Source organism: Tenrec ecaudatus, unplaced genomic scaffold (genome assembly GCF_050624435.1).
Source record: "Tenrec ecaudatus isolate mTenEca1 unplaced genomic scaffold, mTenEca1.hap1 Scaffold_259, whole genome shotgun sequence".
NCBI lineage: Eukaryota > Metazoa > Chordata > Mammalia > Afrosoricida > Tenrecidae > Tenrec > Tenrec ecaudatus.
The window spans coordinates 31,539-103,627 of NW_027458768.1; positions in this window are offsets into that span (position 1 = coordinate 31,539).

The window sequence follows — 72,089 nt, forward strand, 5'->3', positions numbered from 1 at the left end:
CATGCACAAAAAAGCAAGAAGAGGATGCAGCACAGCAGGACAGCAAGCAGAACAAAGATTGAATAAGCACAATTCACTTCAATCATGAATCGGGTGCCCTTGAGATGTGAGGAAGACCCCAGTCTAGTGACATTAGATCAGGTTTAGGGATTGAGTGAAGCGACCCCTCTTGGCTCCCCTCAGCCCCTATTTTGCTTTCCCATTGACCCTGACCCTTGCATCGTGATTGGTCCTTATTCCAGCACGATGGTTGGTTTCATAACCACGGCATATGGGAATGTGTTAGTCGATAGGTTATACAGGCACTGCCTCTGGAATGGGTAAGTGAGGAGGCGATTTGGGCTCGCTCATGCAGACCTCTAGTTGTCCTTGACATGCCTGGTAGAATGGATCATGTGAAGTGATTTGAGATTGGCGTTGAGATCTGATAGGTCATGCAGACTTCTAGCTGTTCCTGGCAGTACCCTATTTTAAGGAAACAGAATGTTTGGCGTTTAAGTCGTATTTGAGCTTAAATTTTGAGCAATAGGCTGTGGCTCACAGTGAGAGTCTATGTGGAGACCCTACATCCATTTTGAGGGGCCACAGATTCAGCCACCATTGAGTTCTTTCTTACTGCTGACTGGCAGTGGAAAGCTTGTCCCTCAGGCAGTGTGCTTGCGTCCACTCCCCGGGCCAGACTCAAGGATATACGGTAGTGTGCACATCCCAATGAAGGTCCCGCTCATGCTCTCACAGGCCCTCCTGAAACTCCATGAATTGATCTGTCTTCAGTCACAATTTTGTGACAAAGTTGTTTGTTTTCTATGTCTTATTTAAGTTTTCAGGAGCCCAGGTGGTAATGCTGGATAGTGTTGGACTATTAAGAGCAAGGTCGCTGGTTCAAAGCCACTAGTCATTCCACAGGAGAAAGATGAGGTTATTGCTTCCTGTAAAGGAAGCAACTTCAGGATCCCTACACAGAGTCACTATGAGTCAGAGTCAGCAGGACAGAATGGGTGTCATTTTATTTAAGTCACTGTGGCTGTGGGTCCTTCCGACACCATTGTGGCCTCATGCGGATGCTCTCCTTCATCCACAACAGCAGTTCGTGCCTTTTTCTTGTGTAAAACTTAGCAAAGGAGTTCCTAATAAAATATAGTTGGATTGGGAGTCTTTTCCCCCTCAAAACAAAGTAAATACAAAAATAGAAACGAGACTATGGTGCTAATAACCAGTTGGAGAGTTGAGAGAGCTGAACTCTCAATCCTGATAGAAACCCATTGTGACTGAGCACCTGCTCAAGGTCATCCACAGCCTATGAGGTTGAGCCTATGTGTTGGGGAGTAATTGTGTACATAAAGTTAACCATTTCTCTTTCTAAAGATTCTGTCTAAAGCTTACTTTAAATAATAAGTTTTCCCCTGGGCTAGGTAAAGTTCAGGGAGTTTAACCCCCTAGTATCCACCCCCTCTCAGCATTCATCATGTTAGGCCAGAGGAGGCAAATCACACCCACTACCCAGGGAGCACTGCTTCCAAAAGCACATTGCCTGTGCCGGGGCAGAAGGGAGGTACCCGGACCAGAAATGCTGACAGAGTGGAACCAGAGAGCTCAGCCCCCAGCTTCCCGAGGGAGCAGCTGTGATGGTTCACTTCTGGATGAATATGTTTAAGCAAAGGCCAAGGGCATGACTTGGGCAGCACGAAAAGCAGATGTGCAGAGGTTGTTCACTGCATTCCAGAAGTTCACACACTCTCCGGAGGCTCCTTGGCTCAATGGCAGGAAGTCATTGGTGGCTTCCACCTTCAATCCCAAAAGGTCACTGCCGTCCAGTGGATTCCAACCACAGTGACACTGTATGGAGTTTTCAAGACTGTACATGTTCATGGGAGCCAGCAGTCTCATTGTCCCCCTTGGGACAGGGAGCTAGCAGCCCGTTTTGCCACCAGGGCTCCTTCCTCTCTAATTCTGGATCCAGTCCCTCCGAATATCTTGCCCTGCCCTTGTCTAGGCTTCTTAAATGCGTTCCACGCTGCTTATGTTAGTCTGGGTGCATTCGAGAAACAAATCCACAGAAACACGTATGTATAAGAGAGTTGTATGTAACGGGTGAGTGCACATCAAGAAAACATGCTCACATGTGCTTATGCACCCACTTTGTCTTCAGCGATCATGTTGGTGTATGCTGGTGTGCTTTTTCCATGTGGACTTTGTTGTTTCTTATCTACATGGCCCCCTGTTTATCTTCCAGCCTTTAAGAACCCAGACACTATATGCTTTGATAGCCGGGCACCATGGTGCTTAACTACTACACCACCAGGGTTCATTAGCATGTGACTTATCTCCTGTCATTCACACTAGATGCTCAAAATAGCAGGAGACCAGGTTTCTCCTTTGTGGCCACACCAGGTACTGACAGAACCAAGAACAGAGACACAGTTATATATCTTGACTATCATTTGCATATTATATGCCAGGAATCCCTAGGAAGTGTCTTGGAATTGTTCTACTCTGGTTCAAATTTCACACACCCTCCCAGTTTCCATACTGACTCTGCCAAACCCCTAGTAACTGATTTGCACCTCCTATCAACTTGGAGAAAACACCCTAGGCATGATATAGAAGTGGACATGCTTGGTACCCAGAAAACCTGTTCAGTATTTTGAGGGCGGCTCAGCAAACAAAATGGGCACAGTGATTAAGCATTCAGCTGCTAACACAACACTCAACTCTGTAGTGGTTCTGCAAGAGAAGGATATGGTAATTGACCCCCCAAAAGAGTTACAAACTTGGAAACCCTACAGGTATTTGTATAGGGTCGCTATGTGTTCCAATTGAGATGATTGTCATAGGTTGGGTTTGGTTCAACCCGTCTTACTGAGGAGACTCCTTCTTTACACGCAATCAGTTACTTTAGAGGAAAAAGACATGCCTGTGCCAGAACAATCCAAGGACTGGTAAAGGCAACACCCACAAAGACACTCCCTCTGCCTGCCTAACTCTAAAATGCTGCCCATAAAACACTCTGCCTGGTAATATCTGGGCAGCACACTAGGGAGGTGCAGCAAATGTGTGTTGAATGTATGAGGCCATTTCATAGTTTGGTTGCACGATCAGGGTTTCTGTCATAAAGCCGATCTCTTTTACTCCACCTCTCAGCAGAGATGAACACAAGCTTCCCGTTTTTTGCTCGGCAATGTCCTTGTCAAATAAAAGTTCCTTGTAGATCCGTAACTTGCCACAGAGCAAAAGATATGGGAAGAGACTCATCTTTCTCCTGGCTATGAAATAGAATGGCAAGCCCCTCCCTTCAACACACACACACACGCACGCACACACACACGCGCGCACACACACACCCCTGCCTTACAACTACATTCGGTTGATTAGCAAACAAAGCTCTACAACCCAACTATGTGTTTTTCTTCTCCAGAGGAATGACGGATTTATATACCCTGCATTGTCTTTTTTTTAATGGAATTGCCCCAGTTCTCCTCACCTTTCCTTAGATAGTGCAGTGAACTATTAGATGACTGCAGGTATTGAAAACTAGTATTGATTTCCAGTTTGTGTCACCTTTGGCTTTTAGCACCCTCCACTTCTCTAGTAAGCTTTCCATTGCTTTGGGGAATTTTTCTCTCTCTGAATTTATTATGTGAGGGTGGTAGTGTAATAATCAATGTGCCTATGGAGGACTATCCTTCATGACCTAAACTCATTAAGGGGCAGTGCCTGATGGAGCATCAGGTTGGAGGAAGGCCTATTAACAACCTGCATTATACAGATGACACAATTTTGCTGAAAATGAGAAGGACTTGATTCACTTGCTGATGAAGATGGATTAAAGCCTTCAGTTTGGATTATGACTCAATGTAAAGAAAGCCCAGACCCTCACACTGGACCTATTGATAACATCATGATAAATGGAGGAAAGATCGAAATTGTCAAGGATTTTGTCTTGCTTGAATCCACAATCAATTCTCATGGAAGCAGCAGAGAAGAGAACAAATGACACATTTCACTAGTCAAATCTGCTACACGAGACCTCTTTAAAGTGTTGAAAAGCAAGAGATTACTTTGAGGACTGGGGCGGGTTGACCCAGGCCATGGTATTTTCAACTGTCTCATTTTCATGTGAAAGTTGAACACTGAATAAGGAAGACCAAAGAAGAATAGATCTATTTGATTAATAGTGATGTAAAAGAGTAATGAATGTACCATGGACTGCCAAAAGAACAAACCCATCTAACTTGGATGAAGTACAGCCAGAATGTTCCTCAGGGCAAGGATAATGAGACTTCGCCTTAACTTTGACATGTTGTCCGGAGAGATCAGTCCCTGGAGCAGGACATCGTGTTCTGGAAAGTAGAGGGGCAATGAAAAAGAGGAAGGCCCTCAACAAATGGGATTGACACAGTGGCTGCAACAATGGGCTCAAACTTAAGAACAACGGTGAGAATGGTACAGGACCGGGCAGTGTATGATTATGTTGTATGTATGGTCACAATGAATCCAAACCCTCCCTGTGACACTGAACAACAACAACAACCACCTGACTGAATCCTCTAGGAGGACTCTTGAATGTGAGAAAAATGGAACGAAGCCAGAGGAAGGATTGGAGGATGTCTTAAGTTCCTGTCTTAATCTCCTTAACCAAAAATTATCCAACAAGTCAGTAGCCTTAAAACACTTTCCCCCTGCTTTGGAGCTTACAGGTTCAAATTTGGGGTGCGACTCTAGGTCAGGGTCCTTCTTTGTGGATACCAGAAAGTTCCTTGGCATTCCTCGCTATCTTTCTCCCCGTACTGTGTGTTACTGGGTCTATCCTGGCCTTTAACTCAGAAGTGTTTAGGTTTAGGCTCAAGCCTATTCTCATATGGCCTCTTTTTTTTAAATATTTTATTAGGACTCATACAACTCTTATCACAATCCATACATATACATATATCAATTGTATAAAGCACATCTGTACATTCTTTGCCCTAATCATTTTCTTTTTTTTTACATTTTATAAGGGGCTCATACAACTCTTATCACCATCCATACATATACATACATCAATTATATAAAGCACATTCGCACATTCCCTGCCCCAATCATTCTCAAAGCATTTGCTCTCCACTTATGCACTTTGCATCTGGTCCTCTTTTTTTTTTCCTCTCTCTCCCCGCTCCCCCCTCCCTCATGTACCCTTGGTAATTTATACATTGTTATTTTGTCATATCTTGCTCTATCCCGAGTCTCCCTTCCCCCCCTTCTCTGCTGTCCATCTCCCAGGGAGGAGGTCACATGTGGATCCTCGTAATCAGTTTCCCCTTTCCAACCCACTCACCCTCCACTCTCCCAGCATCGCCCCTCACACCTTTGGTCCTGAAGGTATCATCCACCCTGGATTCCCTGTGCCTCCAGCCCCCATATGCACCAGTGTACAACCTCTGCCCTATCCAGCCCTGCAAGGTAGAATTTGGATCATGGTAGTTGGGGGGAGGAAGCATACAGGATCTGGGGGAAAGCTGTGTTCTTCATCGGTACTACCTCGCACCCTGACTGACCCATCTCCTCTTCTAAACCCCTCTATGAAGGGATCTCCAGTGGCCATACGGCCTCATTTATATTACAAAAGAACTCCCTTCTTTTCAAACAGGATCATGTCCACCAAGGTTCAAATTTCTCACATATTTTGAGGGGGCTACAGATCAATCCATAATGGTTCTTTTGGGTAGCTGTAACAAATGGCTACCAATCGAGTGACTTAAACAGCAGGCATTTGTTCTCTCACTTTTCTGAATACAAAGGGTTAAAATTAAGGTGTGGGCAAGATTCATTCCTTCTGAGAACTCTGAAGGAGAATCAAAGTAGCCTCTCTCTGCTTCCGGTCACTGCTGCTAATCCTTGATATTTCTTGGCTTATAGATGCACTGATCCAATCTCTGCCAGTGTCTTCACACGGGGTCTCTGTGTGCCCACTCCTCTTCTTATAAGAACACACCAATCAGTGCATGTAGTATCCATCTGAAATCTAAACCCAGAAAGATGGAGCTCTTGAAATACTTATCTAAGCACATCTGCCAAGACCTCCTCTCCAAGTAAGGCCATAGCCTCAGGTCCCATGTGAACATGAATGGGTGTGTGTTAATGTGATTTAATGTACTACAGAGGGCACGCTTTGGCCTCAGGAGGAGTGTTTCCCCATTACCTGCTTCACAGCCCTGAGATTGCCCAGGCATTTGCCACATTTTCTTGTCTTCCCACCATTTATCCACCATTAGGCCTTTTTCCCTAAGTTGGTCAAGCGTCAGTTTCTGTCACTTGTGATCATGACCCTCCCTCCCGCCCAGGTCACAAATTTAAAGTGACACAGGCAGTTTCTTTAATGGGCACTATGTTATCATGACTAGCAAGCATTGCTAAGGAGGGAGGATGAATCAGGGAGAACCCGCTTGCTTCATCTAGCTTCGGGGCAGTCCACAGAGGATTGATCCCTGAGCCACTAACGAATTTTGCAACTGTCACAGAACAATGCAAATAAGTAAGATCCACATCTGCTGAACACCATCATGAGGTCAAACTGTGTGTAAATAAATGCCTGTTTCAAAGAGTGAGTAAATCCTAAGGTAAGGAGTGACAGGGCTTTGTTGGCATAAACCCAGCAAGGCATTATGGGTCGGATATTAATGAACTCATGCTCCTGAGCCTCACAGAGCCCCAGCTCAACTGCTTCAGCTTGTTGACAAACTGAACTCAGGGTACCCGGAGAGAGCACTGCCATTTTGATGAACAAGGTTGGGTGGGGATGATGCTTCCTAACTTGCATTTTAATATAAATTTGATGCTTCATCTGAGCAATGTGGAAAGAGCATTCAGATAAAAGAGAGGGACAACCATCAAGTGACCAGAGGATGAAACTTCTATCTAATCTGTGCCCACTGGAATTGCTTCTTGGGAAGGTATTTTTTGGGGGTGTGGGGTTGTTCCCCTACCCTGCTCCAAGCCTTCCTCCTCATGCCCACCCCCACCCCAGCATACATCCTACTGGGAGAATGTCTCTGAATAATGAAGTTTTAATAAATGAAGCTTTAATGAGCCTGATAGTCTGCCTAAGACCCCTTCAAACTGTAGTCTTTCATTTGTATTCTTCCATTCTTTATGAAGAAATGAACCTGATGGCAGGTAGTATGTTTCCTTTCCAGGATGAGCTGATAGAGCCTCTCGCTGCTGCAGTGGGAGGTGAAACATTAAAAGGCCCTCTGTGGCCATGAGACATGCCCACTCTACAAGAGACACTGGGCAGGTTTTCTGAAGCTCCTCAGAATTGACTAGTGGCCCTGGTCCACCCATCTCAACCAAGCCAGTCTTCATTTGCACTGCATGCCCTCTCTGAGCTCCAACTGCATGCTTCATTTGAGGATGACAAAACCACTATTGTCTGAGAAGATGCGCAGACGTATGAACTAATCAATGCTCCCCCTGTCCCCGGGGAGTGTGAAATTCTCCCATCATGACCCACCAGCTTCCCTGGAAATTCCTGTCTTAACTCAGGCACTTAATATCAATGGTGTCTCTGCTTCCTTCCTTCTTGCACACCCCCCAGGCATTAACTGTCATCCTTCCTCTCCCTAAAATATACTTTGAATCTATTCACTTCATGCCATCCCTACTGCCCCAAGGTGTGTCTTGCATTGACTATGAAACTGGATTCTGTATCCATTTTCCAGGGCTGTCAAAACAAAGCATCGTAAATCAGGTGGCTTTTAAGAACAGTCCACCACCTGTCTATCAGTTCGTGGTGCAGTGGTAGCTAGAGTGCTGCTGTGAAATTGGAAGCCGTGCCACCGATATGACAAACCCCAGAAGGGTCAGCAATGATGGTCAGGCTTCAGTGGAACCTCGAGCCCTGTGGTGCTCAACCTTCCTTTAATACAATTCCTCATGTTGTGGTGACCCCCAACCATAAAATCATTTTCCTTGCTACTTCATAACTGTAATGTTGCTACTGCCATGAATCGGGTGACTCATGTTAAAAGGTCGCTGGACCCCAAAAGGGGTCACAACCCACAGATTGAGAACCACTGCTCTAGCCTAAGGCAGACTAGGAAGAAAGACCTGGTGATCTACTTCCAAATATTAACAAATGAAAGCCTTATGGGTCACAACAAAATATGGTCCTATAGAGTGCTGGAAGATGAGCCACTGACCTGCACACAACAGCTACAAAAATAGACTCAAACACACCAACAAAGGCCTGCTGAACTCCAAAGCCCTAACAAACTCCACTGCCCTCAAGCCCATGCCAACTCATAGCGGCCCTATAGGACAGGGGCGAACTGTGTATTAGTCTGGGTATGCTAGAGGAAAATCGAGGGAGACGCATGTGTATGAGAGAGAGTTGGTGGTTTTTAAAAATCATTTCCCTATTATTTAATCATTATATTAGGGATTCATACAACTCTTATCACAATCCATCCATCCATCCATTTTAAGGCACATTTATACATTCATTGCCCTCATCATTGTCAAAACATTTGCTCTCCACATAAGCCCCTGGCACCTGCTCCTCATTTTTCTCCTCCCTCCCCAATCCCCCCTCCTTATGAACCCTTGATAATTTTATTGGGGGCTCATACAACGCTTATCACAGTCATTCCATCCATCCATCCATCCATCCATCCATCCATCCATCCACCCATTGTGTGTCAAGTACATTTGTACATGTGTTGCCCTCATCCTTCTCAAAATATTTGCTTTGTACTTGAGCCCTTCGTATCAGCTCCTCATTTCCCCACTTCCATCCTCCTCCCCCTCCCTCATAAATCCTTGGTAGTATATAAATTATTTTGTCATATCTTACAGGTCAAACATCTCACTCCCCCCACTTTTCTGTTGTCTGTCCCCCAGGGCAGAGATTTTATGTAGATCCTTGTAATCGATTCACCCTTTCTACCCCACCTTCCCTCCACCCTCCTGGTATTGCCACTCTCACCACTGGTCCTGAAGGGATCATCTGTCGTGGATTCCCTGTGTTTCCAGCTCCTCTCTGTACCAGAGTACATGTTCTGGTCTAATTCTACCTTATAAATCCAGAGAGAGAGTTTTATATCAAACAGTAATTGTACATTAAACAAACGTCCCAGCCCATTGCACATCAAATCCCTAAGTCTGATATTAGCCCATATGTCTGATACCAATCTATAAATTCCTTTTCAGACCCATAAAACATGTGCAGTGATGCTGAATGCAGGATAATCACAGGCCAATGGGTGGAAAGTCTTGTGGATCCAGTGGCATTGTAAGCATCTCAGTGCTGGCAGCGATCTCTCTGAGGATTCTTTGGCTTCAGAGGTCTGGTCGCATCCATTTGGCTTGCCTTCTGCAATGTCTCCCAAGGAGTAGCAGAGAGAGAGAGAGAGAGAGGGGTGTCTTCCACCTCCAAGGAGGAAGTACCAGATTTCTCAGAGTTCTCAGAAGGAGGCTATGCCCACATAAAAATCTCACTGACTTTCTCCAGATTGGCAGCCTAAACTCCACGCCTACACTCCTAATCCTTAACTTGACACAAGATTAGGTGACTACCACAGGCTCCTAATCCATAACAAGCCCATTTATTTTTTCCCTGCATACCGACACCAATCCAATACCCAAAGCTTTACCCAATGGGTGGAGATCTACTTCTAAAACATGAATATAGAAAAATCGCTTTTGCTTGAAGGCTCTCAAGGAAATGCTCACTGAAAACTCCATTCCTATTATCTCACCTCCCCCAAATTAGTCTTCTTCTGGGCTTTCAGTCACACCAAGATCTCTCCTGCCCCAAGGCCTTTACATGCACTGTCACCTCTTCCAAGCCCTGAAGTGCCAAGTTCAAAGTTCCAGTTAATCTCCCTGATCCTGAATTTTAAGAACTGTGTGTGTGGGAGGGAAGGGGTTGGGCTGTTTGTTGAACTGCTGGGTTTTGGAGCCATTTGTCATGCAACCTCATTTTGTCAATGACTGGTTAATTAATGCAGCATTCATTTGCCCTTCTTCCAGTCACAGCACATGGCTTGTATCTTTGGGATCACTCTTCCACCATGCTCCATCTCCATGCTACTGCTGGCATTGACCCAATCTGCCAGCTCCAGGCCTGGCTAGTCAGGGCATGACTTTCCTCTGTCCAAAGGGACTGGGTCAGACTCAGTATGAGACTCATGCTAGGTTAATGATATCTAACCCTAAAAAATGCCCCAGAAACAATTGCCCCATTGCCAATGAGTCCATTTTGAATCATAGAAGGTCCCTGTGGGGTTTCTCAGACTGTAAATATTTATGTGAGCAGAAAGTTCCATCTTTTTCCCTATGAGGTAGCTGGTAGGGTAGCACTGCCAACCTTGCAGTTAGCAATCCAATGCTTACCTGATAGTACCACCAATGATTAGAAAGGAAAAGAACCTCTCTCTAATAGAATTCCTGAGCTTCTAGATAAAACTACAGCTGTCATCAGGAAGCCTGCGTGAAACTCAAAAGGAAAGAGCTCTGAAAGGAAAAGGTTCAAACTCTGATGGTCTCAACTGAGTGCCAGAACCCAGCTATTCCTGATGCTCTGTCTCCAGACTTACAAATTCCATAAACCTACCCATTAATTCCTTCTCCTGCTCCTTCCCTTCTCACGCCCCAAGGTACTTTGACTTAGCTTTGAAGGCACTCACAACTTCACGGGTTCTGCCTTGCACAGGTGTCTGCTTGCTTCCAGTTCAGTCCTGACATTGTCCCTATCTTTAGCCATGTTAGGCTTGCATCCTAGAGCTTTCCTTTGCTTGTCTCCCTATTGCTCTTGTCCTATGAAGTCTGTGGCTTTATCTTTAAGTCTAAGTCCTGCCCTTTCGTTTTCGTAGAAATCTGTCTCTGTATCTTGGCTCATGGCAGGTTGTGTCCTTCAAAGATGACTGTCCTAATGTTGCACATCGCACATTCTCTTGTTACAAGATGAGTTTGTGTTCATTTTTCCAGAAACAGGGCCTGCTTTCCCTCTTCCTTGCATCTTGGCAGGCCTTTGACTATGGCAGAAGTGTTGCTCTGTGACTTCCACCTGGTCGTATTGGGTTGTTCACCATTGGGACCCTGTCAGGATGTTGCAAGGAAGACCAAGCCAAATGAAAATGTCACATATAGGGTTCTTCTTGAGCTCCAACCAATAGAAGTATCAGTCGTGTGAGGGAGTGAGTCTTAAGAGAGCTGCAGCCTCTGTCCTTTGAGCTACCCCAGCTAATGCTTGATGGAGCCAAAACTAGTGTCCTCACTGAGCTCTGCCCAGATTGCAGATTTGTGAGCAAAATTGATATTATCATTACTTTAAGATGTTATTTGTGGGGATACTTTCTGTTAGCAGCAGATTATCAGAATACTGCCTAATCAGACTGCATTGCCAGTTTTACTCTCTCTCTCTCTCTCCATATATAGATATAGATATCCTCCACTCATCTGTCAGTTGGTTGTACTATAATGGTTTGTGTATTGTTATGGTGCTGGAAGCTCTGTTCCCAGAATTTCAAATACCAGCAGGATTGCCCATGGTGGACAGGTTTCAGTGAAGCTTCTAGACTAAGACAGACAAGGAAGAGGGGCCTGCTAGTCCACTTCCAAAAATTACTGAAAGAAAACCTTATGGATCACAAGAGAACACTGACTGACTAATGTGTTTTGGACACACTATCAGGGGACAACTGCTAGAGGAAGACATCATATTTGATGAAATAGAGGGACATGGAAGATCCTTATTGTGGAACATTGACCTAATCGCTGCAACAATGGACTTCAACATTCAGGAATGTGACGATGGTGCAAGGTCAGACAGCACTCCATTCCATTTCATATAAGGTCTCCATGGATCACAGTAGACTTGATGGCACTCTCTATATGTTTGTCTTCAGTGACTTCCCAGAGGGCTGCTCTGCCTGGCAGCCTCTATTCTTCATGCTTCCAAATGGGGAGCACAACAGGTCCATAGTCACTGATATTCCCCTCAATCCCCAGGTCAAGTAAGGAGGCATGAAGCTAGCTAGGTTGTTCTCTTTGCCTTGTCTCTCTTCCTTTTCCCCTCCTCCATCAGGGCTAGAGGGGGTAAATACTTACCTTGCAGTCTAGAAGAGAATTTCTTCCACACCAAAATCTTCTCCTTCCTCAAAAGGCACATACATGCTTTTCTTCTTGTTTTGAATTAAAATGGCAGATGGGATGGTAGGAAAGAAAATGAACTAGTCTAACAAAATGGCCAAACAGATTTACCTTCCACATAAGAATGCAAATAACTCCTCAATCTTGTTATAGAGTCATGATATGATGAGCTCCATCAAAGCAGAGTAGAACACCACGGAGGGCAGACCAGAATGACCATATTGAGTTGATTTTGTGTGAGAGATTCTAGTTGCTAATTATACTATTCATAACAGACAGATGGCAGGTATAGAAGCCCAGACTTAAAATGTCTTTATCTAATTGCCTGCCTAAATATATATTTGCAATATGGTCCTCAAAGGGAATACTTTCTTTTTTTTTTTACATTTTATTAGGGTCTTATACAACTCTTATCACAATCCATACATATATATACATCAATTGTATAAAGCACATCCGTACATTCTAAACCATGTTTTTTTTTTTGCATGTATCATCCATTTTTTTAAAAAAAAATTTATTGGGGCTGATACAATTCTTTTCACAGTTCATACATATACATACATCAACTGTATAAAGCACATCTGTACAGTCTTTGCCCTAATCATTTTTTTCTCTTTTCTTCTTTTACATTTTATTAGGGACTCCAACAACTCTTACCACAATCCATACATATACATACATCAATTGTATAAAGCACATCCATACATTCCCTGCCCCAATCATTCTCAAGGCATTTGCTCTCCACTTAAGCCCCTTGCATCAGGTCCTCTTTTTCCCCCCCCCCCTCCCTCCCCTTTACCCCCTCCCTCATATGCCCTTGGTAATTTATACCTCGTTATTTTGTCATATCTTGCCCTATTCGGGGTCTCCCTTCCCCCCTTCTCTGCTGTCCCTCTCCCAGGGAAGAGGTCACATGTGGCTCCTTGTAATCAGTTCCCCCTTTCCAACCCACTCACCCTCCACTCTCCCAGCATCGTCCCTCACGCCCTTGGTCCTGAAGGTATCATCCACCCTGGATTCCCTGTACCTCCAACCCTCATATGTACCAGTGTACAGCCTCTGTCCTATCCAGCCCTGCAAGGTAGAATTCGGATCATGGTAGTTGGGGGGAGGAAGCATCCAGGATCTGGGGGAAAGCTGTGTTCTTCATCGATACTACCTCACACCCTAATTAACCCATCTCCTCTCCTAGGCCCCTCTATGAGGGGATCTCCATTGGCCGACAGTTGGGCCTTGGGTCTCCACTCTGCAGGGAATACTTTCTTTACCTTAAATTCCATTTCTTTTTCCCCTTTTTTCTGTAATTTTATTGAAGTATCATTGATGTACAATAACCATAGTGTGTTTTGCTCTTTGAGGTTTTTAAAAAGAATCATTTTATTGGGGGCTCCTACAACTCTTATCACAATCTATACATACATCCACTGCGTACATTTGTTGCCATCATCATTCTCAAAACATTTGCTTTCTACTTGAGCCCTTGGTAGTAGCTCCTCATTTCCCCTCCTTCCCCCTTCCCCTCCCTCATGGACCCTTGATAATTTATAAATTATTATTCTGTCCTATCTTACACTGTCCGACATCTACCTTCACCCACTTTTTTGTTGTCCCTCCCTCATGGAGGAGGTTATATGTAGATCCTTGTAATCAGATCCCTCTTTCTACCCCACCTTTCCTCCATCCTCCTGTTATTGCTACTCTCAGCACTGGTCCTGAAGGGTTCATCTGTCCTGGTTTCCCTGTGTTTCCAGTTCCTATATGGACCAGTGTATATTCTCTGGTCTAGCCAGGTTTGTAAGGTAGAATTGGGATCATGATAGTGGGAGCGGTAGCATTTAGGAATGAGAGGAAAGTTATATGTTTCATCGTTGCTACACTGCATCCTGACTGGCTCATCTCCTCCCAGCGACCCTTCTGTAAGGGGTTGTCCAGTTGCCTACAGATAGATCTTGGATCCCCTAACTGTACCCCCCCCCTCATTCACAATGATATGATTTTTTTTGTTCTTTGATGCCTGATACCTGATCCCTTCTACATCTTGTGATCACACAGGCTGGTGTGCTTCTTTCATGTGCGCTTTATTGCTTCTAAGTTAGATGGCCACTTGTGAACCTTCTAGTTTTTAAAACCCTAGACTCTTTATCTTTTGATAGCTAGGCTCCATAAGCTTTCTTCACCTCATTTGTTTATACACCCACTTTTTGTCTTGAGTGATTGTGTCGGGAAGGTGACCATCATGGAATACCAGTTCCTTAAATTCCATATCTATAGGCTTAAGTCTTACCCACAGGAAACCTATTTTTATTTTATCCCTGGAACAAAATCTTGCAATAATTTTCTCTTTTTGGGTAAGTCCATCCTCAATCACTTATCCTTTAACATTTACAAGAATTTATCTGTAAACAACCCTATTTACATAGTTTCATTCATGCTATTTCAACAATAATTGCTAATAACCCTATTTTTAGAATCGGCAGAAAGCATCAGTATCAATATCCCATTGCCACTAAGTTGATTTCAACTCATGGGTACCCTATAGGACAGAATAGTATTGCCTCATAGGTTTCCAAGGCTGACAAAAAATCTCTTTATTGTGAGTTGGTTGAAGGTTTACAGAATAAATCCGTTTTCCATTTGACAGTTCACACATATTTTGCTTCATGATATTGACTGCAATCTGCTAAACGTAATATCACTTATCACACTTCCTCCTTGTATTTCCTGTTTCCATTCCCCCTTCTTTCCTGACCCTTCTGAACTTTATCTTTGAATAAATTATATCCTTTTGATTCAAATAGTTGATTAGTGTTACTTTTTATCTTATAGATCTACCTATTGTTTGGCTGAAGATTGAGCCAAGGGAGTGAGTTCAGTTCCAGATCTGAAGGTCCCTAAGGACAACAGTCTTGTGGGTTCCAAGAATCTCTCTCTGAGCAATACCACTGAACATTTAAAATAAGTTTAAACTTTGTTGCACATATTTCTCCTATTCTATCCCAAAATTCCAAAGCAAACTCATTATCATTGTGTTGAAGCTGACTCATAGAGACCCTACAAGATAGAATAGAACTTCACCCTTTGATTTTCCAAGGCTTAAATCTTTACCAGAGCAGACAAACTCATATTTCTCACATGGACCAACTGATAGGTTAGAACCACTTTCTTTGTGGTTAGGAGATCAATGAGGAGTCCACTCTGCCATTAGAGCTCGTTAAGAATGCGATCCAGGATCCCCTAATGCTATCCCTCTCAGATCAGTTGGTAGTGGTAATAAATGTAAATCTTAAGGGGGTCAGACTGCCACATCGTAACTCTTCCTTGGGGAAGATGGTGGGTTTGAACTGCTGATTGATTAGCCCTTAAGTGCTTAATTACTGGCTCACCAGGGTTCTCCTTAACATCAGAACAGTGGACACTTATTGGTTTATCTTACTGGTCTCTGTCCCCTAAAAATTGCACTTCATCCACAGGGTTTTCTTCCACAACACACAGCTGCTAGTGTTTTTAGTTTGTTTTCCCACATGACTTCACCTTCCTGGTCAAAGCTGATTTGTCCAGGGCTAAACACACAATGAAAACATAGCCATATTTGCACACTACAAAATTTGAAGTGAGACAGCAAGCTATTTGTTGAGTTTTTTGAATGACTGAAGTCTAAAAGGAAGTGTTATGATACAGGAAACAGTGAGTTTTGATGTCCAGGATCTATGCTGGGGACCCAGTTGGCACTCCGAGTGACTATTCAAAGGGATGGTATGAATTCTCCTCTTCCATGACCTACACATATAATAGATATAACCACTAAGTCCATGATTTGACAAATGTCTTGTGTGATTGAGTTTGGGTTCCCCATAGGATTAGATCCTGAGACAAAGGTTTTAATTAAGCCATTTTCTGGGGAGATATCAATAAGGAAATGGGAAATAGAAAAGGGAAAGAAGGCAGCCAATGAAAAGTACATTATCAAACAATTTAAAATTGTGAGCAACTGAAGGTTAATCTTACTGGAGACACTAGAAAATCCACTAGTTATTCTGCCCAGAATGTGAGGGAGTGTGGCTATTTGTCCAACAACTCCTATGGGTCATTGGTTAAGGGTTACTCCAGGAAGCAAGAATTAACTCCACAACCTCCTAAGCCATGCATGCTCAGGTACAGTGGTCTACAGAAACTAGAGAAAGCAAGAAGAGAGATGTGCTGGCCATTCGGAATTAGGCTAGCATGCCAAGTTGTCAGACATGTCAGGTTTTGAACTATCATAACTTGAAAGTCATCATGATCCTGTGAGATATACCACTGGTATTTCAAACACAAGCATAGTTACCCGTGGTGGAAAATTTTCAGAAAAGCTTACAAGCTAAATAGACTAGAAAGAATAACCTGCCAATCTACATCTGAAAAAAATAGTGGTGTTTGTGGAGCACATTGATAGCAGTGGAATATTGTTTCATATAGTGCAGGATGATGAACCCCTCAAGTTGGAAGACACTCAAAATATAATTGGGGAAGAGCTGTCTCCTCAAAGTAGAGTTGACCTTAGTGATATAAAGTTTTCAGGACCTATATTTGTTGATGTGGCAATGACTCAAAATGAGAAGAAACAGCAGTACTGCAATAACCACTAACAAGAAGATGGGATGCATGAAATATGGATCTAGAAAAATTGGAAGCCATGAAAAAATGGAACACATAAAGATAAACACTCTAGGTGTTATTGAACTGAAATAGACTGATATTGGCCATTTTGAATGTCACAATAATATGGTTTACATACCAGAGTAACAAATTTGAAAGGAATGGGTGACTTTCATGTTAAAAAAGAGAATGTTTCAACATCGATTCCAATGTTCACCATTGTTAGGTGTAGGATATATTACACCTACAAGGATGAATAATTAATAAAGTTATTATTCAAATTTACACACCAACCACTAAACCAACCTTTTCAGTCTGAAATTGATGAAACATGCAATCAAGATTACTGATGACTTGAATGCAAAAATTGGAAACTAAGGATGAGGATCACTAGTTAGAAAATATGGCCATGGGGATGGAAGCCACATGGGAGATCTCATGATAGAATTTTCCAATAAGGATGGCTTATTGATTGAACATTTATTTTTCAGGGATGTAAACAGTAACCATAGACATGGATTATGTATATTGGATAGAAATACACAGGAATTAAATCAACTATATCTGTTGAAATTATCTACTATACATACTCGAGTATAACCCAAGGCAACTAATTTTACCCCCCAAAGCTGGGGTGCTTTTTCAGCATAAAAAATGTGCTGAAAAATCTCGGCTTATACTCAAGTATTTACGGTATAAAGAAGTTCAATATCATCAGTCACGAGACTGGAGACGAACTGTGGAACAAACCATCAATGGCAAATTCAACTCGAATTCCAACAAAATTAAAACTAGTCCCCAAGAGTCAAAGTATGAATTTGAGTATATCTCATCTAAATTAGAGGATACTTCAAGAAGAAAGTTGACACATTGAACACAAATCACCTGAGATGATACGAGTTCTGCAATAATATCAAGAACATCATAAATAAAGAAATTCAAAGATAATTAAAAAGATAGAAACTAAAGAAAAGACAAAACGGATATCACCTTGAATGTGGAGTAGCTGAAGCCAATGAAAGAAATGATGAAGTACGAAAAAGATAGAGAGAGAAATATAGAAATAATTGATGAAGTAAAGACGCTGAATAAAGAAGCTGAACATAAAATTTCAAAGGGGAATTCAAAAAGATGGAATAAAGAATTATATTAAAAGGTGCAAAGACCTGGAATTAGGACAGCAAAAATGAAAAGCATGTGCATTTCACTAGCTGAAAAAATTGAAGAGAAATTCAAAATACAGAATTACACAGATAGCATCAAAAGAAGATGAAAGGGATTCACTGACCACATGAAGCCCAGGCTCCACAGCGCTGAGTCCAGAAGACCAAGGTAGCATAGGGTTCTCACTGCAGATTGCTCTGAAAGTGCTCACAGTAGTAGGCCCTGGATCAACTGGGGAAAATGTAGAACTCAAAATAAGAAGACTAACCTTAGGATATGATAGGCACTAGTGGAATTCCCATTTGACACCTGACCTCACCTCCATGGCTCAACTTTCAGCCCCCAAATAGGAGACCTATACTGTCAACGATGTACAATTCAGAGCCCAGCATTTGTCAGGGAGTTACTCAGAAGGCAGGAAGGCATGGGAACGAAAGACCAATGGAAACGGCAAACAAAGGGAGGGAATAGGAAAAGTAGTATTGCATTGTAGGTATTGCAATCAATATCATAAAACATTGCATGTATTGTAAAGAAAATCAATTTACTCTGTAGATTTTCCCTCACATCACAATCAAAACAGTGTAAAAAGAAAATAAGTCATATGAAGGAGTACACTGGTAGATCTTGCTGAAGACCAATTTCCAGTGTTAAAAGATGTCACTTTGAGGAATAAGGCACAGCTGAGCCCTAGTGGTATAGTGGTTACAAACATAATGCGTCAGAACCAACCCGGTTGGGTTGCTCAACACAAGATCAACAGTTCTGCTCCCATACAAAGTTCCGGTATTGGAAACCCACAGGGATATCTCTCCCCTGTCCTATAGAGTTACTAAGGGTTGGAATCAACTTGATGGCAGTGAACTGGATGTAATCCAGGCTGACTAGAGACACAAATCAAGTGACACTCATATATGTGCAATAAATAGTTTTTAATCAAGAAGTCATTATAGTATTTCTATTTCAAGGAAATATCCCAGGCCAGTCCAACTCAAGTCCATAAGTCCAACACTAGCCCATAAGTTCCTTTCCAACTTACGCAGTTACATGCAATGATGCAGAATGCAGGGATGTCAAAGGCCAGTGATTGCAATGAAGTGTGGACCCAAGGTCGATGGAAGCATGGCAAGACTCTGGCAGCTCTCAACGTGGGCAGGAAGCAGTCAGGTGAATGCAAAAAGAAGGGGAGGTTCCCAGGGCCCTCCTTATGAGAAGGCCATGGCCACAAAGAGGCACCATCAGACTATGGTGTGATTGACAGATTGGATACCAACCTTACACTTTTACATATCTTCAAACTGACATAAAATTATATAACTATCATACTATGGCATTTTCAATCACCTCATATGTACTTGAAAATGGACAATAATTATGAAAGATAAAATAAAAGTTGATGTCTTTGAATTATGATGCTGGTGAAGAAAATTGAATATTCCATGGACTTTCAGAAGAAGGAACAAATCTTTCTTGGCGGAAGTAGAGCCAGAATGCTTCCTAGACGTGAGAATGGCAAGACTTCATATCACATACTTTGGACATGTTAACAGCTGAGCATAGTCCCTAGAGAAGGATATCATACTTGGTAAAGTGGAGTGTTGAAAAAAAGAAGAAGGTCCTCAATGGGATGAATTGGCATACTGGCTGCAAAAACGGTCTCCAACATTAACTGTGAGGAAACAGGCTGTGGGTGCTATGAGTTAGAGCCAAATTAACAGTGTCTAACAATGACAACTCCCCTCCCGTGCCCCATCTGTCAATTTGCTGCACTGTGGTAGCTTGTGCTTTGCTGTGATGCTGGGAGTTAGTCCACTAGTACTTCAAATACCAGGCAGGATCACCCACGGTGAACAGATTTCAACACAGCTTCCAGACTACGAACTGACAAGACGACAAAACAATCAGTCCACTTTTGAGGGATTCACCATTGAAAACTTTCTGCATAGCAGTAAAATATTGTCTAATATAATGCCAGAAAATGAGCCCCTCAGATTGCAAAACAATCAAAATATCACCGAGAAAGAGAGCTTCCTCAAAGTAGAGTCCACCTTAATGATAACTCAAAACCTCACAACAGGAGCTGTAGATAACATCATAATAAATGGAGAAAATATTGAAGTTATCAAGGATTTCGTCTTGCTTAGATTCACAACTAATGCTCATGGAAACAACAATCAAAAAACCAAATAACATATTGCATTAGGCAAATCTACTGCACATAACCACTTTAAAGTACTGAAGATCAAGAATTTCACTTAGGATTAAGTTGCGCCTGGCCCAAGGCATGGCATTTTCCACCACACCTTATGCATGTGAAATTTGAACATTGAATGAGAACGACTGAAGGAGAACTGGTGCATTTGAATTAAGGTACTGACAAAAAACTACTGAAAGTACCATGGGTGGAGAGAAGAACAAACAAATCTGTCTGAGAAGAAGTGCAGCTAAATGTTCCTTGGCAGATAGGATGGCGAGATTTCATCTCATGTACTTTGCAGATGTTATCAGGACAGACCAGTCCCTGGAGGACATCATACACATGACAGTGGAGGGGTTGCAAAAAGAGGAAGACACCCGATCAAATGGATCGAGACAATTCCTACAACAATGGACTCAAACAAAACAAAATTTTTGAGTATGGGGCAGGACCAGGCAATGTTTCATTCTGTTGTGTAGGCATTATTATGAGACAGAACTGACTTGAAGGCATCTAGCAACAAAGTGTACTAAAGCTTCTGGCACCTTCATTTGCTAATGGATTATAATTCAAAATGAGAAAAATCATTGCAACCATTCATTAATAATCAGAACATCAAACGTGCAAAATAAGAATCTAGGAAAATTGGAAATCATAAAAAAACGGAATCTGACCTATAAAGATCAATATCCTAGGCATTGGTGAGTTGAAATAGTCCCTTTGAATCTTAAAATGATAAGAATGACTATGCTGACAATGACAAATTCAAAAGAATGTCTCTTTCATCCTCAAAAAGAGCATTTTTAGATCTATCTTGAAGTGCAATGCTGCCTGTGACAGAATAATATCTATCTTCATACACAAGGAAGGCCGGTTAATAGAACCATTATTCAAATTTTCTCACAAACCACTAAAGCCAATGAAGAATTGTACCAACTTCTTTAGTCTGAAATTGACCACACATGTACTGAAAATGCATTAATAATTGCTGACAATTGGAATGCACACATGGAAACAAAAAGGAAGGAAGAGTAATTAGAAACTATGGCTTTGGGGATCGAAAAGAAGCTGAAGACTGCATGAAAGAATTCTGCAAGAGCAATAACTTCCTCATTGCAAACACCTTTATTCAACAACAGGAGCAGCATATATACATGTGGAAAACACAGGAATGGAACTGATTAAATCTGTGGGAAGACATGATAGAGAAGCTCAATATCATTGAGACAAAACAAGACCAGGGGCCAACTATGTAAAAGACTATCAATTACTAATATGTAAGTTCAAGTCAAACCTGAAGAAAATTAAAATAAGAACGCAAAAGAGCCCAAAAACAGCCTATATTATATCTGTGGTCGGCTGGGGTTTCTAGAGAAACAAACCAGTGATACTGATACATGTAGAAGAAGGAAATTTATATCAATAAAGAATTTTACATTAAGAAGTCCACACAACAAGAAACCCCAGTCCAACTCCAGCCCATAAATCAGATGCAAACTAGAGGCCCTTCCAGACTCCTGAAGCTGTTGGAGGAATAGCCCAAGAAACAGGAAAACCACAGGTTGGTGGAGGCAGAGTTGGGAGAATCCAAAGTCAACAGGCAGTTGGCAGGCCACAGACAGCTCTTAGGGTCAGCAGGTCTCATGGTGATTGCCATCCCAAGAAGCCAGACGTAGGGTCCAGGGTCATTTCATCAGGAAGAAAAAGAGTGAGCCCATTCTCCACAGTCTACTTATAGCTATGAAATAGGTCATACATCCAAGGAGAGTGTGACCTGCACCTTCTGAAGATCCTGGTCAAGCTAAATTGACACCAAACCTTACTATCACAATATCTCACCTGAATTTAGAGCCTATCTCAAGAATGGTTCGGACATATTGAACATTAATGATCAGCTACCAGAAGACTTGTGAAATAGCATCAAGGTCATCAATCTTTTTTTTTTTGTCATGTCACTTGTGGCTATTTATTTATTTATTTATCATAAATCATTTTATTGGGGGCTCCTCAAAAAGATCATTAATAATACAGGAAAGAAAGAAAATACTACAGTGGATATGAGAGGAGACTGTGAAACTTGCGCTTGAACCTAAAGCAGTTAAAGCAAATGGAAGAAATGATGAAATAAAAGAGTTGAACAGAAAAATTTGAAAGGCCAGCTTGAGAAGATAAAGTAAAGAATTATATTGTAACGTGTAAGGACCTGGAATTAGGAAAGCAAAAGGAATGAGTACGGTCAGTATATCATAAATTGAAAGAACAGAAGAAAAAATCCAAGCCTCGGATTACAATGTTCAAGGATTATTTATCAAACTATTGAATGATGTAGGGAGAATCCAAAGAATATGGACGGAGTGTACAGAGTCTCTGTTCCCAAGAATTAGTTGAGGTTCTACTAGTTCAAAAGGCCAAGAGGAAGTTGAAGCTGCAATGTAAGCATTAGTGAAAATCAAGGAAGGGATAGGAATGAAAATATTTCAACACGCTCATGCAGTGATAGTCCATGTCAAGAAATTTGGAAGATAGCTATCTGGCCAACCAACTGTAAGTGATTAATATTTGTGTCCATTCTAAAGAAATATGACGCAACAAAATCTGCAAATTAATTTAAAATAACATTAATATGACATGCAAGTACAATTTTATTGACGATACCTTTAAAAGTAGTTATAGCAATATGTCAACAGGAAGCTGCCAGAAATCCAGGCTGTATTAAAAGAGGGCATGAGGCAAGGTATATCAATGCTGGTTTCAGATGGACCTTGGCTGAAAACAGAGGATACAAGGAAAATGCTTACTAATGTACTATTGACTATGCAGAAGATTTTACTGTGTATCATAACAAACTTTGGGTAGCATATGAATACATATGAGAACAATGGGAATTCCCGTACATTTAATTGTGCTCCTGTGGTACCTGTACACAAACCAACAGGAAGTGGTTCGAATAGAACAAGTGGATAGTGCGTGGTTTAAAATCAGGAGAGTGTGTGTTGTGGTTATATCCTTTCACCATATGTGTTAGACAGGGTTCTCTAGAGAAACAAAACCAGGACATTTATGATTTGATAGATAGAACACGAAGGAATATAACAGCTAATTAGTCCACATAGCAGTACAGAGGACTCAGTTTAACTCACTTCCATGCAACAGTAAATATGGCAGTACAGCCAGGCAGCAAACTGCAGAACTAGGTAAGGCAGCCACACACTGGTCTGATCACCAGAGAGCAACTGAGAGATAGGTGTGGCTTGCTGAGCCATTTATCTCTTTGCCCACGAATCAAACTGCGAACTTATTAATCCCACATGTTCTTATTGGCCAGGTTGGCACTATAAACCTACCTATCTATCACACTATACTTATTCAAATAATCTGAGAAGCTGCTCTGTATGAAGAAGTTGAGGCATCTGGATTGGAGGAAGAATCATTAACAACCTGTATTATGCAGATGACCCAATCTTGCTGGCTGAAAGTCAATAGGCCTTGAAGTACTTACTGATAAAGCTCATATAGTACACCTTCAGTATGAATTAGTCTTCAACACTAAGAATACAAGTGTCTTCTCAACTTGACAAATATAAACACACAACATCATTACAAATAGAGAAATGTAGCTAAACCCTATTTTACTTGGACCCACAATCAATACTCACAGAAGCAGCAGTCAATAAATCAACGTATTTCATTGGAAAAATCTGTTGTAAAAGACCTCTTTAAAATGTGAAAGAACAAATGTTTTACTCTGGGGATTAGCAAATTATGCCTGCTTTTAGCCTTGATATTTTTAATCACCTTAGATGCATGTGAAAGGACTCTTAATTTCAGTGTCTGGTATGGGTTGAATGACTTACATCAAGGTTGGTGGTTCAACCCACTTGCTGCTCCACAGAAGAAAGAGGAAGCTATTTGACCCTGTAAAGATTTACAGCCTTGGAAACCCTATATGGTCACTATGAATAAGAATAGACTTGATGGTAATGTTTGACATATGCATGTGAAAGATGGAACATAAATAAGGAAGAGTGAAGAAAATATGATGCCTTTAAAATATGATGTTGCAAATAATATTGAATATACCATGAATGCCCAGCAGAACAAAGAGGTCTATCCCGGAAGAAGTACAGCCAGAATGTATTTTAGAAGTGAGGATGGTAAAACTCCATTTCATATACTTTGAACATGGTATCAGGAGAAATTAGTCCCTAGAAAAGGACAAAATACTTGGTAGAGCATCGTCAAAAAACAGGTAAGCCCTGAATGAGATGGATCAACACAGTGGCTGTAACAATAGGCTAAAATATGACCATTGTGAGGATGTCACAGGACTAGAAAGGCTTTTATTCTATTGTGCATAGGGTCACTATAAGTGGCAGTGCGTGAGTTTTTGTTGATTAACAACACTGGGATATGAGCAATGTCCCCATGGCATATGCTAAACTGTCACCATGCTGGACACAGTTGATCTTTGTGGCTTTAGAGGGTAATTATTTAGAGGGTTATGATTCCACTGAATTTTTTTCTGTGTATTCAAACTATTCCATCCTAAGATTCCACAGATCTATCCAAACCAAGCTCACTGCCATTGAATCAATGCTAACTCATATCGACCCTACAGGACATGGGTAAAATTGTACCTGTGAAGTTCTGAGACTGTACCTCTTTACAGAATAGAGTCCCATCTTTCTCCCGAAGAGCAGCCGGTGATTTCAAATTACCGACCGTGCAATTAGCAGCCCAATGTGTAACCAAGAACTATTCAGGGAAGCTAGAGGGAGAGCATGAAAAGAAATGAGTAGTTGAGGTGGTTGGATGCACATCCATCCCTTTGTTCTACTCTCTATGACTTTTTCTGAGTTCATTCAAAATGTAAATTAAGACACAAAATAGAATTCTATCCAACCCTGCTATATGCCTCAACAGTATCCATTTTTCTCATTCTTACTACTAATAGAAGCTCAATTTTGTTAGGGTGATAATGTACCTACTTAAATCACTCACTCCTAGGCTCCCTTACAGCTATGCATAAGCATTTGACCCAGTTTGTGCCAAATATGTGTAGGTGAAAGACACTTAGTAGGACTCCCAAGAAAGTTTTTGTTGTTGTTTAAGGCAAAACACTTGTCTGGCATAACCCATTTCATTTTTGTCCTTGGCTCTTCTGCTGTCATGCTCCCTAGTCAGAATATTGAAAGATGAGAGAGTCACATAGGTTACATGGGTTTGGCAGACCAAAAAGCATGCATTCTCCTATATCCAAGATGAGTCCCTGAGCAAATATGCCAGACCTAGGCTACCTATTTCAAGACTTACTATTGTATAAGACAAACCCCTGTGTGGTGCAAAGGGTTAACACAATTCACTGCTAAGACAAAGATGCCTTAGAAGAAAAAGGTGGCAATCTACATTTAAAAATTCAGCCCTTGAAAACCTCATGGGGCACAGTTCTACCCTGAATCATATGGGGTAACTGTAAATCAGAATCAATTCAGTGGCAACTGGTTTGGTATTTTTGGTGTGAATATAAGAAAAATGAAGCTTTTGTGATTAGACCACTAGAGTCGGTTTGTTTTTTCCCATGTAGCCAGATGCAATTTGGACTGATAGAGAAATAATTAAAAGAATGTAGAGTTAAGTAAGCGTAATGATTATGGAATTAATCATTTAGCAATGGGCTGCTAACCACAAGGTCAGTAGTTCAAATGCACCAGTCACTCAGGGGGAGAAAAGTGAAGCTCTCTGCTTCTGTAAAGATTTATAGTCTTGGAAGCCCTATATGGGGTTGCTATAAGTTGTAATCACCTTGATAGCATTGTATTTGTTTGAGTTTGGTGACTAGTATGTAAGCTTTGAGGGGGTAGTAATAGATACTTTGAATACTATTCTTAGCACTATAGGTATTATGTCTTTTGCAAATGGATAAACGAACAAAAGCGATATTCATTTTGTGTTTTCTGTAGTTTGCTTTATTCTTCCAAGAAGATTGCTCAAGTGTTAAGACGCAGTCTTCTCTGGCATACTTGAATAAAAGAATAACTGATAGACACAGACTTGAACCCTGGCCTGTGTGATCTTGGGTGTGTCACTGTTTTTCAATCCATTTCTCATCTGTGAACTGGGGATTACACACGTAGCCCACAGGGTTGTTTTGGAGATTCAGAGTAATGTGTGTGTCTTGGATTGAGTGCCCTTGCATGCCGAGCTTATTCCTCAGGCCTGGGTGCAGGGAGTCTATTTGAGATCTGATGGCAGGGAGTGGGAATAGGAAAGCAGACGCAAGACTGAGTTAGGGGGAGAAGCAATCACAATGGGAACGAGGTATTGAGGCTTTTAATGTAGGATACAGGGGCTTGATTCCCCCAGGACTTCTGAGCAACATGGGTTCTGTCCTAGAATTGCCTACCAGAAACAGGAGGCTGGGCTCTTCTTCGCCTGTAGTGGTGTTGAGCATTCCTCCTAGTATGGTGACCTCTCCTACCTTCCTGGGTTTGGCTTTCCATGCCTTTGAAAAGGCTTCGAGACAGAAGGACATGGAGAGCTGCGTGCTGCACAGTTGTGATAAGACACCATTTCAGCAGGAGCCTGCACTTACATAGAGCCGTTCGCCACTGCTATGATGGATATCAGGAGGAGCCCTGGAAGTGCAGTGGTTACAAGTTGGTTTGCTAACTTCAAGGTCAGCAGTTCAAAACTACTAGCTCCAAGGAAGAAAGATGGGGTTTTCTACTCCAATAAAGAGTTGTAGTGTTTGAAACTCGCAGGGGGCAATTGTACACTGCCCCACAGGATCGCTATGAGTCGGTATTGACTGGAAGGCAGTGAGATGGTGTCAGAGATGGGTCAAAGGAATGTGGCATGGCAACCCTAAGAATCTGCTACAGAACCATAAAGTGCCTGGGATAGATGAGTTTATTGTGCTTGACCTTTTAAAATCATCAAACGGGCAACAATTAGAAAGACAAACATACCAAGTGTCATTGGAGATCCGGGGAAAGCAGAGAAACACTGCTAATGATGCAGGTTTGCTGCACAGCAATCTGGCAGAGCTTAGTGAAAGCCCATTGAATGGACCCTGGGACCTAGTGAGCCCCTCCTGGGCGTACAACCAAAGAAGCGCAATCACTGAGTTGACTTTCATTCCTCATGACCCTATCAAACAAAGCTGAATGGTCCCATGATGCTTTCAAGGCTTCTATTGGGAAGTAGACAGCCATGCCTTTATCCCACAGTGTGTGGAAGAGGGCTTCAAACTACTGACCTTTGGGTTAGCAGCCAAGCACTTAATATCTCCCCCATCAGAGCTCTCTCCTAGATGTATAAAAACAAACAGAACCCCAGTTGATTCTTCCTCATTAGCAACCCTACAAGGCACAGTAGAATTGCTGCTATAGGTTTACAAAACTAAATTCTTACGACAGCAGACAGCCTCTCTTTGCTCCATGGAATAGCTGGTGGGTTGGAACTGCTCACCTTGGGGTTAGAAGCCCAACGCATAATTCCTGGGTATATAGGCCAAGCTATTTATCCAATTCACAGGGCCCTTGGGGCATTTTTACAAGAATGGTCACCACGCTGATACCTGCAGTAGAGAAGAGTTGGAGCCGAATTGGATGCCAATCAACAGGCAACTGAAGAAGGAAACAAAAGAAAGATGATGATTGCTCATGACCAAGTGGCACGCAGCAGCACATGCAATTGATATGCAGCATGGCAATAACTCTTTTTTTTTTAAACAATTTATTGGGGCTGATACAATTCTTTTCACAGTTCATACATATACATACATCAATTGTATAAAGCACATCTGTACAGTCTTTGCCCTAATCATTTTTTTCTCTTTTCTTCTTTTACATTTTATTAGGGACTCCAACAACTCTTACCACAATCCATACATATACATACATCAATTGTATAAAGCACATCCATACATTCCCTGCCCCAATCATTCTCAAGGCATTTGCTCTCCACTTAAGCCCCTTGCATCAGGTCCTCTTTTTTTCCCCCCCTCCCTCCCTTTTCCCCCCTCCCTCATATGCCCTTGGTAATTTATACCTCGTTATTTTGTCATATCTTGCCCTACTCGGGATCTCCCTTCCCCCCTTCTCTGCTGTCCGTCTCCCAGGGAAGAGGTCACATGTGGCTCCTTGTAATCAGTTCCCCCTTTCCAACCCACTCACCCTCCACTCTCCCAGCATCGTCCCTCACGCCCTTGGTCCTGAAGGTATCATCCACCCTGGATTCCCTGTACCTCCAACCCTCATATGTACCAGTGTACAGCCTCTGTCCTATCCAGCCCTGCAAGGTAGAATTCGGATCATGGTAGTTGGGGGGAGGAAGCATCCAGGATCTGGGGGAAAGCTGTGTTCTTCATCGATACTACCTCACACCCTAATTAACCCATCTCCTCCTAGGCCCCTCTATGAGGGGATCTCCATTGGCCGACACTTGGGCCTTGGGTCTCCACTCTGCACTTCCCCCTTCATTTAATATAATATATATATACACATACATATATACATATACACATATATACACATACATACACACACTTATATCTTTTTTTTTTTTGGCATGATGCCTTATATCTGGTCCCTTGGGCACCTCGTGATCGCACTGGCCGGTGTGCTTCTTCCATGTGGGCTTATTTGTTTCTGAGCGAGATGGCCGCTTGTTCACCTTCAAGCCTTTAAGACCCCAGACACTATCTCTTTTGATAGCCGGGCACCATCAGCTTTCTTCACCACATTTGCTTGTGCACCCATTTGTCTTCAGCGATCCTATCATGGAGGTGTGCAGTCAATGATATGATTTTTTGTTCTTTGATGCCTGGTAACTGATCCCTTTGGGACCACTCGATCGCACAGGCTGGTGTGTTCTTCCATGTGGACTTTGTTGCTTCTGAGCTAGATGGCCGCTTGTTTGTCTTCAAGCCTTTAAGACCCCAGTCACTATCTCTTTTGATAGCCGGGCACCATCAGCTTTCTTCACCACATTTACTTGTTCACCCACTTTGGCTCCAGCCGTTGTGTCGGGAGAGTGAGCATCATAGAGTTCCAATTTAATAAAAGAAGGTATTCATGCATAGAGGGAGTGTTTGAGTAGAGGCCCAAGGTCCTTCCGCCACCTTAATACTTGACCTATAAATATCGACACAAAGATCTATTTCCCCAACCTCCTATATATATTTGCATGTACATGTCTTTGTCTAGACCTCCATGAATGCCCTTTGACTCCTAGCTCTTTCCTCCATCTCCCTTGACCTTCCTCCTCCCCTACTACCATGAGACATGATGCCCCTCAGTGACTAAGGGCGATACAGGGGACAGCACCGGAGACACAGTGTGGGAATTGCACCTGACCTGATCCCACCACACCGAGGCAAATCACTGGGGGAGTGCAGCGGAACAGCAAGGGAATGGAGTGGCAAGGTCCCCAGGGAATGCTGAAAGTGGACTTTGGGGCCAGGGCGTGGTGCCCCAACAGACTGGATTGGAAAACGCTCCTAAGGGCCAGCAAAGATCCCTGAACTAACTACAAGCTTTTCTCTTGTGAACTGTTTTGTTCTGTTCTTTTTCAGTGGTTTGTTTTGGTTGTTTTGTTGTCTGGTTGTATACTGTGGCTTTGTGTTCCTCTGTCTAGTTTTCGTGCATGTTAGTGACTCCACAGGTTTGTCTGAATAGGACAGGCTGGATGAACTATCTGGATGAAAAACAACGGGACCGACAGTTCCGGGGGGAATTGGGGTGGGGGGTAGGGGGGGTAAGGAAGTGGTGTTAACACACCCAGGGACAAGGGAAAAACATGGGACCCCAAAGGGTAGATAAGGGGGAGTGGCAGGCCTGATGGGAAATGATCAAGGGTAAGGTTGCTTAGAGAAGAGGTATACTCTAGCCCAGGTGGCGATGAAGCATGGTAGTAGGGCAGGAGGAAGGTCAAGGGAGATGGAGGAAAGAGCTAGGAGTCAAAGGGCATTCATGGAGGTCTAGGCAATAACTCTTAATGACATTGCAAGGAGTTGAAAAGGTCAGAAACTGAATGAGATTTATATTGCAGTACCATTCATGGAAGCTGAAAGCCCATTCACCAAGCAGCATGGTCTAGTGCACATGGCAGCATGGTCTAGTGCACATGGCTGTATGCCTATAAGGACACACACACACCAAGCACCCAGCAGGGGGTACTAGTCTGAAGAGGGGAATGGAAGTGATGTGAATGTGGAAAAGGAGGGACAAAACACAAGCAGGGCCTGACATTGATCAGGGTTCACGGTGTGCTATAAAGTAGGCATGATTAATCACTTCCCTGTACCAGAAGGCTGAGCTAGATTTTTAAAGCAAATCGAGTGCCTGGAACACAATGGTTGTTAGCTGCTGTTGAGTCAGCCTCCAGTCCAACTCACTGTGACAACCAGCTCCCAGTGACTCCATGGGCAATATTCTCCCTGGTCCTGCACCATCTCTTTGGTTGTGCATCAGATTGTGATTCACAGGGGTTTTCGTTAATTGGTTTTCAGAAATAGAATACCAGGCTCTTCTTCATCGCTCATCTTAGTCTGGACACATCACAGAAACGGGTTCAGTCTCATAGCCGCACCCAACCAAGCTTCCCCATTTCAGTATCATAGCAACACAGAAATCAGTTCAGTACCACAGCAATAACCAAGCATCCCCCTGACAAATGAGTGTTGGATGCACATGAGTTGCATTGTCTTGGACTCAAACCCAGATCTCCCACATGGAAAAGGAGAATTCTACAACTGAACCACAATTTACCCTCAGAATATAATAAGTATCCAGTAAATGGTTATTAAGAATGTGGCTGCCAGGAAAATCCACCAATTTCCTGCCAAGGCTTAACACTAATATCTTCCCCCACACACTAGAAGGCTGCAGAGGAATGACTTTCTCCATGCCAGCCCTGGTATCTAGACAAGGGACCCTAACACTGAACCACTGAGCCCCAGCAGGCTGGGGAGCAATGTCAAATTGGATGAGGGACAATCCTGGTTGAGTTACTTCCCCTAAGCTCATAGGGCAGTTTAGCATGTCCACAGCTGTGTTCAGAATAGCCATGCGATTACCACCGAGAGAAATTCTACATGCTTTCACACCCCATGCTAGTCGTTGCAGCCATCGTTGAGTACAGTTCATGCTCATCACTATCTAGAACTCACGGTGACGCTGTGGGTGAGCCATTGGGCAGGTAACCTCAAGGTTGGCAGTTCAAAGGCACCAGTTGTTCTCTGAGAGGAAGGTGAGATGATCTGCTCCTGTCAAGATTTAGCTTGAGGAATTTTATATAGGGTCACAGTGAGTCAGGATCAACTCAATGGTGTGGGTTTGGTTTATTAGACCCACCATCAGATCATATTTAATGGATTTATTAACATGTATATTTGCCACAAATCCAATGTCTTTTATTTTTATCACTGCATTTCAATACAATTTGTGCCTTTGTGATTCTGTATTTCATTGGAGGTATTTGGAAATATTATTCTGGGGAGTGGGCAGGTGTTCCATAGCCTTTCCTAAATGCCAAAAGGATCCATGGGGTTGCAATGGTTAAGACCCTCTAATAGAGTTTATCAAAGAGCCCTGGAGGCACAATGGTTAAGTGCTCAGCTGCTATCCAAAAGGTTGAAGGTTTGAACCCACCAGTGGCTCTGTTCTTGGAAGAAAAACCAGGCAACTCATTCTTGTAAAGATTACAGCATAGAAAAGCCTAGAGCAGTGGTTCTCAAACTTCCTAATGCCACAACCCTTTCATACAGTTCCTCATGTTGTGGTGACCTCCACAACCATAAAAATATTCTCATTGCTGCTTCATAACTGTAATTTTGTTACAGTCACCCTGTGCAAGGGTCCCACAGGTTGAGAACCATTGGTCTAGAGAGCTCGGCACTGATGAATTGAGTCACTATGAGTTGGACTGGACTAGAAAGTTCCTAACAAAAACGCCAACAATCATTTTTTACCATGACCTTGTTAACTCAAAAAGATTAATAAGCAAATTCACAAATGAGGACATCCAGTTGCCCCTCCAAACTGGAGAAGCATGAGTTAAATGGTGACCCTGACCCCACGGTGTCCTCCAGCTGGTGCCATGCTGCCTTTATTCCTTCTGCCTCTCAGTTCTGTGGAGAAGAAGGGGAAAGGGAGGGAAAGAAAAAGAAAGGAATGAAAAGATAATTTTCCCAGCTTCTTCACATCACTGAATTGAACTTTACTTTTAATAAAAGTATTATGAAATGGAAATGGTGCTTTCACTATTTTGCTTTCAGGTGATATTCAGAGACATGGTGCTGGTAATTATTTGAGCCGGGGAGGTTAGTGTGCAGATTTTCTGAATATGGTTGAGCCACATGCCCCCTTCCAGGCCTAGCATTTCCCTGGGCTATGAGAAGTTATAGACAGTCTACCCTCTTCTTCCTCCAACTTCGCTGCAAACCATGGACACACTGGTTCTGACTTGACCTGGCTCCAGTACAGAAAAAAATATCCTCCTTGCATAATTGTAGTGCTTGCATTGGAAGGCACCCAGATACAAATCTCTCTTCTGGTGGCATAATGGGTTATGTGTTGGGCTATTAACTGCAAGGTCAGCAGTTGGAATTCACCAGTCGCTCCTTTGGAGAAAGATGAGGCTTTCTTCTCCCATAAAGAGTTATAGCCTTAGATGAGTATAAAAACTCAAAATACTTTGGCAGAGATTCCACAGAGAATAAGCCTCCATTAAATCCCCTGGGACCATTCACCAGGGATGGGATTAAACCCTGCTCACCGTCAGTACATCAGAAAGTGTATTGTTGCAGATATGATTAGGTTAAAAATTAACATCTTATCATTTGTCTTTACTCTTAAAACGTTTTTCATTTGTTCTTTTTTTAATTTTCTGCTTTCCTTTTTATTGAAAAATTAACTAATGTCACTAAACAAGTAGAGAATTTGTTAAATGAAAATCTAATCGGTTATGTAAACTTTCAATGAAAACATAACACAATTTTATTTTTACAAAGAGTTATAGCCTTGGAAACCCAGGAGGCCGCAGTATTTTCTCTCGATAGGATTGTTATGCACCCAATGGCAATGAATGTTGTTGGATTTTGTTTCTTTATTGTTTTCTGTAGCTATGGTGGGGTATAGGGGTTATGTGTTGGGCACTATACGCAATGTCTGAAATGGCAAATTTGAAATCCCCAGCCACTCCAAGGGAGAAAGATGAGGCTTTCTACTCCCCTAAAGAGTTCCAGTCTCAGAGCAGCCAGTCCACAAAGAGAACAACATAGCTGGCCCCACTATGAGACATGATGCCCCTCAGTGACCAAGGGTGATACAGGGGACAGCACTGGAGACACAGTGTGCGAATTGCACCTAACCTGATTCCACCACACCGAGGCAAAGTGTGGTGGAGTGCAGTGGAACAGCAAGGGAATGGAGTGGCAAGGTCCCCAGGGAATGCTGAAAGTGGACTTTGGGGCCAGGTTGTGGTGCCTCAACAGACGGGATTGGAAAACACTCCTAAGGTCCAACAAATGATCCTTGAACTAACTACAAGCTCTTCTTTCTTGATGTGTTTTGTTTTGTTCTTTGTCAGTGGTTTGTTTTTGTTGTTTTGTTGTCTGGTTGTAAACTGTTGCTTTGTTTTCCTCTGTCTTGTTTTCGTGCATGTTAGTGTCTCCACAGGTCTGTCTAAATAAGAGAGGCTGGATGAACTATCTGGAGGAAAAACAACAGGACTGAGAGTTCCGGGGGCACTTGGGATAGGGGGAGGTGCGGGGGGTAAGGAAGTGGTGTTAACAAACACAGGGACAAGGGAACAACATGGGACTCAATATGGTAGTGAGGGGGAAGTGGCAGGCCTGGTAGGGAATGATCATGGGTAAGGTTACGTAAAGAAGAGGTATAGCCCGAACCCGGGTGGGGACGGAGCATGGTAGAGGGACAGGAGGAAAGTCAAGGGAGATGGAGGAAAGAGCTAGGAGTCAAAGTGCATTTATAGAGGTCTAGACAAAGACATGTGCATGCAAATATATATATATATATATATATATGGATGGGGAAATAGATCTATGTGTCTATATTTATAGGTTTAGTATTAAGGTGGCGACAGGACCTTGGGCCTTAACTCAAGCACTCCTTCAATGCATGAATACTTTCTTTTATTAAATTGGCACTCTACAATGCTCATCCTCCAGACACAACTGCTGAAGCCAAAGCTGTTGAACAAATAAATGTGGTGAAGAAAGCTGATGGTGCCTGGCTATCAAAAGAGATAGTGTCTGGGATCTTAAAGACTTGAAGATAAACAAGCGGCCATCTAGCTCAGAAGCAACAAAGCCCACATGGAAGAGCACACCAGCCTGTGTGATCACGAGGACCCGAAGGGATCAGTTATCAGGCATCAAAGAACAAAAAAATCACAGCATTGGCTGCACACCTCCATGATACGATTGCCGAAGACAAACTTGTGCATAAGCAAATGTGGCGAAGAATGCTGATGGTGCCTGGCTATCAAAAGAGATAGTGTCTGGGGTCTTAAAGGCTTGAAGGTGAACAAGCGGCCATCTAGCTCAGAAGCAAAAATACCCACATGGAAGAAGCACACCAGCCTGTGCGATCACAAGGTGCCAAAGGGACCAGGTATAAGGCATAATGCAATATATATATATATATATATATACCATATATATGGTATATATATATATATATACACATAATAGTGAATGAAGGGGGAAGTGCAGAGTGGAGACCCAAAGCCCATTTGCTGGCCACTGGAGATCCCCTCTCAGAGGGGTTTAGGAGAGGAGATGGGTCAGTCAGTGTGCGATGTAGTACCGATGAAAAACACAGCTTTCTCCCAGATTCTGGATGCTTCCTCCCCCCAACTACCATGCTCCGTATTCTACCTTGCAGGACTGGATAGGGCAGAGGTTGTACACTGGTACATATAGGAGCTGGAGGCACAGGGAATCCAGGGTGGATGATACCTTCAGGACCAGGAGTGTGAGGGGTGATACTGGGAGAGTAGAGGGTGAGTGGGTTGGAAACGGGGAACAGATTACAAGGATCCACATGTAACCTCCTCCCTGGGAGACAGACGGCAGAGAAGGGGGGGAGGGAGACTCCGGATAGGGCAAGATATGACAAAATAACAATCTGTGGATTATCAAGGGCTCATGAGGGAGTGGGGAGTTGGAGGGAGGGTAAAAAAAAAAGAGGACCTGATGCAAAGGGCTTAAGTGGAGAGCAAATGCTTTGAGAGTGATTAGGGCAAAGAATGTACGGATATGCTTTATACAATTGATGTATGTATATGTATGGATTGTAATAAGAGTTGTATGAGCCCCTAATAAAATGTTAAAAAAAAAAAAGAGTTCCAGTCAGAGAAACTCACAGGTGCAGTTCTACCCTATCCTATAGATTCGCCATGAGTCGGCATCAACTGGATGGCAGGAAGGACACATAACGATTCAGACCTGGGCTTAGTTTGGGTTCTCACTGAAGCAGACGCTGGCCAAAGACTTAAAGGCAATGAGCTTATTTAGGAAACTCTGAGCATGCAGGTAATGATGTGGCATTGTGAGCCAGTGCAGGGAAGGCCACCGATAACAAATAGATTGTGAATCCAATTACAAACCTGGGAACCTGCTGCTTAATCACTTAGAAAGTCTCCAGGGGTAGGTGTAGCACACGCCTCTAAGAGTTTTGCCATCCAAGGAGTGAGGGCCCTGGTCAGGGCTGTTCCCAGGGGCATATGTTCCTCAGCACATTCAGTGTTGTTAGGAAAGACCAGTTGTGAGAAGAGGACATCATGTGGATCTGGGGAAACTCTTCATGACACGAACTGGCACCATAACCGCAACAATGACTTCAAACCTGCCGATGGCCAGGAAGATGGCATAGGTTCTGGCAGTGATTTGTCTTATCAGACCTACGGTCAAAAGGAGTCAAATTTGACTTACTGGAGACTAACAACAACAACAAGGTCTTTCTATCTATTGATGCATTCAATCTCAACCTCGAACACACAACCTAAGCACTATTTTTCACTTCCCTTCTACACACAGCAGCGCAAAGGGGGTTCAATGATTTGTCCCAGGTCATGGAGCTAGAAGGACATAGAGCCAGGACTGGACAATGGAGCGATCTGACAACAGAGACATTTAACATAAGCAAGGCTTTGTCTCCCACAAAGATCATAGGCATTACCATAATGGACTTGGCACAAGTCCTGCCGCATGGCAACCTTTCAGCAGATAGGTGCTATCTTAGTGCCATCCAGTTGACAGCAAGTCAGCGACTGTATAGGACAGGGGAGAACTGTCTGTGGGTTTTGACATGAAATATTTACAGCAGTAGAAATCCTCATCTTTCTCCCACAAAAGTCCCTATGATTGTTAGTAATTTGGTCAGAAGTCACTTTAATGGTGACCAAATCCTTCCTTTTTTGGGATTCAACATTATACCCCACTGCTTCCAATAGCTCCTCGCCCCAAACAAAAACAGGCATGAGAGAGTTGATTCTGACTCATGGTGCCCCCATGTGTACATTGCATAGGACTTTCAAGACTATAGGCTTTAAGCAGGTTGCCAGGCCTTTCCTCCATGGTGTCCCTGGGTGGGTTCCAACGGCAAATGATTTGTTAAATAGTAGTGTGTGGAACTGTTTGCCCCCCTTCAGGAACTCCAATATCCTTGCAGCTCTCTATTCACAAAGACTGTCCTTCCAACCAAGAGCTCAGAGTGCTTGTTTTCTCTCTCTTATTTTCTTTACATCAAGAAGTTTGGGACTCCCCAGGAGCTGGGTCCCAGGGACATATTTATATGTAATTATGACCCTGTCATCTACAACATGATCATGATAAATGGAGAAAAGTCTGAAGTGATCAGGGCTATCTTCTTTCTGGAGTCCACAATAAATGATCATGTGAGCCCCGGTCAAGAACTGAAGGGATGTATTGTATTGGGTAAATCTGCTCTTTGAGATCTCTTTCTTTTTTTCTTTTTTTGCAGTTGGGAAAGAGAAAGGGGAGATGGGCTGTTCTCCCAAGTTGGGTCCCTGCCAGGGCACCCCCCACTCAAACCTGGCCAACTCCACTCGGGAATAGAGTTCCCTGCCACTTCTGTAGAACTGCCCTGTGGAAGGACCAATGTCCTAAAGGTTCAGAATGGAGAAGACAAGTTTCAAGGGCTACAGCCTAGCCCCTTACAGCCAGAGTGTGACTCAACAAGGGCCCCCACAGGCACTTTCTAGGGATCTTAAGTAGTTGGGGCTTAAGGAGATTGGCATGGGGCTCTAGCAAGCTAGGAGCCCATCCCAGGCTGGGGTTACATATCCCAAGCCCTTGATGGGGAGGCCTCAGGTAAGCAGTGGGCCCATGGAGTTCTGGGTATGTGGGCCTGGGGGAAGGGAGCCACCTTTGGGGCTGGGCCAACCCAGGGCATCCCAAGTGGAATGGGGTGCAGAGGCCTGGGCAGGGTCCCTCTTCCTCTCCATCCTCCATGGCCAGTCAGGCTAACACAAGGTCTTGGGCAGGCAGGGGGCCTGGGGCAGTGCCCAGATGACCCAGGGGCTAGCTGGGCAGGGGGTGTTTCCTGGGTAGGCAGAGGGCCTCGGGCAGGGTCTTTGTGGCAGGCCCAGACCCAGGTGGGCAGGGACCTGGAACAGGGATCCCAGGCGTGTGCCTGGCTTGGACTGGACCCAGGGTTGGCCAGGTCCCTGATGCAGGTTCCTGGGTGGGCAGCGGGCCCAGGGCAGAGTCTTGGTGGTGAGCAGGCTCAGGGTGGGGGCAGGGGGTCTGGAGTGTGGTCCTGGGTGGGTCAGCTGGGAAGGGCAGGGATCCTGGTGGCTGGCCAGGTGCCTGGTGGGCTGCAGACCCACATCAGGGGTCATGGTGGCAAGGCCCTCCCTGGCGGGCAGGAGTCTGGGAAGGGGCAGGAAGGCTGTACAGACCACAGCTGGTCTTTGAAGTCCTAGGCCTTGCGCATCAGGTCATTATGGCCCATGGAGGCAGTGCGGCTCCGAAGTGCTTGGCTCGCTCAGCTCCTGAGCCCTTGACCTCTATAGGAACTGCTGGCTGGCCTCCTCTCATGTTCTCAATAGGCTCCAGCTGCTGCCAAGTAGGCCAAGCCTTAACGGGGCCATGGGCTTCCACCTGTGCGCCCATCCTCCTCACCCTTAAAGGGGCCGGGTGCTGCCGCCAGAGACCTCTTTCAAAAGTGTTCTTCAAAGTGTTTAAGAGCAAGAATGTTACATTAAGGTGCACCTGACTAAAGCCATCTTAGTCATATTTTCGATGGCCTTCTATGCACGTGAAAGTTGGACATTGAAAAGGAAGACCAGAGAAGAATCAATGCATTTGAATTGGGAGGATGGTGAAGAATATTGAAAGTACTATGAACTGCCAAAGAACAAACAAATGTGGGTTAGAAGTACAGCCAGAATACTCCTTAGAAGCCAGGATGGTGAGGCTTCCCCTCACGTACCTTGGACATACTGTTAGGGAGACACCAGTTCCTGGAGGAGGAAGGACGTCCTGCTTGGTGAAGCAGAAAGGCAGTGAAAATGAGGAAGAACTTCGGCCAATGGATTGACACAGTGGCTGCAACAAGGGGCTCAAACATAACAACAATTGAGAGGATGGTGCAGGACAGGGTGGTGTTTCGTTCTATTATCCATAGGGTGGCTAGGGGTTGGAACTGGCTCAATGACATCTAACAGCAGAAACAATGTCTACACCCACTACTAGCAGGGCAGGAAGTTTCCCAACCCCTCTCATCTCTCAACCCCAGGAACAGAGATGCCACCTTCCTTCTAGCTGTATTCCCAGTATCTAGAACAGAGCTCAGCAATGAAGTACCTAACAAACCTGAAGTAGCTGTTACTTAGCTCCATGCCTCATAGGTCTCAGTTCCCAAGTCCCGAAACAATGACATCAGTGTTGTTGTTTGTTGCCATCAAGTCGATTTCCAGTTACACCTGCGTCACACCTGCCTACCTAGAATCCCACCTTATGAAAATAAGTCACAACAATGATTCTTGCCCACGGTGTCTGCAGACTATGACTCACCACTCTGAAGGGATGTCATGTAAATGTTGAACTGCTAGCTCAAAGTTGACAGTTCAAACCATCAGCTGCTTCAAGGAAAACGATGAGGCTGTCTGTTCCAGTAATGTTGGACAATGTTGGAAAACTTACATAGGGTCTCCATGAGTTGGAATTGACTGGACAGTAATGGGTTTGCTGTACCTGGAATGTTGATGCGACCAGAGAAAGAATGAGAGGGAAGTCTGAAAAAGAAGCACCGACCTGCCCTCCATCGGGCTGTTTTGTGATTTTTTGCAGCAGATGGTTTGAAGGGAACAGGGAATGAAGAGGCGGAGTGCATGGCACAGTTGAGGGCTATTTACCATTCTGACCAAGTGCCTCTGTGAGAAAAGGGGGAGGGGAGGCTTGACCTGGGTCTTGATCAAAGCCCAAGAAAATATATGGATTTCCAGAATGAGGGAGTTTTCCCAAGTCAGGGTAGTAACAGGAGCTGCCAGCTCTCACCTCTGACCCTGTGGGCCCTGTTCAAAGAATTTCCTGGACTGGGTGGGAGGTGGGTGGTTAGGCAGAGAGACAAAGAGAGAGTCGAACTAGGAACTCTGGCTCTTTCCCAGCCTGAGTCTTAGCCCCCGAACCTCCTCATCTCCACTCTCCCCCTTCCCCGGCCCCCCACAGGGACACCTTCCAGAGGTCTTCCTGTACCCATATGTAGGTTTTGGCTCTTCCTGCTTTTGGCTCTGCTCAGTGGCAGGGCATTTGAAGGTTGTTTGTGGGATTTGTACAGTTGACATTAGGGTAAATGCGTGATCATTTCTTAAATTTATCCTACTGCAGATTTAGGCTGTGTTTCCAAACTCCTGGTCCTCACAGAGGCTCTGCAGAGGGGACAGTGACTCTGATTCCACCTGGAATTTCCTGGTGGAGCACAGGGATTTCCCATCCCAGTCTAACCATGGCACCAGGGATCAGGGTGCTAGGAGAGGGGCAAATGGGTCCCCAAAGGAGATGTGTAGTGACCACAAAAGTGACACACTGGTGATCACCTACTAATTGTACATGGTGGTGCTTGCCCCTCTCAAGGTGGACACATACAATTTTGCCTATGCCTCTTCTCTAAAAGCAAGTGGACCTGCTTGTGACATGAGGTTTTGGAAAGTTCTTTCATGGGCCACAAAGAAGTGTGGCTCATCCAGTGTCTCAAGCTGATTTCGAGTAGTGTCCAGAGAGTTCGTGGTGAAAGGGGGTAGGGAAATGTGGGGAGCTGGCCAGGGAGTGAACACGGAATAATTTGAGCCAGACAGAGTAATGAATGGGAGGCAGAATGGATATGGAAGTAATCTGGGGGACGAGTTTGGATCTGCCTCTGTGGGTTTCTGACACTATAAATTTGTCCATTGTCAGACGGCCTCATCTTTCTGCCTCTCAGAGCAGCTAGTGGGTTTGAACTGCTGGCTTTGAGATTAGTAGCGGGATGCTTAACCCACAGCATCACCAAAACTCCTTAGCAAGAAGGATATTACCACAACCACAGCCACCACCCCTTTTTCCTAATTTTCTGAGAGATAGGGAGGAAAGAGTGCTGTCCATCATTCGACTCCCTTTAGAGAAAATGGGAGGTCCAGGGTGATGAGAGCAGGTGCTGGAACATCCCAGCCTCGCATCCAGGGCCACCCGGAATGATCCTCCCTTGTGGGCTCTGTGGAGCAGGCACACTCAAAGACCATAGGACCTCGGTCTCAGCTGTCGGCCTCGGGGCTTGGGTTTCTTATTTCCTGCTGCTTGGGGAGGGGCTGCTCGATGGAGAGCCTCGTCACTTAGCATCATGGCTGCTCAGATGTGATACCCCTGAGTCGTGTAATTTACATTTCATGCACAATTGAAGCAGCTAATGGTGTCATTCTCCAAGGGGGGAACAAGTTGTCATGATGTTAATTACATTGCAGGCGTGCTCCCTCTCCTTTGTCCCCAAGTGCTCCAAGGGAAGTTCCCAGGTAGCAGTCGAGTGGGTGTCCAAGAGAGTGGCTTTGGCTCCCTCCAAGGTGTCAGGGCTGAGGAGTGGTTACAAGGCCAAGAATTCTTTCTCTGACTTCCTTGTGGGTGTGTTGGCGCAGTGGGAGTAGAGGTGGCAGCTAAAACAGCCCAGTGATCTCCCCATCCTTTTCTAACCTGCGCGTGTGCAATCGGGCAGGGCTGGAGGGTGCCTGTTCAATGCTCAAGCTAATTTTGCTTGATAGGGGACAGTGGAGATGATGTGTAGGGAAAAGGAGGCAAAATCCAACCACTCTTAGTCCAGATATCAGCAGACGGTAGAGCTAAGCCTGTAGTCTCTGAGGCTGGTCTGCTGGGATTTAAATTCCAGCTCCCCCTTGGATAACCTGATTACCCCTGGGCCAGATGGCTTCACCTCTCTGTGCATTCGTGTCCTCACCTATAGACGGAAGCTGATGTACTACCAATGCGTCAGTCGATTCCATCTCATAGTGAGCCTGGAGGACAGAGTGGAACCATTCTATAGGCGTTCCCATAGGCTGTGACTGATACTGGAGCAAATTGACGCATCATTCTCATGGGAAGCTGCCGAGGGTTTCGCTGAGCTGGTGGTAAATAGTCAAGGGCTTCTCTATTGCCCCGCCAGCGCTCCTCTTAAAGGGGTTGCAAAAGTCACCAAAACCCCACTTCTCTTGAGTTCATTCAGACTCATAGCAACTCAGCAGGATAAAGTAATAACTGTCCCTGAAAACGTCCGACCCTGAAAATCTTTATGAGCTCAGACAGCCCCAACTTGATCCCGAAGAACAGCTGGTGGGTTTGAACCACCGACCTTCTGGTTAGCAGTTCTAATGCTTCACCCCCACCACCACCAGTGGGATGAAATGAGTGAATGTACATGCAATGCTTAGAACACTAGTACATAACATGCACTTAGTAATTGTGAGCTATTGTGGTAGGAGGGGAGTCCAAAGACCAAACCAAACTCACTGCCATCGAATCCACTCTGACTCCCCATGACCTGAGTTCTACCTATAGGACAGGGTCCAACTGCTCCTGTGGGTATTTGAGATTGTAACTTTATAGGATTGGAAAGTTTCATGTTTTTCCCTGAGAGTGGCTGGTGGTTTTGAACTGTTGGCTTTGGGATTAGCAGCCCAATATGTAATCACCCACGCCATTATTAAATGAGAGCTACGAGTTTCTGACATTTTCTGTGAGGTGGTAGAAGTATATGTCATTCCTATATTTAAAGAAGGTAAATCTACAGAAACAGAACAATTGCCATGGCTTTCCAAAGAGAGGAGAGATGTCAGTTTTAAGGATATATAGAGCTGTGAGTCATCCCTGGAGAGTACAAATGGTTAAAACACTTGGCCATTAACAGAAACTTAGGAGGTTCAAGCGCACCCAGAAATACCTTGGAAGAAAAGCCTGGCCATCTGTTTCTGAAAGGTTATGCTGATTGAAAGTCCTATGACTCACCATGAATCACAATCAACTCAGTGTCAAATGGTCATTTTAAATTTCAGGATGGTTCCTGGGCAGAAAGCAAACATTCTAAGTTGTCTATTGAAGAGGAGGTTTGTGAGAGCACCTGGCCCATTCAAACACAACTGATGAGGAACCTCGGTGGGGCCACTGTACACAGACCAGGCCATGCTTTCTCCACATCTGGTTTTGTTGGATGCTGTCAAGTTGGTTTCAACTCGTGGGTACCCTACATACAACCGAAAGAAACACTGCCTGCTCCTGTGCCAGCCTCACAATTGTTATGTTTTAGTGTGTTGTTGTAGAAACTGTGTCCATCCATCTTGGTGAGGGTCCTCCCCTTTTGGGCGCCCCTTTACCAAGCATGATGGCCTTTTCCATAATGTTCCTCCACATAGCTCCTGATGCCCAAGGATGTGAGATGAAGTCTAGCCATCCTTGCCTCTAAGGAGCATTCTGGATACACTTCTTTCAAGACAGATCTTGCTCCTCAACTGAAATTCTTGCAGAGAGAGTGAAAACACACCTGATTTTCCTAGAGTCTCATTTCCCAAAGTGGGCAACACCACCCACCTACTGGGCACAGAAAAATCCAGAGATCTACAAAGCAGATATCTACGTTTTATCCTGGATGGTGGGCTATAGTCCAAAATTCTTTCATTGCTGAGGGGTCCTGAGTAATTTCTTTTTCTGAAAAGAGGGCAGTAGGCAGAATAAGTTCGGGAACCTTTGGTCTGGAGCAGGAGCTGGAAACCTGTTTTTCTGCCAAGGACCATGTGGTGATTGATAACATCATTCATGGGGCCATACAGGTCAAATATTTAATGAACTCACCCCTAAGGTGATGGCTCCAAATGCTTCTCGTTGGTGAGGTGTGTGATGCTGGCAGCTATTGATTATTTGGGGGGCCCTATACAGCCCTCGGGCCATACGTTGGTCTAAGGTAGTGGATCTCAACCAGTGGGTCACGACACCTTTGGGGGTCCAATGACACTTTCACAGGGGTTGCCTGGTTCATCGCAGTAGCACAATTACAGTAAAGAATTAGCAATGAAATAATTTTTATGATCGGGGTAAACACAACATGAGGAACTGTATGAAAGAATCATGGCATTCGGGAGGTTGAGAAACACTTGTCTAGGGAATGGTTGGGATCTCCATGTAGGCTACACATGAACTTCATAGGCAGTCAGGCAGCATATCACTTGGGTTTCATTGGAGAGGAAAGAACTATTGATCATGTTTCAAGGACAAACAAATCTGGAAGGAAATGCTATTGTGGATGAAAACAAAACATAAAACAAACTCTTGAAAGATTTCTGTATGCTAGAGATGAATTGCAATCAAGAAAATTAAATGATATCTGTTAGGGGTCCAGCAGAAAACAAACCATGCAGAAGGTTTAATTAAAGAGAGTTTAATGAAGACTATTCACAGTGGTGGGGATGGGCTTAAGAAAGCCAACAAAAGGTAGGGAGGCCCCAAGGGTCTAACAAGAGCATAAAGCTGTTGTCACATGTCCCATGGAATTTTCTCTTCAGCTCTTTGACTTTGTCATTTCTTCTCATTGTCTTAGCTACTCTATGATATAGAGCAATTCTGACTCATAGGAATTTGATACTACTGTCCTCTCCCAATTTCCATTACTTTCCAACGTCATGTGTGTTAAAATATGCAGTATTTCATCAGATTTCCTATGCTCTAAACCAGTGGTTCTCAACCTTCCTAATTCCTTGGCACTATAATGAAGTTCCTGATGTTGTGGTGAACATCCATTCATAAAATTATTTTCGTTGCTACTTCATAACTGTAATTTTGCTACTATGAAGAAGATACCGACCCCTGTGAATGGGTAGCTCAACCCCCAAAGAGGTCCCGATCCACAGGTTGAGAACCGCTGCTCTTAACTAAGAGGTGTTTCTTTAAGATGTAGTTCAGTATATTGTTAGACGCCCAAGTCCTGTTGTTGCTGTTGTTAGGTGCCGTCGAGTGGATTTTGGTTCACAGCAACTCTCTGTACAATGTACTGAACGCTGCCCTGTCCTGTGCATTCCTCACAGTGGTTCTTTGCTTGCGCTCATTGTTGCAGCCACTGAGCTATTCCAAATTGTAGGGGCTGCCTCTCCTTTGCTGCCCTTCTACTCTACCAATATCTGTGTCTTCCTCTAGGACAGTGCTTCTCAACCTTCCTAAATCCACGACACTTTCATACAGTTTCTTTTGTAGTGATAGACCCCCAATCATAAAATTATATTCTTTGCTACTTCGTAACTCTCGTTTTGTTACAAGTTATGAATAGTGCCACCCTGTAAAGTGTTCGTCTAAGCCCCAAAGAGGTCACGACCCACACGGCGAGAACCACTGCTTTAAATTTAGAGGAGTTTCTCTTAAGGTCTATTTCACCATACTGTTAGAAGCTCAAGTCCATTTGTTGTTGTTGTTAGGTGCCGTCGAGTGGGTATGTCTCATAACAACTCTACGCACAATATAATGAAATGCCGCCCTGTCCTGTGACATCCTCACAGTGGTTCTCTGCTTGCGCTCATTGTTGCAGCCACTGTGCTAATGCATCTTGTTGGGGATCGCCTCTCTTTTCCTGCCCTTTCATACCTAGATTTGGGACTTCCAATAGAGCAGTGGTTCTCAACTTTCCTAATGCCATGATATTTTCATACCGATTCTCATTTAGTGGTGACACCCCCAACCATAAAAATGATTTCATTGCAGCTTCATAACTGTAATTTTGTTACTGTTATGAGTCACGACACCCCTGTGAAATTTTCATTCCATACCCACAAAGGGGTCGGGACACACAGGTGAAGATCCCCTGCTCTAAACTAAGAGGAGATTCTCTTTTTTTTTTTTAATTTTTTAAAAATTTATTTTATTTTATTTTTTTTATTTTAACAATTTATTGGGGCTCATACAATTCTTTTCACAGTTCATACATATACATTCATCAATTGTATAAAGCACATCTGTACAGTCTTTGCCCTAACCATTTTTTTCTCTTTTCTTCTTTTACATTTTATTAGGGACTCATATAACTCTTACCACAATCCATACATATACATACATCAATTATATAAAGCACATCCATACATTCCCTGCCCCAATCATTCTCAAGGCATTTGCTCTCCACTTAAGCCCCTTGCATCAGGTCCTCTTTATTTTTTCCCCCCTCCCTCCCCATTCCCCCCTCCCTCATATGCCCTTGGTAATTTATACATCGTTGTTTTGTCATATCTTGCCCTATCCGGAGTCTCCCTTCCCCCCTTCTCTGCTGTCCCTCTCCCAGGGAAGAGGTCACATGTGGATCCTTGTAATCAGTTCCTCCTTTCCAACCCACTCACCCTCCACTCTCCCAGCATCGTCCCCCACACCCTTGGTCCTGAAGGTATCATCCACCCTGGATTCCCTGTACCTCCAACCCTCATATGTACCAGTGTACAGCCTCTGTCCTATCCAGCCCTGCAAGGTAGAATTCGGATCATGGTAGTTGGGGGGAGGAAGCATCCAGGATCTGGGGGAAAGCTGTGTTCTTCATCGGTACTACCTCACACCCTAATTAACCAATCTCCTCTCCTAAACCCCTCTTTGAAGGGATCTCCATTGGCCGACACTTGGGCCTTGGGTCTCCACTCTGCACTTCCCCCTTCATTTAATATGATATATATACATATATATACATACATATATACATACACACATATATACACATACATACACACACTTATATCTTTTTTTTTTGCATGATGCCTTATACCTGGTCCCTTGGGCACCTCGCGATCGCACTGGCCGGTGTGCTTCCTCCATGTGGGCTTATTTGCTTCTGAGCTAGATGGCCGCTTGTTCACCTTCAAGCCTTTAAGACCCCAGACACTATCTCCTTTGACAGCCGGGCACCATCAGCTTTCTTCACCACATTTGCTTATGCACCCATCTGTCTTCAGCGATCCTATCATGGAGATGTGCAGTCAATGATATGATTTTTGTTCATTGATGCCTGGTAACTGATCCCTTTGGGACGACTCGATCACACAGGCTGGTGTGTTCTTCCATGTGGACTTTGTTGCTTCTGAGCTAGATGGCTTCTTGTTTATCTTCAAGCCTTTAAGACCCCAGTCACTACCTCTTTTGATAGCCGGGCACCATCAGCTTTCTTCACCACATTTACTTGTTCACCCACTTTGGCTCCAGCCGTTGTTTCGGGAGAGTGAGCATCATAGAGTTCCAATTTAATAAAAGAAGGTATTCATGCATTGAGGGAGTGTTTGAGTAGAGGCCCAAGGTCCTTCCGCCACCTTAATACTTGACCTATAAATATAGTCACCTAGATCTATTTCCCCATCCTCCTATATATATTTGCATGTACATGTCTTTGTCTAGACCTCCATGAATGCACTTTGACTCCGAGCTCTTTCCTCCATCTCCCTTGACTTTCCTCCTGCCCTACTACCATGCTTCATCGCCACCTGGGCTAGAGTATACCTCTTCTCTAAGCAACCTTACCCTTGATCATTTCCCACCAGGCCTGCCACTCCCCCTTCTCTACCATTTGGGGTCCCATGTTTTTCCCTTGTCCCTGGGTTTGTTAACACCACTTCCTTACCCCCCCTAACCCCCCACCCCAAGTCCCCCCAGAACTGTCGGTCCCGTTGTTTTTCTCTTAAGATAGAATTCAGCATACTGGTAGATGCACAAGTTCTGTTGTTATTGGTGTTAGGTACCATCGAGTGGGTTTTGGCTCATAGTAACTCTATGCACAATATAATGAAATGCTTTCCCATCCTATGCCATACTCACAGTGGTTCTTTTGCTTGTGCTCATTGTTGCAGCCACTGTGCTAATCCAACTTTTGGGTAGCTGCCTCTTTTTTGTGGCCTTTCTGCTGTACCAAGACTTTTGTCTTCCTCTAGGGCAGAGGTTGTCAAATTTCCTAATGCCATGACCCTTTCATACAGTTCCTCATGTAGCGGTGACCCCCATCATAACATTATTGTTACTTCATAACTGTAATTTTCCTACAGTTATGAATCATTTCACACCTTGAAAGGGTCATTCGATCGCCAAAAGTGGTCACGAACCACAAGTTAAAAACCGCTGGTCTAAACTAAGAGGAGTTTCTCTTAATATCTACTTCACCCTATTGTCAGAAGCACAAATCCTATAGTTATTGTTAGATTCTGTTGTGTAGCTTTCGACGCCTAGCAACTCTAAGCACAATATGATGGAAAGGTGTCCTGTCCTGCGCCATCCTCCCAGTGGTTCTTTTGCTTGCGCGGATTGTTGCAGCCACTGTTGTATTCCATCGTGCTGTGGGCTGCCTCTTTTTGCTGCCCTTCTACTGTACCCAGATCTAGGTCTCCCTCTAGGGCAGTGGTTCTCAACCTTCCTAATGTCATGACTCTTTCACACCATTCCTGATGTACTAGTGACCCCCCCCCCAATCATAAAATTATTTTCCTTGTTACTCCATAACTATAAATTTGCTACTGTTATTTGCTACTGTGACCCACAGTTAGAGAACTGTTACTCTACACTAAGAGTTTCTTTTAAAGTCTTCTTCAGCATATTGTTAGAGGCACAAATCCTGTTGTTTGGTGCCTTCGAATGGGTTTGGGCTCATGCCGACTCTATGCACCATGTAATGAAATGCTTTCCCGTCCTGTGCCTTCCATACAGTGGTTCTTTTGCTCACACTCATTTTTGCAGCCACTGTGCTAATCCATCTTGTTGGGCACTGCCTCTCTTTTCCTGCCCTTCTGTACCAAGATATGTGTCTTCCTCTAGAGCAGTGGTTCTCAACTTTGCAAATGCCACAACCACTTCACACCATTCCTCGTGTAGTGGTGACATCCAACCATAAAATATTTGCATTGCTACATCATAATTGTAATTTTGCTTCTGTTATGGATCAGGCCACCCATGTGAAAGGTTCGTTAGTCTCCTCAAAGGCGTCTCGACAAACAGTTGGAGAACCAATGGTCTATACGAATAGGAGTTTCTCTTAAGGTCTACTTCAGAATATTCTTAGAAGCCCAAGTTCTTTTTATTATTGTTTGGTGCCTTTGAGTGTGTGTTGGCTCACAGCAAGTGTATGCACAATATAATGAAACTCGGCCCCATCTCGTGCCATCTCACTGTGGTCCTTTGCTTGCGCTCACTGCTGCATCTATTCCATCTTGTAGGGGCTGCCTGACTTTTGCAGCCCTTCTGCTGTACCAACATTTGTGTCTTCCTCTAGGACAATGTTTCTCATACATCCTAATTCTGCAGCCCTTTCGTACAGTTCCCAATGTAGTGGTGGACCCCAAACATAAAATTATAAAATTATATTCATTGATATTTCATAACTGTACTTTTGCTACAGTTATGAATCAGGCCATCACTGTGAAGGGGTGTTTCGAAACACCCCCCACCTGAAAGTGTTCACGACCCAATGTTGAGAACCCTGCTGTAAACTAAGAAGAGTTGCTCTTAAGATTTACTTCAGCATATTGTTAAACACACAAGCCCTGTTGTTATTGTTGTTAAGTTCCGCGGAGGGGGTTTTGGCTCATCGCACCTCTATGCACAATATCATGAAATGCTTCAAAGACCTGTGCCATCCTGACAGTGATTGTTTGCTAGTGCTCATTGTTGGAGCCATATTGGGAGGGGGCTGGCTATTTTTTGTTGCCCTTCTACTCTACCAAGATTTATGTCTTCCTTTAGGGCAGTGGTTCTCAACCTTCCTAAAGCCACAACATTTTCATACCGTTCCTCATATAGTGCTGACTGCCAAATCATAAAATTATTTTCATTGCAACTTTGTAACTCTAATTTTTCTACTGTTATGACTGGGCGACCACTATGAAAGGTTCATTCATCCCCCAACAGGGCTCGTGACCCAAAAGTTGAGAACCGCTGCACTAAACTATTAGGAGTTTCTCTTATGGTGTATTTCAGCACATTATAAGAAACACAAGTCCTGTTGTTTTGTTGTCAGGTGCAGTCGAGTGGGTTTTGACTCATAGCAACTCTATGCTCCATTTAATGTAACGCTGCCCCATCTTGTGCCATCCTCACAGTGATCCCTTAGCTTGAGCTCATTGCTGCAGCCACTGTGCTATTGCATCTATTTGGGGGCTGACTCTATATTGCGGCCCTTCAACTGTATCAAGACTTGTGTCTTCCTGTAGGACTGTGGTTTTCAGTAATCCTAATGCCACGACCCTTTCATACAGTGCCTCGTGTAGTTATGACCCCCCAACCAAAAAAATTATACTGTTGCTACTTCATAACTGTAATTTTGCTACTGTTACGTATCGGCCCACGCCTATGGGCGGGTCATTCGAACACCCCCAAAGGATTTACCACTCACAAGTTGAGAACGGCTGCTCTAAACTAAGAGTAGTTTCTCTCAAGGTTTAGTTGAGCATATTGTTAGATGTATGATTCCTCCTGTTATTGTTGTTCGTGCCGTGGAGAGGGTTTGGGCTCATAGCAACCCTGTGCACAATATAATACAGGCATGCTCAGACTTGCATCATCCTCACAGTGGTTCTTTGCTTGCGCTCATTGTTGCAGCCACCGTGCAAATCCGTCTTGCAGGGACTTCCTCTTTTCTGCTGCCCTTCTACTGTACTTGCGTCTTCCTCTAGGACAGTGTTTCTCACCCTTCCTATTTCTACGACCTTTCCATACACTTCCCAATGTGTAGTGGTGGTCCCCAAAGCATAAAGGTTTTTTTCTACTGTTTTTCCATAACTGTAATTTTGCAAGTCTTATGAATCTAGTCACCCTGTGAAAGGGTTGTTCAACCAACCAAAGTGGTCACAAATCACAGGCTGAGAACCGCTGTTCTAAATTAAGAGGAGTTTCTCCTGTGGTCTAGCTCAGTATATTATTACACGCACGAGTCCTGTTCTTATTGTTTTTAGGGGCTGTCGAGTGGGTTTGGCTCATAGTTGGCTCATAACAACTCTATGCACAGTATCATGAAACACTGTTCCATCCTCTAACACCCTCACACTTTTCTTTTGTTTTCTTTCATTGTTGCAGTCTCTGTGCTAATCCATCTTTTGGGGGACTGCCTCATATTTGCTGACCTTCTACTGTACCCAGATTTGTGTCTTCTTCTAGGGCAGTGGTTCTCAAACTTCCTAATGCACGACTCTCTCACACCATTCCTCATGTATTGGTGGCCCCCCCCCATCATAAAATTACTTTCCTTGTTACTTTATAACTAAAATTATGCTACTGTTATGAATCAGGCCACCATGTGATATAGTCATTCTCCACCCCACCCCCCAAAAGGCATCACGACCCACAGTTTGAGAACTGCTAATCTACACTAAGAGGAGTTTCTTTTTAAGGTATGTTTCAACATATTGTTAGAAGCACAAATCCTGTTCTTGTTTTTGGCTGCCTTCGAGTGGGTTTTGGCTCATACCAACTCTATGCACAATGTAATGAAACGTTGTGCTGCCCTGTGGATCCTCACAGTGGTTCTTCTGTTTGCGCTCATTGTTGCGGCCACTGTGGTAATCCATCTTGTTAGGGACTACCTCTCTTTTCCTGACCTTCCGTACCAAGATTTGTGTCTTCCTCAAGAATAGTGGTTCTCAACTTTCTGAATGCCACTACTATTTCATACCAGTCCTCATGTAGTGGTGTCACCCCAACCATAAAATATTTTCATTGCTACATTATAACTGTAATTTCGCTTCTGTTATGGATCAGGCCACCCATGTGAAAGGTTCATTAGTCTTCTAAAGGCACTGTGACACAGTTTGAGAACCACTGGTCTAAACTAAGGGGAGTTTCTCTTAAGGTCTACTTCAGCATATTCATCGAAGCACAGTCCTGTTGTTTTTGTTTGGTGCCTTTGAGTGTGTGCTGGCTCATAGCAACTCTATACACAATATAATGAAACGTGAGCCCGTCTCGTGCCACCCTCACAGTGGTTATTTTGCTTGTTGTCACTGTTGCAGCCATGGGCTAATCCAACTTTTGAGGGGCTCCCTCTCTTTTGCTGCCCCTCTACTGCCCTTTCATTCATTTCCTCAGGTAGTGATGAACCCCCAATCATAAAATTATTTTCATTGCTACTTCGTAACTTTAATTTTGCTACAGTTATGAATCAGGCCTCCACTGTAAAAGGGTCATTTGACCCCCCCCCAAAGGGATAGCGACCCACAGGTTGAGAACCACTGCTCTATACTAAGAGGAGTTTCTCTTAGGATCTACAGCACCATATTGTGAAAAGCATGAGTCCTACAGTGATTGTTGTTAGGTGTTGCCCAGTGGGTTTCAACTCTCAGCAACTCTACGCACAAGATAATGAAACGCTGCCCCGTCCTGTGCCATCCTCACAGTGGTTTCTTGTCTGCACTCATTGTTGCAGCCACTGCGCTAATCTATCATTGGGGGTCTGCCTCTCATTTGCTTCCTTTCTGCTCTGCCAAGATTTCTGTCTTGCTCGAGGACAGTGGCTCTCAACCTTCCTATAATGCCACAGGCCTTTTATACCACTCCTCATGTAGTGGGTACAATCCCACTCATAAATTTATCTTCATTGCTACTTCATAATTGTAATGAAGCTACTGCTATGAATTGGGCCACCCCTGTGCAAGGGTAGTTCATCACCCTAATGGAGTCCTGACCCACAGGTTGAGAATCTCTGCTCCAAACTATGAAGAATGTCTCTTAAGACATATTTCAGCAAAAGTTAGAAGCAAAAGTCCTGTTGTTATTGTATTTAGGTGCCTTCAAGTGGGTTTTGGCTCATAGCAACTCTATGCAAAATGTAACGAAACACTCCCCCATCCTGTGCATTCCTCACAATGGTTCTTTGCTTGTGCTGGTTGTTTCAGCCACTGAGGTATTCCAACTTGGAGGGGCTGCCTCTCCTTTGCTGCCCTTCTACTCTACCAACATTTGTGTCTTCCTCTCGGACAATGGTTCTCAATCTTCCTAATTCCATGACCCTTTCATGCAGTTCCCAATATAGTGGTGGACCCCCAGTCATACAAAATTTTCGCTGATATTTCATTACTGTAATTTTGTTAATCTTATGAATCAGGCAACCCTTGTGAAAGGGTCATTCAACCCACTCACTCCCCAAAAGGGTTCGTGATTCATAGGTTGAGAACCCTGCTCTAAAGTAAGAGGAGTTTCTCTTAAGATCTACGTCAGCATATTTTTAGAAGTCAAGTCCTTTTTGTGTTGCTGTTAGTTGCCGTCGAGTGGGTTTTGACTCTCAGCAACTCTACGCACAATATAATGAAACGCTGCCCCGTCCTGTGCTGTCCTCACAGTGGTTTGTTGATGGCACTCATTGTTGCAGCCACTGAGCTATTCCATCTTGTAGGGTCTGCCTCTCACTTGCTGCCCTTCTGCAGTACCACGTTTTGTGTATTCCTCTTGGGCAGTGTTTCTGAACCTTGTTAATGGCATGGATCCTTTATACAATTCTTAATGTTGTGCTGAGCCTCCAACAGTAATTTTTTTTCATTGTTACTCCATTACTGTGATTTCTCTACTGTTATTAATTGGCAACACCTGTGAGAGGCTCGTCTGAAACCCCATAGGGGTCGCAACCCACAAGTTAAGAACCACTGCTCTAAATTTAGAGGAGTTTCTCTTAAGATCTAGTTCAGCATATTGTTAGAAGTACACGTCCTGTAGTTATTGTCGTTAAGTTCCGTCGAGTGGGTTTTGACTCTTAGCAACTCTATGCACAATATAATGAAACGCTGCCCTGTCCTGTGCCACCCTCACCGTGCTTGTGTGCTTGGCCTCAGTGTTGCAGCCACTGTGCTAATCCAACTTGTTGGAGACTGCCACTCTCTTCCTTCCGATCTGTACCAAATTTGTGTCTTGCCCTAGAGAAGTGGTTCTTAACCTTCCTAATGCCACTACCCTTTCATATCGATTCTCATTTAGTGGGGACCACAACCATAAAATTATTTTCATTGGTACTTTGTCACTGTAATTGTACTACAGTTATGAATCGGGCCACCCCTGTGAAAGGGTCATTCTACCCTCCCAAGGGGCGCGACCCACAGGTTGAGAACTGCTGCTCTAAAGTTAAAGGACTTTCTCTTAAGTCCTACTTCACCATATTGTTAGAAGCACAAGTCCTGTAGTTATTTTTGTTGAGTGCTGTTGAGTGGGTTTCTGGTCACAAGAACTCTATGCACAATATAATGAAATGCTGCCCAGTCCAATGCCATGCTCAGAGTTGTTCATTTGCTTGTGCTCATTGTTGCAGCCACTGGGCTAATCAATCTTGTAGGGGCTGCCTCTCCTTTGCTGCCCTTCTACTCTACCAAGAATTCTGTCTTCCTCTAGGGAAGTGGTTCTCAACCTTCCTAATGCCACGGCTCTTTCATACCATTCCTCATGTAGTGGTGACTGCCAAATCATGAAATTATTTTCATTGCTACATCATAACTCTAATTTTTCCACTTTAATGAACGGCCCACTGCTGTGAAAGGGTCATTTGTGCCCCAAAAGGGGTCACAACCCTCAGTTTGAGGACCGCTGCGCTAAACTAATAGGAGGTTCTCTTCAGGTCTACTTAGGTACATTGTTAGAAAAACAAGTCCTGTTTTTTTTTCTTGTGGGTTTTGACTCATAGCAACTCTATGTCAATATAATGAAACACTGTCCCGTCTTGTGCCATCCTTGCAGTGTTTCTTTGGCTTGTGTTTATTGTTGCAGCCACTGTGCTATCCCATCTATATTGGGGCTGAGTCTATTTTGTTGCCCTTCAACTGTATCAAGAATTGAGTCTTCCTCTTGGACAGTGGTTTTCAACATTCTTACTCACGACCCTTTCATCCAGTTCCTCATGTAGTCGTGACCAACCAACCATAAAATTATTTTTGTTGCTACATCATAGCTGTAATTTTGCTACTGCTATAATTCAGGCCACCTCATGAAAGGGCTGTTTGACCCCCTAAGTAGACACGACCCACAGGTCGAGAGCCGCTGCTCTAAAAGAAAGGGGAGATTCTCTTAAGGTCTTCTTCAGCATATTGTTAGAAGCACAAGCCCTGTTGTTATTGTTGTTGGGTGCAGTCGAGTGGGTTTGGCTCATAGCCACTCTCTGCACAATATAATGAAACTCTGGGGGTCTTAAAGGCTTGAAGGCAAACAGGCTGAAATCTAGCTCGGAAGCAACAAAGCCCACAGAGAAGAAGCACACAAGCCTAAGTGAACACGAGGTTTTGAAGGGATCAGGTAGCAGACACCAAAGAACAAAAACCATTATTGTGTGATCACCTTCCCCACATAAACGCTGAAGATGAATGTGTGCATAAGTAAGTGTGGTGAAGAAGGCTGATGGTGCCCGGCTATCAAGCGATATAGCGTCCCGGGTCTTAAAGGCTTGAAAGTAAACAAGCAGGCCCTGAAGCAACAAAGCCCACATGGAAGCATCACACCAAAATGTGTGATCATGAAGTGCTGAGGGGACCAGTTTTCAAGCAACAAAGGCGGGAGGGGGGATTATATCATCGTGAATGAGGGGAGTGCATGACGGGGGACCTATGCCCACCTGTAGACAACTGCACATCCCTTGCGGAGGGGTAGTGGGAAGGAGATGAGTCACTCAGGGTTCAGTGTAGCAATAATGAAACCCACAACCTTCCTCTAGTTATTAAACACTTCCTCCCCCCACCTCTCATGATCCCAATTCTACATTGCAAACCTGGTTAGACCAGAAGATACACAGCGCTACAGATGGAAACTGGAAACACAGGGAATCCAGGACAGATGAACCCCCCCAGGACCAGCGGTGAGAGTGGCGATACTGGGAGGGAAGTGGGTGTAGAAATGGGAAACCGATCACAAGGATCTACATATAACTTCCCCCCTGGGAGATGGGCAACAGAAAATTGGGTGAAGGGAGACGCCGCGCAGTGTAAGATAAGAGAAAATAATAATTTATAAATTATTAAGGGTTCATGACGGAAGAGGAGCAGGATGAGAGGGGGAGAGGGGAAAGGGGAAATGAGCTGATTCCAGGAACCCAAGCGGAAAGCAAATTTTGAGAATGATGAAGGCAACGAATGTATAAGTGTGCTTTGCACAACTGCTGCATGTATGGATTGTGATGAGTTGTATGAGCCCCAATAAAATGATTTTTAAAAAAAAGAAAGAAATGTCTATAAATGAATGAAGGCAACATATGTACAAAATGCCTGATGCAATCAATATGGATTGCAACAAAAGTTGTAAGAGTCTCCAATTAAAAATTTTTAATAAAAATGTATATATAATAAATATTTTCCTAACTTATATAAATGATTAATAAGAATAAAATTAAGCAGCCTGGGTTTTTTATAGGAAAAAATAATGATAAAAGAACAAATGAGAGATTCAGCAGGAAGCAATGGATAGGAAAATATTATAAGGAAAGTTTTCTCTTATATGGAATGTACATTCTCTTACATGACAACAATCAGAATATGCCGTAAGAACCTCAGACCAAATACTAGAAAAAAATAGAGGAAAATATTCCCAACCCTTCAATAAAATGCTATATGCTTTCTATGATTTTCACAAAAGGTCAAATTCTTTAACAAAATATTTTGTTCATTCAAATTTTTAATTATGCATAAATTTATGTCTCCTTGCATTACATCTCATAAAAAGGCATAAGAATTGTTTTTGCTCTATCTAAAACTAAATAGAACATAGTGAAGGTGAAAAAATAGCTTTCGTGAATGTTGCTTTGAAATACAAATGGCATTGTCCTAAGAAATTATAATCATTTAATTTTTAAAAATCATTTTATTAGGGGCACATACAACTCTTATCACAATCCATACATACATCAGTTGTGTAAAGCACATCGTACATTCATTGCCCTCATCATTCTCAAAACATCTGCTCTCCACTTAAAGCCCTGGCATCATGTCCTCATTTTTCTCCGCCCTCCCTGTTCCCCCCTCACTCATGAACCCTTGATAATTTGTCAGATCTTACATATTTTGTCTCCCTTCACCCACTTTTCCGTTGTCCATCCCCCAGGGAGGAAGTTATACGTAGATCCTTGTAACTGAGGTCTCAGAGCAGCTGTGTGTGATGCAGGGGAAGCTCTGGAAGCAGCTGCAGGAACTGCGGGAGTTGGCAGCCCAACAGTGAGGGTCACTGCATCCGTGGGTACCAGAAAACTGGCTGGGGTTGCTTATTCCCCTAGATGGTACCCCTGCCTTGAAGAGAACCGTGACAGAGGCCTGTAGACATGTGTCAGGAAAAGATGAGTCCTTCACTGTTTCCTCTTCCCACAAACTTTTGAGGAGAGCCTGCTGGGCAGGGGCTCAGCACCCTGGCTCCAGTCAAATGCCCTTCCCCCCACCACACCCTCGCCAGCCCCAACTCCCCATGCCCTGGGTTTGCTTCTTGAATCCAGAGGAGCAGCCTGGGCAAAGACCATGAAGAACCTTGTCCTTCAGGCAGCCCCTTTGATTGGGTCCCTTGACCTCCAGAGTGTGGACACATGCACACTAACTGTTGGGGGACTCAGGCTGTCACCACAGGGGCCAGGATCTGAAGAGGATGCTGGCACTGCAGGGCTTCCTGAGGGAAGCTGAGGACTTGCAGAGCTGGCTGAGCAGCCAGCAGCAGGTGGCCAGAGGAGAGAGGTCTATGAGCACACCCTAGTGAGGAAGGGGCTAGGGGCAAGGAAGGTGCCCTGGAGCCGAATGAAGACGGGTAGTGGAGGGGGGGCTGCATGCACAAGGGGCTGATGGGGAACATCAGTCTGGACTGAGGACAGCTGTGGCTTCCTATTCCCCTCTCTGCGTAGAGGGGCAAGTTCTGTGGCTGTTCAGTCCTGCCCTGCCCAGTCACTCACTGAGGTGTCTTACAGCCCACCAGCCAGGGCCCCCTGTGACCTCTCTTCTCTCTTCGCTCCTCTTAACCAAGTTTGCAATGTTTAGGCATCAAGTGAAGATGGGTGGCCACCAGGGGGCAGCCTGCCCCACTAGCGGAGAGCCTGCTGGAGTGGTGGCACAGCACTGCCCCCAGGGCCCAGCAGTGGTGAGAGGACCTACAGTGAGTACCAGCAGCCTGGAGCAGGGTTGAGTTTGGGAGGAGGTGCTGGGCATGGGATAAAGAGGCTTCCAGGGAGACCCTTGCTGTGCTGCGGCTCTGCCAAACCACTGTCTCTAGAGAGGGCCCGAGTTCAGGGAACCCAGGGCAGCCCCTGCTGTCTGCGGCCTGTGGAGGAGGCAAAGCTGGGTCGGTGGATCAGGGAGCCTGGTCACAAAGCCCACTTTGCAAGGTCACTTTCCCAAGCCACGGGCTCCCTGCACCTGCAGGGGCATTCTGGGAAGAGTTGAGCTGGGCTGAGGATGCCCTGCACAGCCCCAGGCTGACCCAGGTCACAGTACAAGCTACTGCGTTTCCAGCCCAGATGGAGCTTAGGCGAGATTCCGATTTGCCCATGATCCTAGCCCAGAGGCTGGCCCGGAGTCTCAGGGGCCCGGCATTTGCTGCATGCAAGAACCATGGAGGGGTGCAGCTTCTACCTTTGAAGGGTGTGCAGTCTCCTCCAAACACACAGCATGCCTGGGTGGCACACAACGTGGCTACCTGCCGTGTGCCGGGCTTTAGAATGACCCCACCTGCTGACTCATGGGGATCCTCCAGAGGGTTTGCAAGTCAGTAAATCTTTCCAGGAGCAGGGAACCTCTTCTTTCTCCTGAGGAGCAGTTAGTGGGACTGAACCAGGCAACAGCCCAACACTTCCCAAGCAGGCCTCCTGGAGCATCGTTAGAGCAAGGGGTAAACTGCTAGTGATAATGGGCTCCTGGGAGGAGAGTTTGCAGAAAGGCCTAAAGCGCCGAGCAAGATCTCAGGACGGTGGCCCTCTGGGAGCTTAGGACAAGTTCTAAACCCAGCCAAGAAGCTGAAGGGTTGACCAGACAGAAGCTGAGGGGGAGGAATGAGCATGCTGGGATAACTGCTGACCCCCGTCTGGGGGCAGGGCTGCCTGGTTGGAGCTGTGGGAGCTGACTCAGGCCAGACCCCACCTGCTCTGAGACGCTGAGGCCACCCTCAAAGTTCACAGCCAACTGTCTCACGTGCTCGTCCGTATCCAGGTGGGTGCCTGGGGGAGGGGGTGGCTTCTGCAAGTGCTGCCACCCCAGGCCCAGAGTCCCACACTCAATGCCCGGGCCCTTGGCCACCGTGCTGTCTCAGGAGAAAGCCACAAGCCTCCCAGATGCTGTGTCCCACTGGGTGGAGGCCCTCCTGAGGAGACATGGATCGCACCAATGAATCACACAATCTGCCTCTGACACCTTGAGGCCTCCTCACCCCCCCCACTATCATCACCCCAGTGCCGCTTCCCACTCTGGACTAGAGTGCATAGATATCAGCAAGAGATAAAACTCATGACACATGAAACCCAGGAACAGGAATGGGAATAGAGATACCAAAAGGGTAGGGGGAAGGGAGGTAGAGGATGGGAGGAACGGGAACCGATAGCAATGAATGACATATAACCACACACCCCTCTCAGGGAGAGGAGCAACAGAAACCTGAGGATAAAAGAGACAATGGTCGATGTGAGATATGAAAATAATAACAATCTATAATCTATCAAGTAACCATGATTGGGGGAGGAGGAAAAAAAGAGGAGCTGATCCCAAGGGCTCAACAGAAAATAAATGTCTAGAAAAGAATGATGGCAATATACGTATGACTATGTCAGATACAATTGGTGTATGGATTGTAACAAGAGCTGTAAGAGCCCCCAATAAAATAAATAAACTTAAATTTTAAAAAACACACCAAAAACCTCCATCTGCACAGTGAGGCAGTGAAGGGACAAGTGTCCCTAGTCCCTCGGCTCTCACACCAAAGGCTACCTCTAAGTGGGGGTCTGGCAAAGTTGTGCATGGGTGGGCAAAGCTATCAAGCGGCCCATGAGGGACTTCATTGGCCCTGGAAAACTGGGGGGGGAAGGAGGGGTGGCAGGCAGAGCTGAGGCCGAGTAGACACTTGGTAAGGCTGTGGGATTGAGCGGCAGAGACATGGAGGTTTGGACATGAGTGGTGGTGGACTCAGGCCGGCTGTGATGCTGCCTCGGTACCAGGTCCCCTCACCCCATGCTCTCCCGTGCTCTCCCAGGCTCCAGGTGCAAGACTATGCCTCCTGGGCAGCCAGTGTGCAGTGAGATTTGCAGGTGGTGGAGGAGCCCCAAGACCCCGGCAGTGGAGCCGAAAACTTCAGTGTCCATCAAGAGCTGCGGGCCAAGCTGGAGGCCCAGAAGGAGCTGCACCAGTGCGCCACCCAGCGGGGACAGCAGGTGCTCCAGGCTACAGGGCCGTCCGCTGTGGAGGTCGGCTCCCCTTTCTGGCCCTCCCCCAGCCCACTGGACCACTGCACCCTGGCCCCACAGGGCCAAGCACCTTTCTTTTCTATTTTTTTAATCATTTTATTGGGGGCTCGTGCAATTCTTATCACAATTCATACATACATACATTGTGTCAAGAACATATGTACAGGCTCTTCCTCTAACTGTAGCGGCCTGAGGTGACCTGCTAAAATGGTTCGCTACTCATTTGACCCAGAAAACCCTACAAAATCCTGCAAATACAGAGGGTCGAATCTCCGGGTCCACTTCAAAAACACCCGTGAAACTGCCCAGGCCATCAAAGGCATGCACATCTGGAAAGCCACCAAATACTTGAAAGACGTCACTCTGCAGAAGCAGTGTGTGCCTTTCCGACGGGACAATGATGGTGTTGGTAGATGTGCCCAGGCCAAACAGTGGGGTGGGACCCAGAGTTGGTAGCCCAAAAAGAGTGCTGAATTTTTGGTTCACATGCTTAAAAATGCAGAAAGTCATGCTGAACTTAAGGGTTTAGATGTGGATTCTCAGGTCATCGAGCACATCCAGGTGAACAAAGCCCCCAAGATGCACCACCGGACTTACAGATTTCTTGGCTAGATTAATCCACACAGGAGCTCCCCCTGCCACATTGAAATGATCCTGACTGAGAAGGAACAAATCGTTCCCAAGCCAGAAGAGGAGGTTGCACTGAAGAAAAAGATTTCCCAGAAGAAACTGAAGAAGCAAAAACTCATGGCTTGGGAATAAATTAAGCTTAAATAATAAAAGGTTTTTTTTTTTATAATAACATATGTACATTTGTTGCCATCATCATTCTCAAAACATTTGCCTTCTACTTGAGCCCTTAATATCTGCTGTTCATTTTCCCCCTCCCTCCCCACTCCCCCCTACCTCATGAAACCTTCATCATTCATAAATTAATATTATTTTATCATATGTTGCACTGTCCAAAGTCTCCCCCTTCCTTCCTCTCTGCTGTCCCTCCCCCAGGGAGGAGGCTATTTGTAGATTCTTGTAATCAATTTCCCCTTTCCACCCCACATTCTCTCCACCCTCCAGGCATCGCCACTCTCACCACTGGTCCTGAAGGAGTCATCTGTCCTGTGTTCCCTGTGTTTCCAGTTCCTATCTGTACCTATGTACACCCTCTTATCTAGCCAGATTTGTAAGGTAGAATTGGGATCATGAGAGTGGGGGGTGGAAGCATTTTAGAACTAGAGGAAAGTTATATGTTTCATCGTTGCTACCCTGCACCCTGACTGGCTCATCTCCTCCCCACAACCCTTCAGTAAAGTGTGTCCGGTTGGCTACCAATGGGCTTTGAGTCTCCACTCTGCACTCACCCACATTTTCAATGATATGATTTTTTGTTCTTTGATTCTTGATACCTCATGATCCCTTCGACAGTTCGTGGTCAAACAGGCTGGTGTGTTTCTTCCATGTGGGCTTTGTTGCTTCTGAACTAGGTGGCCACTTGTTTATCTTTGAGCCTTAAAGATCCCAGATGCTCTATCTTTTGACAGCCAGGCACCATCAGCTTTCTTCACCACATTTGCTTATGCACACGTTTGTCTTCACTGATCGTATCAGGAAGGTGGGCACCCACTGATACGATTTTTAGTTCTTTGATGTCTGATAACTGGTCCCTTCTACACCTCGTGGTCAGCCAGGCTGGTGTTCTTCTTCCATGTGGGCTTTGATCCTTCTCAGCTAGATGGCCGCTTATTTATCTTCAAGCCTTTAACACCCCAGACGCTATATCTTTTGATAGCCGGGCACCGTCAACTTCCTTCACCACATTTGCTTATGCACACATTTTTCTTCAGCAATCGTGTCGGGAAGGTGTGAATCCTGGAATGCCAATTTAATAGAACAACGTGCTCTTGCATTGAGTAAGTGCTTGAGTGGAGGCCCAATGTCCATCTGCTGCCTTATTACTAAACCTATAAATATATGCACATAGATCTGTTTCCCTACACTCATATAAATATATTTACATATGTACATTCCAGTCTTTGGACCTCTATAAATACCCTTTGTCACCTAGTTCTCTCCTCTATTTCCTTTTACTTTCCTCTTGTCCCACTATCATGCTCAGCCTTCATTTGGGTTTCAGTAATTTCTCTCGGTTACCTTGCCCTTGCTGAATCCTTACCAGACCACTCACACCCTCCTTGCTACTGATTTTGGATAACTTATTGCTCCCCTTTCCCTGGGTTGGTCAGCACTACGCCTTTGCCCCCTTCTCTCCCACTCCCCTATTCCCCCGGAACTATTGGTCCCCTTGTTTTCTCCTCCAAACTATTCATGCAGTCTATCGTATCTAGATAGGTCTGTAGAGATAATAATATGCACCAAAAATCAAGTCATTGCAAGATAGGCAATGAATGAGAACACAGCAATGACAACAAAAAGGAAACCAATTACCCATAGAAGAATAAATTAATTTTAGAAGGCAAATGCTTTGAAAATGATGAGGGCAAAAAAATGTACAGATGTGCTTTATACAACTGATGTAAGTATGGATTGTGATAAGAGTTGTATGAGTCCCTAATAAAATGTTTTTTTAAGAATAAAATAAAAGAGAAAAATTTTAAAGAAAGAAAAACGTATACATAGATGAAGGTCTGATTTTTAATCTCTAGGCGTGTCCTTCAGTCAGGTCCAATGGGGTACCATGCTTTGGCCCCAGAGTCTGTCCTTTGTACTACCTCAGGGTCTCCCTGCTCTGCTCCCACGGTTGCTCTGCCACACACTTTTAGTGGTTTGCCTCAGTGCCATAGGATCAGTCTGGGCCAGTTCTAACCCTGAGTCTCCAGTGTTGTCCCCCTTAGGGCACTGGGTCATCAATGGATGGTGTGTCTCATAGTGGGACCAGCCACATTGTCCACTCTGTCCATTGGCTGTTCAGAGCCGGGATATCGTCCTCCAGGCCTGATGGGCCTGGATATGCTCCACTCTCTCTTCCTCCCCCTTCTTTGCTCCCATTTGCTCTGATCAAACATGCCCCTCTCTCCTAGATGCAGCTTCAGTGCTGTCCTCTGAAGTAAATTCTTCTGGGGACAGGGGCAGTTGTCCACATAGCTGGTATAGGAGCCCAGCCCTCAGGCCCCTCCACTGGCTCCCCACTCCGTGCGGGCACACTGCATTCATCTGGCACTGGCTTGATATCTGGTCCCTCTTTCCCTGTGGAAACACAAACAATACCCTCCCCTTGGGTGGGACAGTCAGGCACCTTTTCTCTGGAGCTTCCCTCAGCACCACCTTCGTTTGTGTCCATGCCCATGCCCAGGTCCAGGAAAGGCTATCCGCCCTGTAGGATGCTTGGGAGCAGGTCTTTCAGGCCTGGGAACGGAAGCAAGGGAGACGGCAGGCCATGCACTGCAAGCAGCTCTTCCTCAGACAGTGTGGAAGCTGGACAAGATCCTGCAGGCCCAGGAGACAGCTCCCCTCACCACACACAGACACACTGACCCCAGGACCTCCAGTCCTCCTGTAGTACCACCCCAATCCCCCTTGCTTCCTGGATCACTGGCTGCTATTCTGATACGGAGCTAGATAGTGTGTCTTCCCAAGTGGCCAAGGGGACTCCTGAGCCTCAGGTCACTCAGGGCCATCTCCTCCCTGCACCTGGCCCCGGCCAGCCAAGCCCTATGCGGTTTGGTTGGAAATTGATGGGGCTCCTCCCCACCTCGTCAGAAGTTGGGATGTTCCTAACAGCCCCCAGGTTGGAGTGCTCTTCTTCCTCAGGTTCCTTCCCCTCCTGCTCAGCACCCACCTCCCCACCCCCAGCCGCAGGCCCCTTGAGGCACCCCCAGAGAGCCCAGGCTGTAAACCAAGGTTCTGGCAGATGTTGCTGTCTAGGGTTCCCTTTAAACCACCATCTGTGCCCCCGATCACCCCCCCCCACCTCTGTGTCACCTCCATGGCTGCCCCAGGTCTCCCAGGAAGCCAGTGTCCTGGAGGGCTCTGTGGAAGAGGTGGAGTGGCTGATCCAGAAGCATGGCACCTTCCAGAGGTGCTGAGCACACAGGACAGGGAGGTGATGGCAGGGACGGTCATGGGCATGACCCTGATAAGGCCGGGGTATCCAGACTGTTGGGGGAACACGGGTGAGGTGTGTATGCACACCGAACCTGTGCTGGTGGGTGAGGGATTACCAAGGAGCCAGGGGCTCCAATCCAGGGCTGGTGACCAAGCCGAGGTGCCCAAGCACCCTGAAGTGCATGGGGATGGGTTAGGCCACACTCTGGGGACCACAGAGGGCATTTGGATCTGCCCATATCACATGGCCCCTGCTTCCTTCTGCCCAGGAGCCTGGCCAACCCTCAACTGCAGAGCTGAGGGGAGGCCCCCGGGACTTATAGTGAGGGCTATGGGCTGTGAGCCAGCCCCAGCAGGGGTACACTCGGTACTCAGGGCTGGGCCCACCTCCCACCTCCCACTATGCAGGAGGCTGTGCTGAGAGAACAGGCCAGGGTGCTGCAAGGCCCCTGGGTTCAGGGCCTGCTGGGCACAATACGTGAGCGGCCGGCTTGAGTGGAAGCCCTGGGAGAAGGTCAGTGACACAAGCTTCACACCTCTCTGATTACTGCCGGCTTTCTCAGGGCTGGTAGCCAGGTCAGAGGGCACCCCACCTGAACCCCATTTCACCTTTACAAGTGACCTTCAGCCCCACTAGGGGCCAAGGGGCGGCCTGCGGTGGAACGGGATGTGGAGAGTTTAATGGCTTTTCCAGGGGCAAAGCTAGGACTGGAGCCCAGGGCCCTTGATTCTCAGACCCGTGTGGACACCTGTCATCCTGATGGGCAGAGTAGACAGGGCCCCAGTGGTGGTTGAGGGGCACCCTCCACATGAGAACCCACCCATGGCCCATGCCCAGCCACTTCCTAGATCTGAAGACTGATGGGCCTGGGCCCTGTCATCTTGGGTGAAAGAAAAATTATTGTGCTGTCCCTGAGCTTGATCAGCATTTTACTCCCTGGCAGAGCCCGAGGGGTAGACGGGGTCACCGCTTGGGACCAAGGCAGTATGAACATCTGGGCACTCATGTCCCCACCATCACACAGGACAGCGACTGGATCCAGGGGTGGGGCCAGCAGCTGGAATAGCCTGTCCCTCTTGGGGACCACAAAGAGAAGCTGATGCGGTTTCAGAAACACCTGGCCTATGAGACAGAAACCCCATGGAAGGGAGGCAGGAAGGGAATTGACAGGAAGAGCTGGGACCCCTGCTAGGTACTGGTTTTCCATCCAGCAGCCTTGTCCCCAACACCCGCAGTGTCACTGTGCAGACACTAATCAGACTCTGTCACCTGCCCGAGGCCAAGACCAAGACCAGCCAGGAAGAAAGGATCGAAGAGAACCCTGGGCAGAAGGGCACAGGCCAAGCCTGTAATGTGCCCGTCCTCCACAGTGTGCCCTTGCTAGAGTCCTGGACCTTGGGAAGGCTCTGGAGAGCATAGAGAGGCTGCTGCACAGACACGAGGCCTTGGAGCAGGAGATGGGCCTCCTCCAAGTTCAGGGGCAGGTATGCCACTGGGTCTAGCATCGGGGCCAGGCCAGGGGACCTCTTCTGTGGGACGCTGCAGAGGAAGAGCTGAGCCAGTACACTCCCATGCCAGGGGCCTCTTGATCACAACTTGATCCCCTTCTTCAGCCTCCGGACATCCCCCATATCCCAGAGCAGAAGGCAGCCCTCCTCTGCCAGAGAAGCCTGGGGTCAGCCCGCAGCCTCGGCCACAGGTGCCAACAGTTCATGGACAGCTGGCACAGCTCCAGAGCAGAGCCCAGAAGTGGTATGGACACCCTTTGGGTCCATTTCTTCACTCCTGCCCCCCTTCAGCAATCAAGTCCCATGCATCTCCTTGACTCCTTGTTTTAGGGTACAAAAGAGACCTTCAGGACAAACAATGTAAAGAAAACATCGATCAAGTCTTAAAAGAGACCACGACCACACAATGACCCAGACACATCATCCGTGAAACAAATCCAGGGAGACTCATATGTGTGTAAGAAAGAGGTCTACTGGCGATATCTAAAACAGATGGAAATAGAGTTACCATATGACCAAGCAACCCCCCCCCCACTCTTACTGGGCAAGAAACAAACCAAGATCAAACATCTGTGCTCCAAAGTTCATTGGCACAGTTCACAATTGCAAGGAATTGGAAACAACCCAAATTTCCATCACCTGACAATTGGATTAAAAAGCTGGGGTACCTCTACCAGCGGGGATCAACGATGTAATGTCACACCGGAAGTTCTTGGCGCCCCAGCATGGGGCTCTGGGCTTCCTGCCTCGGAAGCGCAGCAGCCGGCAAGGCGGGAAGGTGAAGAGCTTCCCCAAGGATGACGCCTCCAAGCCGGTCCACCTGACGGCCTTCCTGGGCTACAAGGCCGGCATGACCCACATTGTGCGCGAGGTCGACAGGCCAGGCTCCAAGGTGAACAAGAAGGAAGTGGTGGAGGCCGTGACCATCATGGAGACCCCTCCCATGTTGGTGGTGGGCATCGTGGGCTATGTGTAGACACCTCGCGCCCTCCGGACCTTCAAGACGGTCTTTGCGGAACACATCAGTGACGACGAGTGCAAGCGGCGGTTCTACAAGAACTGGCACAAGTCGAAGAAGAAGGCTTTCACCAAGTACTGCAAGAAGTGGCAGGATGACGAGGGTAAGAAGCAGCTCGAGAAAGACTTTAGCAGCATGAAGAAGTCCTGCCCGGTCATGCGCGCCATCGCCCACACCCAGATGCGCCTGCTCCCCCTGCGCCAGGAGAAGGCGCACCTGACGGAGATGCAGGTGAACGGGGGCTCCGTGGCTGAGAAGCTGGACTGGGCCCGAGAGAAGCTGGTGCCAGTGAACCAGGTGTTCGGGCAGGATGAAATGATCGACATCACGGGGGTGACCAAGGGCAAAGGCTACAAAGGGGTCACCAGTCGTTGGCATACCAAGAAGCTGCCCCGAAAGACCCACCGAGGGTTGCGCAAGGTGGCTTGTATCGGGGTTTGGCATCCCGGCCGGGTGGCCTTCTCGATGGCCCACGCTGTGCAGAAAGGCTACCACCACTGCACAGAGATCAACAAGATCTATAAGATTTGCCAGGGCTACCTCATCAAGGACGGCAAGCTTATCAAGAACAACGCCTCCACCGACTACGATCTCTCTGACAAGAGCAACAACCCCCTGGGCGACTTTGTCCACTACGGGGAAGTGATCAATGACTTTGTCATGCTCAAGGGCTGCATGGTGGCCACCAAGAAGCGAGTGCTCACTCTGCACAAGTCCCTGCTGGTGCAGAACAAGCGCCGTGCCCTGGAGAAGATCGACCTCAAGTTCATCGACACCACTTCCAGGTTGGGCCATGGCCGTTTCCAGACCGTGGAAGAGAAAAAAGCTTTCATGGGACCACTCAAGAAAGACCGGATTGCCAAGGAGGAAGGCGCATAACAGATGGTACAGCTGGTGGGATCAGAATAAAGACTTCTTTTTCAGTGGGGAAAAAAACTGTGGTACATACATACAATGGAGTACTACGCATCGCTAAAAAGTAGTGATGAAAGTTTGAAGCACATCACTGCATGGGAAGAACTGGAGGAAAGCATGCTAAGCGAAGTAAATCAAGCACAAAATGACAAATACACATTGAGTCCACGGAGGTAAGCTTTAAAAAAATGCAAAAGGGACATAGGGGAAAAGCTACTGTATGATCATTACTGGGTTCCTGGGGTGAGGACCAGGTAATATGGCAGGGACCAGACCAAATTCAGGGATACACATGGTAGACAGATAAAAAGAGGCGGGAAAGGAAAAGTAATAATAATAATAAAAAAATGGGTAGCGGGGTCACAGGGAACCAACCCGTCCAAGGGTGCCACCGTGAACCCGTATATCTCCGATCTGCCTGCCTCTGTGCCTTTGCCTGTGATCACCCTTTCTCTACTTGGCTCGGTCCTACACCTGTTCTTTTGTGTCTGTCTTGTGTCATTACCAGCAGCCCTGCTGGCGTAGTGGTTACGAATTGGACTGTGATCTGCAAGACCGGCAGTTCAAGTCCACCAGCTGCGCCTTGTGAGAAAGATGAAGCTTTCTATGTCTGTAAAAGAGTTACCATCCCCGGAACCCGTGGGGGCAGTTCCACTCTGCCCTTTAGGGTTACCATGAGTCAGAGTTGGCTGGATGGCAGTGAGTTGGGAATTTTATTTACTTCATTCCCAGCATGTCTTTTCAAGGTTCATTTGTGACCTGACATTTATCCCCCTATTTTAATGAAAGGACACCACTCTGTTCTAGAACTCGAACTCACTGACTTGGTCCATCCATCTGTCCACGGACTCAAAGGCGGCTTCCACCTTTGGCTTTCGTAACTATAATGCAGTGATGTCCATAATTTAAAAGAAAACATTTTGACATGATGTTTTTAGGGGACTCAGTGAGACCAGAGCATTTGTCCCTGCTGGTGAAGGGACTGGAGGTCAATCCTTTATTTCCCTTCTTTTTTAAGTGTCTCTATTCCCATCTACAAAAGATGGGCCCCAATCAGGACTGTATATGGTTTCTCTCCTTGAAACAAAAAAAATCCATTGTTGTGCCCATTACATAGAGGGGGGAACGAAGCTTACAAGCTAGTGCCCAGAACCAACACCCACAAGGCTGGTGGCTGGAGGAGGTCTGTTTGCCCACTGTGGCTGCAGGAGTGACAGAGGGGCCTGCAGGGGGGCCACTGGGCCTCAGAGACCTTCCAGGCGAGGCTACAGGAACTGCAGCAGCTCTGGGGCGAGCTGAGGGCCAACTGTAGGAGGAAAGAGACCACGCTCCAGGAGGCCTGCAAGGTGGGACTGTGCACGCCCTGGGCCAGGTTGGATGGGACCCCAGGTTGCCAAGTGCCCACTGCTCACCCCACGTCCTGTCCCAGGCCCTGCATACGGGGGAGCATCTGGGAGCTGGAGAGCTGGCTGCATCCTGTGGAGGGGGAGCTGCGAGTCCCTGGCAGTGGATAGGACCGTCCTGGGGTGGATGAGCTCCAACTGGGGGCAAACAAGACTCGTTTCAAACACCAGCTCTGTCTCCTCTAAGGGCCCGTGTACAACTGCGACAACACAACATTGGGTCCTGCTGGGTCCCCATTAGCATCTGGGAGGAAGGCTATTTATTACAGGGAATACTACCTTTGTCCCTTGGTGTTAATTGCAGACTCACTGGGTGACGGATTGTATCTGACACGCACCACGTTTGCCGCAGCAAACACCAACACTTTGTCAAACTCCGTTTGGTATTGCTCCATCCCTCCATTATTCTCCCTAATGACAAAAATAATAAACACATTCATATAAAAGCACAAGATGAGGAAAGCTTTAATTTATGCATCTAGTTCAGGGTCATCCCTCTTATCAATATATGACAATCTAATGAGGCTTAATTAAAAAGTAGCAGTGAAGCAATTTAGGAAACTGAGGGATTGTCATGAGTCCTGGTTGTGACAGCATGTTTTGTGCACCATGGAAGATAACAGATTTGTCTTCTGTGGTATCTCATATCCATCACCCCCAAACTACCTGCTCTTAGGGGTAGAGAGAGGGTGCTTGTCTTTGAAAAAAGTGCCTGGGTTTGGTAGCTGCTCACAGGATGGCAGGTGTAATGTATTATGAGAACTTAACAAGGCTCTGAGAAGATGGCTATTGGAAGGTCTGGCTGGAGGGCAAGGTCATGACCCTGAAGGATTCAGGATCCAGAAGTCAAGTCAGAACTGGATGCCAGAGACTTTCTCAATCCAGCCCTCTTTGCCCCTCCCCTAAGGCCAATACATTTCTAAGGGTTATGGATTCTACTTCAGAATCTTTCTCAAACCCAGGGCCCTCTTCACCATTATTGTCTAGACCTGGTCACTTCTGGCCTTATAAATAAAAATATGGGTTTATTGTAAGTCTGGGTCTGTTAGGTTTCTCGGGTGGGAAATGTCTCGGTCCTTGGCTACACACTGGAAAGAAATTCACACCAAAGCCTGGTTGGTAATCCGAGTGGGTTTATATACATGAGAGAAGAAGGTTCCGGCATTACACTAAACTGAACACGGGCACCCTCATGACACTGCACACCCAGCCCTGCTGAGTGGAAGGCAGAGAAGCAGCTGAAGGGAAGGGGGGGTGGTCTCCAGATTCCAGCCTTTTAAGGGCTTTCAGCTGGGAGGCTTCAATTAAGCTCTCCTGGCTTGGGCTTAGCCCGCATTGGCTTCCAACCTCCCGTAGGGGGCCCCCTAAGCATGGAGAGGAACAACCCCTTGTCTTGCTACCTAACCGGTCTACATTCCTGCATGGCTACATTGAGATGGAACTAGCCCCTTTAGACAGCCTGTGTGGTTCACCAGGAGACACGGGCCCCAGTGTTCCCTGTGACCACCTTAAACCTTAAACTACTGTTGGAGTTTATATTACCTGTGTGGGTCTGTGGGCATGGGACGTTTCCATGCCAGAGACCTGAAATTACACAAATAGGCATCCAGAACAGTACTCATACAGGCTCTAATAAGATGCTCAGGTGCTTCTCGCTAGGATGAGAATTTAACGAAGTGTGTGAGCAGTTCAGATCTTGTAAAGGAGAACAGGTCAGTAGGGTATCCAGAGAAGAGAGCAAACGTCAGGGGAAAGGGAGGGGGCCCACAGACATCTGTGCTCTGTGTTTGGCCACAAGACAAGAAACCGGGTCTCCTTGCAAAAGAAAGCAGAACAGCATGTCCCTCAGAACTATGACATTTTAAAACATGACCTATACAACACTCGGCTCTGGGAGGCGCCTTGGAACCATAAAAGCCCTAAAAGAGGGGCAAGGAGGAAGCCCAAGTCTTTGATTTTCCCTGCTGTGCTTTCAGTGTTGAAATGTCTGTGCACGGAGCCTTTGAAATTTCAGAATCAGAGAGTGTATTCACAAGCCAAGCTCCTGCTTTATTCTTCAATGCATTTTGGCCCAGCTTCTCCTTGGTGAGAAATGTAACAGAAATTCTGGACTTAGGAGCCACTTGGTCCTTGGACACTAGGAGATTTCAGTGGAATCTGAAACAGGGCTCTAACCACCAGCTGGACTGGCCTAGGAAGCCCAAGTATTCAGTCTCCCAAACACCAACCTCCCGTTGCTCTTCATCTGCCTCCACCTTGTTCAGCTTTAGTGTTGTCCGTGGAAGCGATTGGCACCCATCTGATGCTTCGGAACCCAGAAAGGAGGAAAGGTAAAACTGGGATTCAAATGAAACAGACTTAAGCAGGACCATAGCCAAGATGTGCACAGGGCTCCTCGCAGCATTTGTCACCTTCATTTCCCTCTTCGGACTCAGACGTGGCAAGGTTCAGAAACAAGCTTTACCAGAAAGAACAGCTGTGAACCCAGCCTGCTTCCAAGTGAGAAAAAGCCCTTTACACATGAGTTCCTGAGGTCAGCCCAGCCCTGTGCGTCCCCACCCCTCCCAGAGTCCCCGGCTCTCTGGCGAAGCATTAAAGCAAGTGGAAGCAGAGATTTGCTCAGAATAAAAAAATCATTTTTCACAACAGCACGGCACGTTCTGGATGGCAATCACGGCTGCACAAACCATATCCGTCCTCCAGCCATAATGTTGGCGCCTCAGTGACCACGCACATACATTGTGTGGCGTGACGCAGAGCCTATTCCATTTGTGGTCAATTGTTTCCTCCCTCTCCATACTTTGCACTTAGGAGACATGCTCTCTGGAGGTGGTTGAGGCTTGTCTTGTCACCAATAATCATCTCCTACGCCTTCCTTTACAGTCACTAATTTGATGTGTTCACTCAAAGAAATGCCAATAATATGAGGTTTCAGAGGAGAGCTCCTAGAGCTCCTAGAGCTCACCCAGACAACAAGGAGGCTGAGTGTCACCGTCATTATCCTGAGCTGGGAGGGGGCACTAGTGTTCCGGAAGCTGGGGATCCGTCACTGCCTGCCCACCGCACAGACAGAGCAGGTGCTGGTTATAATTGCTTCTAGACGTCCTGCCATGCTGAGTTGAAAGTCAAACCCATAAACGCTGTCCGACTACAATAAAACTGGAGTACACAGACATTTCTGC